The sequence below is a fragment of the Vigna unguiculata genome, chromosome 3 (genome assembly GCF_004118075.2).
Source record: "Vigna unguiculata cultivar IT97K-499-35 chromosome 3, ASM411807v1, whole genome shotgun sequence".
Taxonomy (NCBI): Eukaryota; Viridiplantae; Streptophyta; class Magnoliopsida; order Fabales; family Fabaceae; genus Vigna; species Vigna unguiculata.
The window spans coordinates 15,681,445-15,740,534 of record NC_040281.1 but is presented as its reverse complement, the minus strand read 5'-3'; the positions used below and the strand labels follow the sequence as shown (position 1 = coordinate 15,740,534).

Genomic DNA, 59,090 nt, shown 5'->3' with positions numbered 1-59,090 from the left:
AACATAGCTAGACTAGAGAGGTATTTTATTCCTTTTATCAAATGATGTCATCGTACCTTGAGTTCTTCAATAGAATGTCTACTAAACATGATTTAAAGTCAATCATGACAACTAATGATAGTGAATTTGAGTTATGTTTAGTTTGACATCACACTAGAGGAAGGTGTACTCTTATAATTTGTATGGTTGGTGAGAAAAGTCCTTTCTCAATATACAATCGATTAATTGAAAAATGTTTAATAGCACTTTTGGTCCTATATTAGTAGCAATGATTCAATTATTAGCGTTAACGTCATCTACTAAACTCTTCTTTCACTCTTTCTTTCCTTTACTTCGTTTGTTCTCTTCTCATTTTCCTTGTAGTGCTTCATTGTTCTCATCTTATCTTTCTCTTCTTTCCCAAGTTCTCCTTTTTTCCAATTCTTTTTGTACAACCACTGTATTTTAGGTGTTAGGGACCATAAAACCCTAATCAATTAACAAAATGCATTCAATTAAAGAAACTACAGTGGGTTGATTGAAGATTGAATTTTTGGGAGATTTATAGAGTAAATTTTTGTAGTGGGATGATTGCACTTGCAATTGTGGATTTCTCATTCTTGTAGTTGGTTGGTATTTCATTGAGCTTCCAAGGTGAGTGTCACTTCTTTATTATGTGATTGTGAGCAAATCTTGGAGAAATTGATAAAAGTTGTAGAAATTAATGAAATTTCTTCATTAATTGTGGTCAAGTTTGACTTCTTCATTCTACCCAATAAAATGGAGCCCTAATTTGATGTATTCTTTGTTGTCTTATTCAACGACATTTTTAGTCTTTCCACATCAATTTTTACAACTTATTCATTATGTGATTGTAAGCAAATGTAAAGAACTAAAAAAAGGGAACAAGAGAAAAAGAAGAGGGCAAGCACAACTTTCTAAGAAAAAAAAACATATTTCTACCTCAATAAATTAATGAAGTTTCATCTTATAACATCGTTATCTTTCTAAAACTACTTCTTTTTCTTTCTCTGATTTCTTTCTTAAATTCAAATGAATGTGTTCATTATTTTGAAGATCTAAGCATGCCATATAAATCTTAATGTAGAGTAAAACATTTATATTTGATCAGAATTTCCATCCGAGTAAGTTCATCTTTAGACTTTGTTTGAGTTATTTTAGAAATTTGTTTGCATGGAAGAATGCTTGCATGTGACTCTTTTTGGTTCAAGATGAATCTCAATCTGTTTGTGATCACTAAGATGTATTGAAATTATTGAATGAATTTTCTATATAGTATCATGTGTGATAGACTTTGTGGAGCTTCTTAAGTGAGTTGGAAGATCAAGTTTAGGTAAGAGAAGTTAGTTTAATTTTTGGTAAGTTGTATGTGACAATTGATCTAATTGTAATGTTTTATGATTACTATATTTGATTTAAGTTGTTTGATGAATTTTGGATGTTATGGTTGATGGATTTTGAGTATAGAGAAATTATTTGAGATGGTAATAACTTTATTTTTATTGTGCATATTGATGACTACGATAAATCTTTTTAATGAATTTATGGGTTTGTTTGAAATTATTGTTGAATAAGAACTACCTTTTTCGTGATGATAAAGGAGAAAAAACTAACATTTGAACAATTTGGTGTATCTATGAGGTTTTTGGTTTCTTGTAGACTCATTAGACAAGTCATCCTCTTCCTATGCAAAATTAAAATTTTGAAAATCAAGAATGAGACATCTATCATTTTATTTTCTTATTTTTATTATTTATTATTTGTTGTGAGGTATTCCTAACTTTATTCTAATTTATATATACATCTAGTTATGCACAAGTTGTATTTATTTAATTATATTTATCTTCAGTTACGCACTAATCATATTTATTTATTTATATTTATTTTTAGTTACACACCGATCCTCTTTATTTATTTACACTTACCTTCCATTATGTCTTTATCATATTTATTTAATTATATTTATTTCTAGTTACGCATTGATCCTATTTATTTATTTATTTATTTATTTGTATTTATAATTCAGTTACACATGGGTCCTATTTATTTATTCAATTATATTATTTGGTGTCAAACATTTATTATTTATAGCAAATAAATATAATAATAATTATTACTGTAAAACGATAAAATTTATGATAAATAAATATTTGATTATTGTAGTTGGAGGTTTGACCATCGAGATTTAAATTTTACTGAAGACAAGTGTTCTTGGGTTACTTTGTTAGCCATGCTAGAACTCATTTATCTTGATTAATCACTATAAAGTTAATCCAAGTCTTTATAAAGTATGATAAAAATCAAGTTCATGGATTTGAAAGAGTTTTTCTTTTTATTTTATTTGGATATGATGTAATTATATATGATGTTTGTACTCATTTCCATGTTTTGTTGTTTGTGTATGAAAAATGAAATTTGAAAATCTCACATTATAAATGGAAGCACAAAACATTACAAACCCTTCACAATAGAAATTATTGTCAGTTTTCCTACAACAAGCTGACAGGCTAATGTTGTTAATAACTTTGTAACCTTTCAAGAGACAACTTTCTCGACACTTAGGTTCGTGACCACCCTAGATGCCTTACTCTTTTTGGAGGGACCAATAGTGGTCTCTTTTTTGCATGTTGCCAATTATCCACATCAATCTTCTCATTAATCTTTTTCCTTCAACCACTTGGAGATTAGCAAAAAGTATTATTAAATAATTAAGGGATTGTAAATAAATAACATTCCTTCTCCTTCTAGTATTAGAAAAAGGTAGGATATAAGTTATATGCTGTAAAATATAGGATAGTGAAAGTATTTTAAATTATGTATAGTTGTTGTAAATTATTTGGTGTAACATTGTTATATATACATATATGTAATTATGTTCTTAAGATTACATATATGTTTTATAAACATTAAAGTTTGATATAATAATAATGGTTAAATTAATTATGGATAAAGGACATCACAAGATACGTATGTATAACATAGTGTGAGGATTTAAAATTCATATAAGAATGTGATGATCTTGTTTGAGATTTTGAAAATAAATGTTTAAAGATTTGAAATAAAATGGTTGGATGTGTGTCTGAGTAAAGTTGAGATGTAAACCATAATCTACTTTTTTGTGTAGATGAGTGACCGAGTTGTCAAGTGGGTCACCAATTTATTGAGCTCACACTGATTTAATTAAGAAAAGTAAAATAGATATTTTTTTTGGGCTCCCGACCCATTATGCAATTTAAATATGCAACCAGTGCATCAGGTTTGTTAGGAGAGAAAATAGAGTGAGAAACAGAGAGATAGAAGTTGTTAATGCCTCTAGTGATAAAAGAAAGAAGCAATCAGAGAGAATGAAGAAGAAAGAGCAACCAGTTTATCTTGTGCAAAGAAGCTACCTTGGAGAATATGGAAGATTTGATATAGGTTTTGCTTCCGCTTGGTTATCTGTTATTTTGTAGATACATGTATGATCCTAGTAAGGAAAATGGTGTTAAACCAATAGATAAATCTGAAAGAGATTGGAAGAAGATAAATAGAAGGACTATTGGTGTGATAAGACAATGGATAGATCAATCTATTTATCATCATGTGTCAGGTGATGTAACACATCGGTCGGATATTACTAATTTTAAAAAAATAAAATATAAATAATTCAATTTATTATAACTCCATTTCCCAAAAACGCAAGAAATTTAAAAGCTTATTACAATATCCCAATCTGATAATGTAAAGGTTTACACAATTATTCAAAACCACAAAACAGTAAGACTTCGTAGAAAAATCCCCAAGATAGCCTATTCTCTGGCTCTATGCCTCACCAGATCCACTTGCAACATCATCTGCTCACGTGTAACGTAATACACGATCATCTCCAAACACAAACATATAGGATGAGCTAACAGTATAAAAGCACACACACACACACACACACACACACACATATATATATATATATATATATATATATATATATATATATATATATATATATATATATATATATATATAATTCAAACATATATAATCATACACTCATCAAAGTAACTCCATCCTTTGATTCCATGCCACATGGCCACCACCATGTTATCCATGTTCTACGCCTTTGGATGAATACCTCAAGATGTACTTGATGTCATACCTACAAGCCACACCTTGTAGAATACGTGTGGGAACCTGCTATGGACCATACTCCGTAACGCTAGGTAGAGTTCCCAATACGAACATAGTTCATAATGTCCCAAGACTACCAAACTCGCCAGCTAACTACTAAGGAGGGCAATCTTCTAGACTCATCCGTACAAGCCACAACTCGCACACTCAAATCGATAACACTCGCCAATCTGAGCCACAACTCAAGGATTCCTTGTGTTCATCCGTCATCCCGAGCCACAACTCAAGAGATGTCATTCTCAGCCACAACTCAAGGAATGTCACATGCTTAACCTTAATTCCGAGTCACGACTCAAGGGATACGTTCTGAGCGACAACTCAAGGAACACTCCAATAAGCTTATCTTTAAGGTATCACTAAAGCCTTGTAGACCACACACATCAAAAGCAAACAAATCACAAGTCTTGCCTCTGCATTATCGCCTAACATTGCTCTAAAGCCGCTAGGTGAAATTCTGCTCCAGATCGCCTGGTGGAACACATCCTACCGCCAGGCGCCCATTACCTTAGAAAGCATTGTCACTACAGGTATCGTCTGGTGGATGACCCTCACCACCAGGCGCCACGCGTTCCAGAACTCCTCTGTTTTGTAGCTTCCACTTGGCGGTTCAAACCTCACTGGTTATTTTCCCACTCAGCGGCATTTTCAAACCTCACTAGTTATTCATCTAAGGACGTAGAACACGAGAACATGGTGGTGGCCATGTGGTATGGAATCAAAGGATAGAATTCCTTTGGTGTGATTATGATTATATATTTGATTTATATATGTTTTTGTATACTGTTAGCTCATTCTATCCGCTTGTGTTTGACGATGATCGTGTACGCGGTACACGAGAGCAAATGATGTAGGTGGATCTGGTGAGGCATAGTATCGAAGCGAAGATAACATGGACAAAAGCTTTCTAGATTTTTATTACTATTGTATTTTATGGTTTTGAATAAATTTGTAAACTTTTATTTTGTCAGACTTGGAGTTGTAATAAACTTTTACATCTTTTTGTAGATTTTGATTTATACAAGTTTAATAAATTATTTTCATTTTCCTTCATTTTTGGAAAAGGCGGAATAAATAAATGAGTATTTATTCTCTATCTAATTTTATTTTATTAAAATTTGTATATCCGACCGGGATGTTATATCCTTCCTCGAAAAACCCAAGTGCATGAGGCATAATCCACTATGAGATATTGATTTATTTGTGAATGACATGAATATAGTTTTTTGTAAGGAGAAAATACTACATTGTAATGTTATAGGTGTTTATTGAACTATGAATTTGTGTATGAGATTATCCTGACTCTACTAACATTGGACTCACACAAAGGAAGATGTTAGGTGGTGAGAGTCGATGAAGGTTCTAATGTTCTGGAGGGGTGGTGTGAAGAGGGATTGTGTCTCGCAAATGGTATAGGAATTTACTCTGTCATATGAGTGGAAGACTTGGTTCGTGATATACATGTGACTTTGTGTGAGCAAGAGATAATATGACAAGTGCAGAATATTTAAGCCAATTAAATACATTTGTTGGAAGTCCCACATTTACTAGAGATAAGGCCAATTCATTGTATATAAGTGAGGTGCAAACCTCACCTTACAAGCCGGTTTTGTAGGGTTGAGTTAGACTTAAAACTCACTTCTTACATGGTATCAGAGCCAATTTAGAGCCTATCTTAGCGAGATTTCTTGGACATTATGTTCCACCCGATATCGGGCCGCAAACGGACCACCCACTCATTTCTTGTCCCACGCACGAGATGAATATACCTTGGCATGAGGGGGTCTGTTGGAAGTCCCACATTAACTAGAGATAAGACCAATTCATAGTATATAAGTAAGGTGCAAACCTCACCTTACAAGTCGGTTTTGTGAGATTGAGTTAGGCTTAAAACCCACTTCTAACCACATTAATTTTTGAAAGTAGAGTCCAATGTTTATAATATGAGTTTGAGTCAAATGGAATGATTTTTTATTAAGCCAGATGAACTGTTAGTAGATTGTATTGACAAAGAAAATATTTATTATTTAAAGTAAAGAATGTAATAGATTACATATTAAAAAAATTATAATAAAAATGGAAATTAATCATTAATATAGAAGTTCAAAACTTAAATCTCTCACCAAATATAATTTATCTTGAACATGAGAGTCTTAGAAAGACATGTAATTTGTAAATTGCCACAAGTAGAAATTTTGCCAAACGTAATATAAAAATAATTAATTGTTAAAAATGTTTATATATGAGTTGAAAGTAATTTTTTTAAAACGGACAAGCACTAAGTGTTAGACTTAAAAGTTCAAAAAGATAAAAATGAAAATAATAATAATAATATATTTGTTCATGTTGGCCAAATTTTTTATTCCATACGTAAATTCTTTTTTCCATTACAATTTCTTCTTTTAATCTTGTATTTATATTTCATATTCCACGAAATCTTGCTTATATTTTGTTTTTCTAGTGTTTAACTCTTTATTTATTATTTATTTTTGTCTAAATCATCTTTAAGTTTTAACTTTAAATTACAATACCATATTTTCCCCATTTTTGTGATATTTTAATTTTATCAATTTGGTCATTTAATCCATATGTATAACTAGGGATGTCAAAAAATTCGTAGTTACAGGTATTCGCGGATAAAACTTGCAACGAGTAAAAAATGAATATTGAAAATGAATACGCGCGGGTAACGGATACGGGTATTTTTTAATACCTGCATGTTAACGGGGCATGTACGGACACTACAAAAAAAATAATAATTACATACAGATAATTACATACAAATTTAGATTCGTATGTAAATTAGACTTTACATACAGATATTATCTATGAATTAGTATTTGTATGTAAAATTAGATTATGTTATGTTAGCACTTTCATTAGAACTATATTAGCACTTTTAGACCGAATTGTTGGCACTTATTTTGTTTATAACTTGGATTTGGATTCAGTTATTATCTTTCATTTGGATTTTATGTTGTTCATAATTAACTTGGATTTGGATTAAGTAAATATTGCTTGTTGGTGAAATTTCATTGCAATTAACAGGAAATGTAAAAAAGAAATTGAAAATGAAAAAAAATATAGTTTTTAATTTAAAAAGTATATTATTACATACAAATTTACATACGGAATAAGCTACATAAAATTGCACCATTGTTATATACGAATTATTTCGTATGTAATACATTCCACATTACATACGGATTTTGTTCGTATATAATTTACATACGGATTATTCCGTATGTAATATACACATATGTATCCTAATCAATTACATAAGGATTTTTTCGTATGTAAGTTATATATGGAATTTTTCGTATGTAATTCTCCGGTAATTACATACGGAATAATCCGTATGTAAATTACATACAGATTTTATTATTTATGAAAAATTTCGTATGTAAAATTACATACAGAATATTTTTCGTATGTAAATTTTTTGATGCCTGGTTTACATATGGATTTGTTTTCGTATGTAATCCGTAGATAATATCTAATTACATATGGATTTTATTCATTACATATCCAATTTTTTTGTAGTGGGATATCATAGTATCCGTACCCGTGGATATCCATATCCGCTATATTATTTAAATTAAAAAAATTATTAAAACATCAACATATTGATTTTGAATGAATTATTTTTTATCAATTGGTTTTAAAAAATCTTCATTTATTTGTAAAGTGTCATTCAACATTATTTAAATGAGTTATTTTCACTTTCTTTGAATTCATAAAGGTTATCAATTACATTTTTATTTGAATTTATAGTTAACTTTTTTTTGTTAAATATTAAAATTTTCTTTTAGAAAAACTCGTAGATATTCGTGGATATCCGTGAATATTAAAAAAATATATGGGTACCCCCATAACAGTTGGCAAAAAGCAATACAAGTCTAAATGCTGAAGCAAGATTTTGATGATGATAAAAGAAGCCTGAAAGCCATCTGGAAGTCAATATGAAGAACATGTGTTGTTGTGTTTAAAGTTATCTTGTAAAGTGTAATTAGATTTGTTAGAATCAATATTGTACAAGAAAATGATGGTATTTCTAGAAAAATCAAAGTGATAATTGATTATCACTTAGGATAATCAATTATCCTGAGCTGAACCATTTTTTTCAAGAAAGCACTGGAATAATCAATTATCACCTTTGATAATCGATTATCTGTTCAAAAATTTGTTTTTCATAAACCACACTGGAATAATCGATTATCACTAGTGATAATCGATTATCCTAGTCAATTGGGCGCGACTGTTCAGCTTTTTGACCTAATTTTTGGAACCCCTATTTAAGGAACCTCAGAGTTACTTCTCACTTACCTTTTTGAGAAGCTAGAGTGCTAGTGTTGTGACTGCAAGAGAGTTCTCTGAGTGTTCTCAATAGAAGCTTTGAAAAACCTAGAGTGGGTAGAGCGATAACTTTTCCTGAGAAGTGTTCTAGGAGATTGAGTGTTGTTGTTGTTGCTAGGAAAGCTAAGGTCAAGGTTCTCTGTGTGATTTAGAGAAAGGTGTTCATCTCTTGTGTGTTCAATAGAGGTGTTTTCTTTCCTTACTCTTTTACTATCTAATTGTAAATCTGTTATTTGTTAGTGATTTAGTTAATCTCGTTTTTGAGAGATTAACAACTGGACGTAGGGTCTTTTGATCCGAACCAGTATAAATACTTGTGTTCAATCTTCTTCTCTATCTCTTTATTTCATCTATTATTGTGTTTAAAGAAATTAATACTTGATTTAATTGATAAATTTTGGAAAAATTTTAAAGTATTAATTTTATTACTTAAAACCAATTCACCCCCCCTCTTGGTTTTTGTCCAAACTATTAAACATTCCATTGCGCGATAGTAACAATTGGTATCAGAGCTTGCTTTGATAGTTATTCAAAATTTTCGAAAATGGTTGGACAAAATCAAACCTTTGCTGAGGGTGTGTCTATCAACAGACCTCCTCTATTTACTAGTGAAAATTATCCTTTCTGGAAAGTTAGGATGCAAATTTTTCTGGAATCTGTAGATGGAGGTATTGGGGATGTTGTTTTAAATGGTCCATTTGTTCTTGTTAAAATTGTAAATGATGTGCAGGAACCAAAGCCATTATCGCAATGGACAGCAGACGAAAATAGACGAGCCCAATATGATGTAAAAGCTAGAAATATAATTTCATCTGCCTTAACCCTAGATGAGTTTTACATGATCTCAGTCTGCACCAGTGCACAAGATATGTGGGAAATATTGCGTGTGACCCATGAAGGAACAGACGATGTTAAAAGGGCACGCAAGAACTCCTTGATCCAAGAATAGGAAATGTTTCAGATGCAACAAGGAGAAACTATCTACGATGTGTAGAAACGATTCACACATATCGTCAATCATCTCACAGGTCTAGGGAAAACTTTTGACACTGATGAATTAAATATAAAAATTCTTAAATCCTTGAACACGACTTGGCAGCCAAAGGTGACAGCCATCACGGAGTCACAAAATCTTGCGACAATGACGATGGCGGCTCTATTTGGAAAGCTAAGAGAACATGAGCTTGAACTAGGCAGACTAAATGAAGAGGAAGATATTGGAAGAAAGAAGAACATAACCTTTAAAATTGAAGTGGTTAAAGGCAAAAAGCAAAAGGAAAAAGAAGATTCGGATGACGATGAAAATCTTAGTCTTATGATTAAGAAATTTACAAAATTCATGAAGGCCAAAGGTAAAAATCAATTCAAGAACAACAAGAAGGATAATCAAGGATCATCCTCAAATTTCAAATGCTACGGATGTGGAGAATCTGGACACGTCAAGGCTGATTGTCCAAACTCAAAGAAAAGTGAAGAAAAGAAGGGCAGAAAATTCTTTAAAAAGAAGGCATACATAGCATGGGAAGATAATGCCTCAAGCCCATCAAATTCTAGCGATTCTGAAAATGAAGAAGCAAATCTATGTTTGATGGCTAATCACGATGATTCTGATAGTGAGGTAAATTCTACTTGCTATGAAAATGAGTATGATGATTTGTATGATGCTTTTCAACAATTACTCGTTAAATCTAGTAAATTGGATACTGCTCATAAAAACTTAAAAACTGATTTTAAAGATTTACAAAGTAAATTCGAAAAATCTCTTGAAGAAGAAGAATTTTTGAAAAACAAAATTTCAATATTAGAAAATAAAGAAAAAGAAATTGTTGAATGTGCGTCATGCAAAAGTTACATGTTTGATATATATGTATTTTGGAAAAACATCTTGAAGATGCCTTAGAAAATAAAAGTTGTGAAAAGTTTGATCTCAAGAAATATCCAAATAAGACCAAGCATGCTCATAATCATAATTTTAAAAATAAAACTAAGAGAACTCGTAGAGTTTGGGTAGAAAAAGGAACATCTCATTTTATGAATACATATGCATGTACTGCTACATGTTTTTATTGCATAAAAAGGGTCATACTTCAAACAAATGCAATATTAAACATTTTGGTGTTCCTAATGGGAAGTATCATTCGGTGCCTGTTCATAAGTAGATATTTTTATTCTAACCCCAAGGACCCAAACAAGTTGTTGGGGACCTAAATGAATTGTTTCCTTATTTTGCAGATGACTTCTAAATCCAGAAGATCAATGTGGTATCTTGACAGTAGTTGTTCAAGACACATGACTGGAGATAAAAGAAGTTTAAGAACTTTAAAAAGAAGGAACAAGGATTTGTCACTTATGGGGATAACAACAAGGGTAAAATACTTGGAACAGGTGATGTAGGTGGAGGAAATACTTTGGAGATCAAGGATGTACTGTATGTGGAAGGTGTAAGATCCAGGAAAATTAAATAGTTATTTAATTAATTATTTAATTAGGACGGGTAATGAGAACATTTTAAAGCAATAAATGTGAGAAGCTATGATGTGGAAAAGTGCTGGCTCAAGTGGTTACGAGTACTTTATGGTGTGTGAGGACTTGGGTTCGAGTCTTATGTGTGCCACTTGGATGTTATTTAAGTTATATGTTTTTGTGTGTTGATATATTGAATGCGTAGTGTAATGATAAACTCCTAAAATTGTAGGAGTTATCATGAAATATGAATTGGTTGAGTGGTTATATACTTAAATTATAAATTGATTGGTTGTGGGTTCAATCCTTGCTAAGAACAAAACTAATTTTCTTTTTGGCAATTTTGGGTTGCATGGTATTGAAGGGACGTAGAAACCCTAGCTGCAGATGAAGGCAGTCCAATGGGTAAGAAACCATTCAATAGTGGTTCATGAGTAGTCATTAGCAAGGATACTTAAGGTATTTTCGTTTTAGCATTTAGCACCTTTAATTTGGGTAATAAGTGAGAGAGAACAGGCTAGTGGGAGAGGCAAAGAGTACCACAGTGGGTGTAAAGGTCGAATACTAGGTTTTCAGAAGGGAGAAACTAATTGTAAGAGGGTGGAGTGGCTGGAAAACATTGTGGACGCACAAGAGAGGGTTAAGGAAGCTTTTTGGATTGGAGATACATCAAGAATTCGTGGCTAGCAAGAAATTCCAGGTTAGGGGAGTTGCTTATTATGTTTTTACTTCGTGTTCGGTTGGTTATGTGATGTTTGTATGAATGCATGAGTTTCCCTTTCACTCAGACTCTGTTCCACGAAAATTCTAGGTCCTCGCCCAGAAACCGCCTGGCGGGCATGTATGTGCCGCCAGGCGGCACGTCAGTGTAACCCTATTTCTGGGTTTTGTTATGAGTCGCTTGGTGGTGGGTTGAATTCTGTCAGGCGGTGCATTCTGGTTGTCGCTGTTTTGCCGTGATTTTGTGACTTTTACCTTGTATTGAGGTTCCATTGGGACATTTGTCCTATTTGAATGTATAATTGTACTTAAATGACTTCGTTGTGATGGTATAAATTAGATTGTGATTATAACCCTTAAGAGTTCAATTACGCAAGGGTGTGATTCGACTCCTTGGAATTTGGAGGTTAGGGATGCCTTAATTAAATCAGTATACTATTTTGGGATGGATTAGTATCAAGGAATCATGTTATTATTGAATTTATAGTGTGTGCTGGTCATTGGAAGGAAGTAGAGTGAGTGGGGTTCACGGGAGAAGCAGGAACACGTACACTGTGGTCTGATTCTGGTGTAGCGCCTGGCGGCTCCTTGCTAGCCGCCAGGCAATGACGTGAGCAGTCCCAGTTTAAGTGCAGTGAGTGGTTGGCCGTGTGGGAGTTGTGGTATTTGAATTATACGTAACTGTTGGTGAGTGAAGAGAGAAAGATTGATGGGCTAAGGGTACTTTTGGGAGAAGGATAAAAATTTACGCAAAAGGGAATACGATACGGTATGTTGGTAGGTATGTTTATGGAATGAAGAGGGAAGAGTAATTGTATTTAACAATTTGGGTTCTGGGAGTATATTGTTGCATATGTGGTTGGATAACTGTGATCAGGACTTATTGTTCTAGGTAGCATTCGTGACTTAAGTGGGTGATGGATGATGTTGGATTATGTAACATTGTATAGAAATACCAAATTTATGGTGTAGTGAAGGTGCTGGATGGAGCAATGGTGATGTTAAGCTAAACAAATCTTTAGAGAGGGTGACATTATGGATGCTAAAGGTCAAGTTATGTCTAGAGCCACTTAGGAAGTGAATTAAAGATCATGGATCATGTGTAGTGTGAAAAGATTACACTAAGTTGAGGGTGAGGAATAAGAGATCATGAGTTTCTTGGTGTTATTAGTGGTATAAGTCCATGTACTCAAACCTGTGTGAGAAAATTGACAGTATGCAGACCACTGGTGTAGCGCCTGGCGGCACGAGCGAGTGCGCCAGGCGATTGGACTAGCGTCAGATGTCCCTGCACCGTGTGGCGCCTGGCGGCAACGATGTGCTCCGCCAGGCGGTGTTGGAAAAACAGTGGCGCTGAAAGAGCGCTGGCGCCTAGCGGCGGGCATGTACCGCCCGGCGGTCTAGGCCTGTTTCGCCAGGCGGTGCTGGCTGATGCGCCAGGCGGCCGTGCATCAGGTCACGAGTTGTGTGTGTTGTTTTTAACTGATAATGATGTTTTGCTTGGATCGGGAAGATGTTGTACCATGAGCGGATAGGTTCATGGATGGTGGTTGACATGTGATGATATGAACGGGGAGGTTCATATTCTGTTACTCTCACGTGGGGATACGAGCGAGGTAGGTTCGTATGTTTCGTGCTCACGTTGAGAGATGCCACGTGCGGGGAGGTACGGGGGCTGGTGGATCACATGTGTTGGACTACGGGCGGGCAGGTCCGTAGAGTAGGACTACGAGCGGGGAGGTTCGTAGAGGCAGGACCACGAACGGGCAGGTTCGTGTGAGCATCATGTTCCTGAGTCCAAGGCTAACCAATTGTATGATTTGAAGACTGATGAGTCTTGGGGTTAAGGTCTTGGCCAAGAATTTTTTTATAATGAATAAGATGGGTATATGATTTATCTCGTGTTTTATATGCTTATTATTTTATTTTTCTCAACTCACCCTTTCTGTTTGTGTGTGGCGATGATCGTGTAATTCGTTACACGGGAGCAGATGTTGATACAGGTGGTGCTGAGGATGTACAGATGGCGGAGTGAGGGCTAGCATGGGGTTAGAGCTAGGGTTTTCCCTCGTGTATTTATTATGTTTTATTATGAACCATGAACTTTTGGAAACTTGTAACACTCGGATATTTATGTTATAAGTTTTGATACGCTATTTAATATAAATAAATTTCACCGCGTTGTGATTATTATTTCGACGACTTTTTTTTGTTAAATTATTTAGTTTAATTATTTATTTTAAGTAATAATCCTTAGGGATGTTACAGAAGGACTAAAGCACAATCTTCTCAGTATAACCCAATTATGTGATAAAGGACTCAAAGTAATATTTGAGAGTGACTACTGCACTATTCATCAAAAGGACTCCAAAGAAGTAACCTTAAAAGGTATGAGACACCATAACATTTACTTGATTGATCTTGATACTGCATCATCTAGTGATATAACTTGTTTGGTTGTTAAAGAAGAAAATCCTTGGTTATGGCATAAACGAGATGCTCATATTAACATACAACAATTAAACAAACTGATTTCCAAAGTATTAGTAATTGGTTTGCCAAAAATAAAGTTTCAAAAAGATAAACTATGTGATGCATGTCAAAAAGGAAAACAAGTAAAATCTTCATTTCATTCAAAAAATGTGATTTCTACATCAAACCTTTAGGACTTTTGCATATGGATTTGTTTGGTCCTTCAAGGACAAAAAGTTTTGGAGGAAATTATTATGCTCTTGTTATTGTTGATGATTACTCAAGATATACATGGACCTTCTTTCTCACACTAAAAAGTGAGGCCTTTAAAGCTTTTAAGAAATTTGCAAAAGTAATTTAAAATGAAAAAGATTTGAAAATTAAAGTTTTGAGAAGTGATCATGGTGGAGAATTTCAAAATGAATTGTTTGAAAACTTTTGTGAAGAAAACGGAATTATGCACAATTTTTCTGCACCTAGAACTCCTCAACAAAATGGAGTTGTAGAAAGGAAAAATAGATCTTTAGAAGAATTAGCTCGCACAATGTTGATTGAATATGATGTGCCTAAATATTTTTGGGCTGATGTTGTGAGCACAACTTGTTATGTATTAAATAGAATGCTCATTAGACCAATTTTAAAAATTACCCCCTATGAATTGTTTAAAGGAAGAAAGCCTAATGTAGCACATTTAAAAATATTTGGATGCAAATGCTTTGTTCTAAACAACGGAAAAGAAAATTTGGGTAAATTTGATTCTAAAGTCGATGAAGCTATTTTTCTAGGATATTCGTTAACTAGTAAAGCCTATAGAATTTTCAATAGAAGAACCTTGAATGTGGAAGAATCTGTGCATGTTGTTTTTGATGAAATTATGGACCTTGAGGAGAACCCTCTTGAGTCAAATAAAACAAATGCAGGTGATGAAGAATATTTTAAGGAAGCTCTTGATGAGATATACCTAAATGAGAACCCATTAAATGAACCTGAAGATCTTGCCAAAAGCTGGAAATCACCTAGAGGATTGTCTTTGGAAAATGTCATTGGAGATATATCGAAGGGAGTAGTTACTAGAAATATGTCAAATTTCTGTATGACTGTTGCTTTTGTTTCACAGATAGAACCCAAAAGTGTAGAAGAAGCTCTTCAAGATGATCAATGGTGTATAGCAATGCAAGAAGAGCTGAATCAATTTGAAAGGAATGAAGTTTGGGAACTCATTCCTAGGGATGATTCACACCAAGTCATAGGAACAAAATGGGTGTTCAGAAACAAGCTGGATGAAGATGGAAACATCACTAAAAACAAAGCCAGACTTGTAGCAAAGGGATACAGACAAGAAGAAGGTATAGACTATGATGAGACATATGCTCCAGTTGCCAGGCTTTGCAAGCATAATGCAGGAAGAATTTGAAATGTCAATGATGGGAGAATTGACATTCTTTTTGGGTCTACAAATTAAGCAAATGGAAAATGGAACCTTCATTTCTCAATCTAAGTACTGTAAAGAAGTACTTAAGAAATTTGGAATGGATACTACTAAGGAAGCAAGTACTCCTATGGGAACCTCCTGCTACTTAGACAAAGATGAATCATGAATAGAGGTAAATCAGACTATGTTTAGAGGCATGATAGGTTCTTTGTTATATCTTACTGCAAGTAGGCCTGACATTATGCAATCTGTATATGTGTGTGCTTGTTTTCAAGCCAATCCAAAAGAATCACATCTTACTGCTGTAAAAAGAATTTTAAAATACTTAAAAGGAACTGCATGTTTTGGACTTTGGTATCCTTCAAGAGCATCTCCTAATTTGATAGGCTATTCAGATGCTGATTATAGTGGTTGTAAAATAGATAGAAAAAGTACTAGTGGTACTTGTCACCTCTTAGGTAGTTCATTAGTCTCTTGGTACTCTAAGAAACAAGCTTGTGTGACTTTGTCAACTATAGAGGCTGAATACATAGCAGCTAGAAACTGTTGTGCTCAAATTCTTTGGATGAAACAATAATTAGAAGACTATAATATCTTTCTAAATCATATACCTCTGAAATGTGATAATACCAGTGCTATTAACTTAACCAAAAATCCCATAATGCACTCTAGGACAAAGCACATTGAAATAAGGCATCATTTCCTAAGAGATCACATAAATAAAGGGAATTGTGAAATAGAATATGTAGATACAAAGCATCAATTAGCTAATATCTTCACCAAACCTTTAGCTAAAGATAGATTTTATGAACTAAGAAGAGAGTTAGGCATATTAGAGATCTCTTAAATTGCCAAAAACTCAATTCCCTTAAAAAACCGAAAAATAGCGTCAATAATCGATTATCAGTGTCAATAATCGATTATTAGCCACCCTTAAGAATTCAAAAAACAATCTGGAATACTCGATTATTTGGGGAAATAATCGATTATCCTTAATTCTGAGCCAAAAATCAAAACTCTATGGAATACTCGATTATCACTAAGGATAATCGATTATCAGCTCGTCAGGATTCACATTTTACCCAGTTTTTTAAACAATAATCGATTATCACCTTCTGATAATCGATTATTACACGTCGTTGAACCAAATAAATTTAAAAACTAGTCGTTGCAACAGCTAGATTTGCATTAAAATGCGTGTATATGGCCGTTGGAGACTCTTCTCTATAAATACTAGCCATTTTGGTCGCTATAACACTCTTTTCTCTCATTCAAAACTCAAGAACCTCTCATTTTCTCAAAAACTCTCAAAGCTTCCCTCTCCTTTACCTCAACCATGGCTGAACCCTATCGTAGGAAGATTCCTACCCGCAGAAGGACTACATCTCGTGCCTCTCAACCCTCAACTGCACCTAGGACTGCCTCCATTGAAGGATGGATTTCAGATGAAGATAGAAGATCTGAATTCATCACATTGTGGAAAGACAAGCCCCTCATCACTCTGAAATTCATCCAGTCTCAATGGTTTGTCAATTGCCATTTCACAATTCCTATTTTTCTTGCTGAACAAAGGGTCAAATTCTTCACAGAGATATGAGGCACCTACTACCCCGATTTGGTACGAGCCTTCTACTTCAATTACAAATTCAGAGATAGAGTGGGTTTTACAAAGGTGAAAGGTGTTGACATTATTCTGGATGATGATATTTGGGAAAATGTTGCTCAATTTCCCATTCATGATGGCACATCTCCAATCCTCACTACTGGCATTGAAGGGTTCAACAGAATATTCGCTTATAGATCTTTTATGCAACGCCCGGAACAAGAAATAGGCCACCAATTGCTAGCAGGACCTCTCAAAGTTGATGAGCGTCTATTTCACTATCTCATTGTTTGGATTTTATGTCCACGCGGTACAAATCACGCACAGTGCAGTGAAGTAGATCTTATGATCATATATGCTATGCTCAACCACATTCCTATCCATTGGCCAAGCATCATTCTTGACACCATGCTCAAAGTCAAGAGATTGCCTTAATATCCACTCCCGTATTCCTTGCTCATCTCTCGTATTTGTGAGTACAAAGGGGTAAATGTCTCTAATGAACAATCTCATAAAACCACTGAGGCAAACAAAATTGCAGAAAACTCCCTGAAGCAGATGAAATTTATTCCTATTGGGAATACCTACATTCACAAGGATGATATGCCTTCCTCGGACAATGAAGAAGAAGAGAATCCTCCCACTGCTCTTATTCCTCCTGTTGACACAAATATTGGATCATCCAGTGGTGTTGGTGGCTCATCCTCTTCTTTAGAGGATCACATTTTAAACCTAAACCAGAGGCTTGAAGAATTCTTTCTTCTCTCCACTCACCGACATGAAGAAGTCACTGGCTTAATTAGAGGCCTAGATTCTAGGATTTCTAATTTAGAACATAAGTTTGATAAATATGATGAAGGTGATGACATGAGTCAAGACTTTTAAAGGTCTACATCATAGTTATTTTTTATTGCTATTGTAATATGTTTTTCAGTTTTATTATTTCTTAATAAAAGTCTATTTTTTGTTATTCTTTACCATTGTCAAATTGAGGGGGAGCTTCTCTATTAAAACTTTTTTTTCATATGATCAAAAAAGGGGGAGAAAAAGTTTAAAAGTTTAAACCAAACAGTGCTACTAACAAATCTACTTGAAAGATATTTTGATTGCAGATACTTTAAACATATTGTTTTGATCATCATCAAAAAGGGGGAGATTGTTGGCAAAAAGCAATACAAGTCTAAATGCTGAAGCAAGATTTTGATGATGATAAAAGAAGCCTGAAAGCCATCTGGAAGTCAATATGAAGAACATGTGTTGTTGTGTTTAAAGTTATCTTGTAAAGTGTAATTAGATTTGTTAGAATCAATATTGTACAAGAAAATTATGGTATTTCTAGAAAAATCAAAGTGATAATCGATTATCACTTAGGATAATCGATTATCCTGAGCTGAACCATTTTTTTCAAGAAAGCACTGGAATAATCGATTATCACCTCTGATAATCGATTATCTGTTCAAAAATTTGTTTTTCATAAACCACACTAGAATAATCGATTATCACTAATGATAATCGATTATCCTGGTCAGTTGGGCGCGACTGTTCAGTTTTTTGACCTAATTTTTGGAACCCCTATTTAAGGAACCTCAGAGTTACTTCTCACTTACCTTTTTGAGAAGCTAGAGTGCTAGTGTTGTGACTGCAAGAGAGTTCTCTGAGTGTTCTCAATAGAAGCTTTGAAAAACCTAGTGTGGGTAGAGTGATAACCTTTCCTGATGAGTGTTCTAGGAGATTGAGTGCTGCTGCTGTTGCTAGGAAAGCTAAAGTCAAGGTTCTCTGTGTGATTCAGAGAAAGGTGTTCATCTCTTGTGTGTTCAATAGAGGTGTTTTCTTTCCTTACTCTTTTACTATCTGATTGTAAATCTGTTATTTGTTAGTGATTTAGTTAATCTCGTTTTTGAGAGATTAACAACGGGACGTAGGGTCTTTTGATCCGAACCAGTATAAATACTTGTGTTCAATCTTCTTCTCTATCTCTTTATTTCATCTATTATTGTGTTTAAAGAAATTAATACTTGATTTAATTGATAAATTTTGGAAAAATTTTTAAGTATTAATTTTATTACTTAAAACCAATTCACCCCCCTCTTGGTTTTTGTCCAAACTATTAAACATTTCGCTGCGCGATACCAACAATAACGAATACACGCACAAATATGGATATGGGTACGGGGTAGTACTACTCGTATCCTACCCATTTGACATCCTTATGTATAACACATGAACTTTACATTTTACTTCTATATTAAAATTGAAAATCTTTCAGAAAACTAAGTTTGTAAAAGTTAATTATTTTTGTGCCTAATTTGAAAATAAAATATTATAAAAGAAAAATGAAGAATTAGAATAACATTCATGTATATTTCCATACTAGTAATTTCCATACCGATCCATATAAATCCATTTAGAATTTATAATTAGTTCTATCGGTTTGTATACAATTTTTTATGGTTTAATTACTTAGATGGTACCCACTTTGGTACATGTGTGTCAATCTGGTACCCGGTTTTAAAAAAGTATCAATTGTATCCTAACTTTTGAAAAAGTGCTTCATTTAGGTCCCTTTCAGACGGAGTTGACTAATGCCGTTAACGACGTGCCACGTGTCAATCTGTGGTTTTTTTTTTATTTTTTTATAAATTTTTTTAACTTTTTTATTTTTATTTTTATTTTTTAATTTTTTTGAAAAAGAAATTAAAAAAAATGCCACGTGTCAGGTCCCTTGTGTGACACGTGGCATTGTCAGTGCCACGTGGCATTGTCAGTGCCACATGGCATTGCAATGCCACGTGTCGGTGTCACTATCAGATGTCATTGTGTTGATTTCGATTTAATCCTCATATATGTTTTTTTGTTTCAATTTAGTACCTACTTATGTGTATCTTATTCAATTTTGACCTAACTTTTTTTAATAATTAAAATCTATTTTTTATAAAAATTAAAAGTAATTAAGTATAATTTTTTTACAAAAATTAAGTATTTGATATTTATATTACAATTTAGTGGTAAAAGCCATTTTATTAAGTCATTTTTAATAAAAAAATATTAGCATAACATTCATACAAATAGAAATTTTGGTTTAAAATTAGTAAGAGACAGTATTATTCTATTTTGGAAAAATCATAATAATTAACAAAACATAAGTACTGTTATGGTATCGTAGCATACGGAAGCACAAGATCGTGACAATTGAAAATTAAAAAAAAGTAAGTGAAAGAGCAAGAAAAATAACACGCAAGGATTTATGTGGAAAACCTCTTTTGAATGTAAGAGGAAAAATCACAGGACGATAATGAACAAAGTTCCACTATGAAAAAAAGAGTACAAAGCTCTTGAATGAGAACAAGAATCCTTACCAAAATACACTCAGGTGTATATTACAAAGTGTGTCTCTGTAAATGTTTTTCTATATTTTTCTTCAAGTCATGGAGATGTTATTTATAGGCTTCAAAATTGAACCAGTCAATAAGCCATATGAAGAGTCTTCAGAAACTGCACTAATAAATAGGTCATATGAAGAGTCTTCAAAACTGAACTAGTAAATAGGCCATATGAAGAGTCTTCAAAACTAAACCAGTAAATAGGCCATATGAAGAGCCTTCAAAACTTAAGCAGTAAATAGGTCATATTAAGAGTATTCAAAACTTAAGCAGAGTAATGATTAATAATTAGTGCTTAAGTAACGTGTGGTATTAGGAATTGAATGAGAACCACATATTCTAACAAGTACTTAATAAAAAAGTAATTAATAAAGTAATATGTTAAAAAATCATTTTTAATAAAAAATATTAGTAAAACATTTATACAAATAATAAATTTGGTCTGAAATTGAGAAAAACAATATAAATATTAGTACTTAATTTTGTAAAAATATTTATACTTAATTAGTTTTAATCTTATAAAAATGGATTACAAAAATATTTTAATTATTAAAAAAGTTGGGACAAAATTGAATCAGACACACATAAGTACTAAATTGAAACAAAAAGACATATATGAGGACTAAATCGAAATCAACACCATGACATCTAATAGTGACACTGACATGTGGCATTGCAATGCCACGTGACACTAACAATGCCACGTGTCACACACAAGTACCTGACACGTGGCATTTTTAAATTTTTTTTCACAAATTTTAAAAAATAAAAATAAATTAAATTAAATTAAAAATTTAAAAAATTTAAAAGAAAAATAAAAAAAACATCGACGTGGCACGTCGTTAACCGCGTTAGTCAACTCCGTTTGAAAGGGATCTAATTGAAGCGTTAGTCAACTCCGTCCGAAAAAAATCTAATTGAATCACTTTTTTAAAAATTGGGATACAATTGACATTTTTTAAAAATTAGATACCACATTAATACACTTGTACCAAAATAAGTAACATCGGAGTAATTAAACCGATCTTTATTCTTCTTATTGTAGTTAGGGATGGCAACGGGGCGGGGCGGGTACGGGTATCATGATCACATCCCCATCCCCATAATAAAAATTCATCCCCATCCCCATCCCCAAACCCAACGGGTATACAACTTTTGACACATCCCCATCCCCACCGGGTAACGGGTATTTTCTTATACCCATACCCATACCCATTTTTTTATTGTTCCATATATCAATTAAATATTTTTTATAAAAAAAATTTAAAAATCACACCAACGGAATCATGATACTATCAAAATATTCAATATTAAAATAACATACTCTTTTTGATTTTCATGATGTCAAATATTAAGAAAAATATTATAATAGTATAAATCTCAAATTAAAGTATCAAATAACAACTAAATAAAATTCAAATAATTATATAAAAGCTAAAAAATTACACATTACTAAAATTTTATAATAACCAAAATATTTATTAATTTTACAAATGATCAGTGGTTTCATTTGCATTCGATCCACCTACACATAGAAAAAAATTGAAAAATTAGATATGATATAATAATTGAAATTGAAAATTTTAATTACTAGAATATAATGTACCTTCTTCATCAGATTCATTTTCACTCATGAGAACATCTTTTCCTTTTAATTTTTTAACACCTACAAACACCAAATGTAGAATATTAGATGAGAATTCACAAAAAATACTAACAAAAAATATTAATAAATTTGAGTAACTTACCTAGATGGTTTGAGTTCCATATCCAACTTCTTGTACACATCAAAGCCTCTATAGTAATATGATGAAGTCGACTACGGTGAGAAGTTAATATCTGACCACCAGTACTAAAAGCAGATTCAGAAGCTACAGTTGTTATTGGAATAGCTAAAACATCCCTTGCAATTGCTTGAAGGGTTGGAAACTTTAACCCATTTGTTTTCCACCATGATAGGATATCAAATTCTTGTGTAACCGGCAAATTATCTTCTTCCAAGTAATAATCCAACTCTGTTTTCATAACTGTAGTTCTAGATTTTTTTTTTTTTTGCCATAAACTCTAAAAATTCATTCGCATCATTATCAACATCCTTTCCCAACTCCAATGATGTAGCTCTATAAGAAGAAGTTTCATTCTTTTTTGATTGATATTCCAAAACCAAATCATAGCACATTTGACGAATCCTACTAAGTTTCAGATCAAAATCATTACCATACAATTTATAAAAATAATATTCTAACATGTCCATCTTGTACCTTGGATCTAAAACTGAAGCAATTGCCAATATATCATGAATAACACTCCAGTAACTTTCAAATTTCTTTAACATTTGTATTGCCATATTTTGAATGGTTATCTCAGGAGATTTAACCCAATCATTTATTGCAATCTTGATCTCACAAATCTTTGGGAAAAAGATGTTGGCAGTTGGGTATTTGGAGCCAGAAATGATTTCTGTGATGTCATTAAATAATTTTAGCCTTCGACAAACATCCTTTGCAAATTCCCACTGCATATCAGTTGGCAAAGAAGTGTATTGAGCTTCACGTTGCTTTAACCTAAAAAACACATCCTTATAACATATGGCAATATCAAGCATCTTGTAAGTAGAATTCCATCTAGTTGGGCAATCCAAACTTAACTTTTTAGTGAAAGAAATTCGCAATTGTCTAGCTGTTTCCTCAAATTTTTCCATTCTTTTAGGAGTTGATGTCCAATATGCTACACTTTCTCGAATTTTTTCCACCCCTTCTTTTAGGACGGCTAACCCTTCTTTCACAATCAAATTAAGGATATGTGCTGAACAACGCATATGAAGCAAAGACCCTCTCTTAATGAGTGTGTCCAACTTCAACTTATCCTTAATTTTTTCAATCATGCTATCATTTGTGCTGCAGTTGTCTAAAGTGATAGTAGACAATTTTGTATCAATATTCCAATCGAACAAACAATCAACTAATACATTGCAAAGTCGATCAGCTGTGTGAGGTGCGGGAACATAAATGAACCTATAAATTAAGCAATATTTTGTAAGACATATAATCTTTCTAGAGGTGCATAAAAAAAATTACTGGAAAATTTATAAATTAAAAAAGGTGTACCTCAAAATTATATTTTGCAATGTCCAATTGTCATCAATATAGTGAGCTGTGATAGACATATACCCTTTCTTTTGATTGCTTGCAGTCCACATATCCGATGTAATTGCTATTCTTCCTTTATTTGTATCTATCAACTTCATAACAACTTGTTTTTCATGTTCATAGATGCCGAGTATCTCTTTCTTTATCGTATTTCGTGAAGGAAGTTGAAATAATGGTTGAATTGTTGTCACGAATCTAATAAAACCAATATGGTCCACTATTGACAATGGATATTCATGCAATATAATCATTGTTGCAAGTTCCCTCTTGGCATTTTCTTCATTATAAGCTCCACAAGCCAATTCCTTTTTGCCACTTGAAATCTTAGAAAAAAGTGTTTTTTGTCCCCCTTTTCCTTTTGCTAAAGCCTTCTTTTGAATACATATGTTTGTATGATGGTGCAAGTGCTTTGTTCCATTCTTTGTTTCTCCACCAAGCAGTTTCTTGCAATAGTTACATTTAGCTTTGTATTTTCCATCAACTTTTATCTTTTCAAAGTGTTCCCACACAACACTTTTCAATTTCCCTTTCTCAGGCTCTACTTGTGTTGTTGAATGTATTTCATCATGAACTTCTGAAGGTGTTTGCGTAGATGGATTCAATGGAGATTGACTGTCATTATTGGAACTTTGAAAGGGAGTTGGTTGTTGTGAACACTGTGGTGGACTTGGTACCTGCAAATCTTGATCTCCTGTGCTCATTTTCTCTAAAAACTAACATACGTAACAAAAAAAAATCAAACAAAGTAAAAAGGTTAATTTCTTTTTTAACAAAATATAAAAGGAAAACCAATAATCAAGTTTAAAAATATTTCAAATATTTTTTATACTATTAAAAATTTATATTATACCACTTAAACGAAATAGCACAAATAACAAAATTAAATTAATAATAATTCAAATTTAAACATAGATTCTTCATCTTTTGATCTTGAATTAAATTAAGGATTTATGCTATTGAGCACTTAAAATTGAGAATTAAACATTATCATGAAACAAAAAATAAATAATAAATAAAATTATCATAAAGGAGTAAAGATAATTAAATGTGTGACCCAAATTTGAGAATATCCATTTGAACATAACATAACGGAAAAAAAAATGTATAATTAAGATTATGATAAAAGGAAAAGTACCTTGAAGATCTGCTTAAACCTTAAAAGAACAAGCCAAACAATTAAAAGAGAGTAAAAAAGTGTATAACCAAAGTAAAAAAAAGAAGAGCTACAAAATAAGAGTCAAACATTTTCATGAAAATAAATAAATAAATAAAGATAATCAAATGTGTAACCTAAAAATTATTTCATAGAATGAAATTGAGGAACACCTATTTGAACATAACCATGTACAGAGAGTAAAAATTATGTAATAAGAAGAAGAAAAATTACCTTCAAAATTAAATCTTGAAAAACAAACCAGACAATTGAGAGAGTAAACAAAGTGTATAACAAAAAACAAAAAGAATGAGAAATATGTTATATATATATATATATATATATATATATATATATATATTATATTATATTATATTATATTATATATTATATTACTATGTATATATATTATATGTGTGGATATCTTATGTTTATATATATATATAATTATTTATATATATTATATTATATTATATATTATATTATTATTACTATGTATATATATTATATGTGTGGATATCTTATGTTTATGTTTATGTTTATATATATATATATATATATATATATATATATATATATATATTTATAGATATATATTTATTTTAAGTATATATTATATTATATTATTATGTATATATATTATATGTATATGCGTAGATATTTTATGCTTTTATATATATATATATATATATATATATATATATATATATATATATATATATATATATATATATATATATATTTCTTTTAAATTTTTATAAATTTGTCATGTTATAAATTTGTTTATAAAAGATCTCACTAGTTAAATGATTAATTTGTTTTATACATATATATTATATATATTATATTATATTATTATGTATATATATTATATTATATTATATTATATTATATTATATTATATTACATTACATGTATATGTGTAAATATATATATATATATATATATATATATATATAAAAGTATATTTTATTTATATGTATATATACTGTATTATATTATATTATATTATATTATATTATATTATATTTTATGTGTAAATATATTATTTATTTATATATATTTTTTAGATTATTTAATAAATTATAAATAGTTTAGTAATTTAAGCGGGGATGGGTATTTGGGCGGGTATATATATATATCCCCATCCCCATCCCCATCCCCAGTTGAAAATTTCGGGTATTACCCATACCCATACTCATACTCAGTCAAAGCGGAAATTTCCCGTCAAAACGGGAACGGGTTCGGGTGATACCCACGAGCACGGATTTATTTACGATCTCTAATTGTAATGGTTAATGAGAGAACATTAAACATTCACATTCCTTAGTCCATGTTTCATGCATGGTCAAGTTTGGTTTTTCTCGTACCAGTTTCTTGCGTCTGTGTGCTTTTGCGCCCACCAGTTTTCCTTTTCGAAATTGCAATCTCTGGCTTCTCCAAAAACCCACTTGCAAAATGACCACTTTTCGGATGGCAAAAGAACAATTTGCTACCTTGTGTTCAAGAGGGCACGTAAGAGAAGCTTTTGAAAGCTTTGTATCAGAGATATGGGCAGAACCCCATTTGTTCTCAAACCTCCTCCAAGCGTGCATTGGGTTAAAGTCTGTTGCTTTGGGGAAGCAGCTTCACTCTTTGATATTAACTTCTGGCTGTTCCTCAGACAAGTTCATTTCCAACCATCTCCTCAATCTCTACTCAAAATTTGGGGAGCTTAGAGCCGCTGTTGCTTTGTTTGATCGAATGCCTAGGAGGAACATCATGTCATGTAACATTATGATCAAGGCCTATCTTGAAATGGGCGACATCGAGAGTGCCAGGAACCTGTTTGATGAAATGCCTGAGAGAAATATTGCCACGTGGAACGCCATGGTAACGGGTTTGGCCAAGTTTGAAATAAATGAGGAGTCTTTAGTCTTCTTTTCGAGAATGAATGAATTAGGGTTAATGCCAGATGAGTACTCTTTGGGTAGCGTGCTCAGGGGATGTGCTCATCTAGGAGCTTTGTTTGCTGGCCAACAGGTTCATGCCTATGTTATGAAATGTGGGTTTGAGTTTAATTTGGTTGTTGGATGCTCTTTAGCTCATATGTATATGAAAGCTAGCAGCATGGACGATGGGGAGAGAGTTATCAATTGGATGCCGGATTACAATTTGGTTGCTTGGAATACACTTATGGCTGGAAAAACTCAAAAGGGATCCTTTGAGGGAGTTCTGGATCAATATTGTATGATGAAAAAGGCAGGTTTTAGACCAGACAAGATTACTTTTGTGAGTGTGATCAGCTCGTGTTCGGAGTTAGCTATCCTTGGTCAAGGGAAGCAAATTCATGCTGAAGCAATCAAAGCAGGAGCTAGTTATGAAGTTTCGGTAGTTAGTTCATTGGTTAGTATGTACTCTAGATGTGGATGTTTGCAAGAGTCTTTCAAATCTTTTCTGGAATGCAAAGAGCGAGATGTTGTGTTATGGAGTTCAATGATTGCTGCTTATGGATTTCATGGTCAAGGAGAAGAAGCCATCAAACTTTTCAATCAAATGGAACAAGAAAATCTGCCAGTAAACGAGGTCACTTTCTTGAGCTTGCTTTATGCTTGTAGCCATTGCGGAATGAAGGACAAAGGACTTGATTTCTTTGATATGATGGTGAAAAAGTATGGACTCAAGGCTAGACTAGAACATTATACTTGTGTGGTTGACCTACTAGGCAGGTCTGGCTGTTTGGAGGAGGCAGAGGCCATGATACGATCCATGCCTGTAAAAGCAGACGCAATTATATGGAAGACATTATTATCTGCGTGTAAACTCCACAAGAATGCTGAAATTGGAAGAAGAGTTGCTGCAGAAGTTCTTACGATTGATCCACAAGATTCTGCTTCATATGTTCTACTTGCCAACATTTATTCTTCAGCTAAGAGATGGCAAAATGTTTCTGAGGTAAGGAGAGCCATGAAAGACAAGATGGTGAAGAAAGAACCAGGCGTAAGTTGGGTAGAAGTGAAGAATCAGGTTCACCAGTTTCATATGGGTGGTGAATGCCACCCAAAACATCTGGAAATTAATCAGTACCTGGAACAATTAACTTCAGAAATGAAGAAGCGGGGCTATGTACCTGATACTAACTCTGTTTTGCATGACATGGACAACGAGGAAAAAGAACACAACTTGAGGCACCATAGTGAGAAATTGGCAATTGCTTTCGCTTTAATGAGCACCCCAGCGGGAGTGCCAATAAGAGTGATGAAAAACTTGCGGGTTTGCAGTGATTGTCATGTTGCCATCAAGTACATATCAGAGATAAAAAATTTAGAAATTATTGTGCGAGATTCTAGCAGGTTTCACCATTTCAAAAATGGTACATGCTCTTGTAGAGATTATTGGTAATAGTTACCCTTGATTTCCGTTTGAGATTGTTGTTCATGATGTTGCGTAGCTTACAGGTAAGAGGGACTAAGTTCTTGCTAGTTTCTATCACATCCTTACTGCAATACATACTTAGGGCTTTCATATCATAATTTCCACAATCATAAGTGAGACATAAAGTTTAAAGGGATACTTTATGGTCAAATTTCAATAAAGGATATTGATTAGTGGTGGCTTCTAACCTCTGATGTTAGCTATTGTTGGTTATCAAGTACAATTACCTGAACTGCATTGATAGCTAAATGATTATTTTTGGCCAACTAATCGTACTGTTGTTATTTCATATTAGTCAATAGTCCCTCAAAATGGCATGTGCAGTGGTCAAAGCAGAGGGAATCAAGAGTTACGTTCACATGGCTTTGGAAGTTGCAATTTCATTGGTCTATTTGGGTCATGGATCGTTAATCAGCCAAAATTCACAGTTGGCTTTCTTCTCGCACCCGATGGGGGGCATGAAATGACTAAAACGCCCTTAAGTAAAAGTTAAAAGCCAATCCCTACTCATCTAATATTCACATAGTGGTGCACCTCCATACTTCCATATCCTCTACACCTTCCAGTCCACAAAGAGCCTTCCGCCGCTGCCAAGGAGCTTCCATTCCACCACTGCAACCGCTGTCGTCCTTCATTGGTGGATCATCATCTAAGAGGTAACCTTTTCCCTTGTTCTTATGTTCTACATTATTGATTCAGAATGAGAAATCTGGAAATATATTCCAAAGTGATCAATTTGGAAGATAGATATAGGTAATAGTTTTTGGGTATGCTATTCAAAAGTGGGTAATCCGGAAAGCTATTTGGGATATCACCTATCCATAAGCCAATGTTGGATATTATCTATAATAATATGGATTAGCCAATTTATAGCAGACTTTTGGATTGAAGAATCCGGAACTATTATTAGATTAAAAAATCTAGAGTGCAATTTCAAATTAATTAATCTAGATTGGATTGTTTATTATCCTTTATTAGTTACTTTTGTGGATTACTATGACTAGGACTAGGGATAGTTATTCTCAACTTGCTAAACGTTTGAGACCAACTGTATCAATACAGAGGAGAAAGCGGGGAACCGAGCAACGTCAACGATAACATTAAACAAAATGTGCATTGAAAGGATGTAGGAGTTAATGGACCATTTTCGTGGGCGCTTCAGGATACTTCGGTGCTAAGAATGTATGAAGATGATGTGACTGATCTATGGGATGGTGTGTTGAAACTTAAAATTTGCATATTTATACATATTTTTATTTTCTTTGCAATAGATAGTGAGCATGGGTATTTATAAGATCATGAATAAGTTAGGGCCTTGCATCACTCCGTTGGGGCTACACTTTAGTTGCATGGATTGTCACTTTGCACTTTATTTTATGAGACAACAAATAGATCCGGTACATCCAATAGATCCACCTTACTCAAGAGTCAAGATCAAAGACACATTCCATTTTAACTCTTTGAGATACTTTTAAAGGATAAAATTATGGTGGAACCATTAAACTCCAGAGCGACAATACTTTGAATGCAGTAATTAACTCACGATGTTATCTTGATATACTTGACATCAACACATTAGCATTGTCTATAGAATAAAAAAGGTAAATTTACCTAAACGGTGAAATGACACTAATTTTATAGAAATGGACAATTTAAAAAAATAATACAATTATAAGTTGTGCCAGGTGGGCACGACTTCTTTGTTATTTCTATTTTGACTAAAGTCATTAGTTCCTAGCACAACTTTATTGGGGAGCTGTGACATCGGACTGGCTGCCACGGGAGGGAATTTTGAGGTTGGCAGCACCGATGCACCAATGAGCTAAGCTACAACGAGTGCCAATACTATGACACGAAGAGTTATGGGGACATGTTCTTGGGGAGATTTTATGCACAATACTCCACTAACGAGGCTCACAATAAGTCTAAGGCCCACTATAAGGTCCATCATCATGATTTCATGCTTGTTCTTCTCTTATTACCTCTCATGGGTTTTGAGTTATGAACTCTATGAAAAGTTTAATTTTGTATGTTCACCAATATTAGATGTAAAAGGTATAATTTTCTTTCACAAAGTGTAAGAATCAAAATCTAAAGTAGTGTTTAATCACTCATTTACACATTTTAACTTGTTTACATCTAATTTTTAATGGATTTTAGTTTTAACTATTTTAGAGGACAAAGATCGATGTAAAACTAGGGATGGCAACGGGGCGGGGACGGGTTTCGCTATTCCATATTCATCCCCGCATAAAAAAATCATCCTCATCCCCATACCTAAACCCAACGGATATCAAATTTTTGTCTCATCTTCATCCCCACCGGGTAACGGGTATAATCTCGTACCCATACCCGTACCCATGTTCTAACTATTTCAATATTAATTTTTATAAAAGAAAAAAAAATTACGGTAAAGAAAACATAATATTATCAAATATTCAATATTAGGAGGATGATTGTTTCTTCCATATCAAATACTTTGAAATAAATTATAATTGTCTACATTTTAGATTAGAATATCAAATAAAATTTCATGACAACCAAAACATTTATTAAATTTGCAAACTACAACATTGATGAAACTTAGTTGATAAAATTAAAAAATATTTCAAAAAAATATAAAAGGAAACAAATATTCAAATTAAAATATATTTTAAATATTTGTTTACTTCAATTTTTTAAATTCTAATAAATATCTTTTTTATACACTAATAAAAATTATAATACATCACTTGATCAAAATGACACAAAGAACAAATAATAAACATAATAATAAAATGTTGACATAGATTTTGTATCTTTTGAACTTCAATATATGTTGGATAGTGACAAATAAATATTCATAGCAATTACATTAAATTTTTATATTGTAGTAAATAAAAGTTATTTATACAATTAAAGTAAAAAAATTATAGTATAATTAATAATGAGTTATAAAATAACAAATAATTAGATAGAATATATCGAAATATTATTCTACATGATGAAAATAAACAATAAATAAAAATATTAAAAAACTAACAAATGTGTGTTTTAGAAATAATTTGAGAGATATTGAAAGAAATTGCACAAAGGAAATCAAATGTATAATTAAGGTATGATAAAAAAATACCTTAAAGAACTAATTATTAAATTATGTTTGAAGTGGTTAAAATTAAATAGAAATATCATTAGTGACCAAAACATTTGTCATTAAATTACAAATAAATTAGTAATTAAATTGGTCACTAAATCAAGTACCGATTCAATTGAATCGGTCACTAATTTAATCACTGATTCAGACAATAAATCAATTACTACCACCAATGACAAACAATAGTGACTGATATGGGTTAATGACTAAATCAGTCATTATTTCATGTTTTTCTTGTAGTAAATTATCATATATTATTCCTAAATATCATTATATATATATATATATATATATATATATATATATATATATATATATATGTAACTTTAACCACTTCAAACATAATTTAAAGTGAAAAAATTACAGTATGATTAATAATGAGTTATAAAATAAAAAATAATTAGATAGAATATATCGAAATATTTTTCTACATGATGAAAATAAACAATAAATAAAAATATTAAAAAACTAACAAATGTGTGTTTTAGAAATAATTTGAGAGACTATCGAAAGAAATCGCACAAAGGAAATCAAATGTATAATTAAGGTATGATAAGATGAAAAATATCTTAGAGAACTAAGAAAACTTTTCAAATATCAACATATATACTCAATGGTTGAAAAATAACAAAAATTATTTTAATGAAAGTTCTTCAAATTAAACAAAAATTAATAATAATAAGTAATTTTTGTTATATTACCTTAAATTGAGAGTATAAACATTCTCATGTGAAAGAAAAATATATAATAAATAAAAATATTAAAAAACAATAGAAATATTCAAATGTGAGGCATAATTTTTTTTTAATTAACATACATCATTTTAACATAATTATATAAAGGTTATGATAAGATAAAAAATATATTGGAGATGCGAATGAGTTTCATGACAAACCAAATAATTAAAAGAAATAAAAATAGAATATATATATATATATATATATATATATATATATATATATATATATATATATATATAGGGTTACTTAATTAATTGTGAATATTTTAATAATTTAAACGAGAATGGAGATATGGCGGAGACGGGTATTATGGCGGGGATATGTACATCCCCATACCCATACCCATCCATATACCCATACTCATATCCAGTCAATGCGAGAATTCTCCGTCCAAACGGGGACGTGTTCGGACAATACCCACGGAGACGGGTTTATTTGCCATATCTATGTAAAACAATGTGAAAAAAAGTCATGCTAGAGGCACATGACTTCGGTTGAAATCAAATAACAAAGAAGTCATGTTAGGGATTACAGACATAACTTTGGCATGAAATTGTCGTAGGATTACACACATAACTTTGGCATGAAATTGTCGTACTTGAACACGATTTCAACACAAAGCCACCTCAACTGAAGTGTGTCATTGTGACATGTCTTTAATCTGAATGAAAAGGAAAATCTAAACGGGTTAATATTAAACAAAGTCATTTTAATGTAAGACAACTTTGCTCCCAACACTAAGTCGTGCTTCTTCGACAAGACTTTAGTTTCATTAAATGAAATCCATGTTCTTGTAACATGATTTATTTGTAATGAAATCATTACTTAGCACGATTTATCTATAATCATAAGTTTTATAAAATTTATCTATTACAGTATAGAAAAATTTACCAAGAAGAAGTTCTAAAGTGAATCCTCTTCCACACACATTGATCTTTGCAACAACAACCTTTGAAGTATTAGTAAAGTTACTTGGTGTTGAGCATGGGAAAAAGTATTGGTTAATTTCTATCAATCCTAAACCACTAATTAAATATTATGTGTGTTTTTGAAGTATTTATAAATTAGTGTATGAAGCAAGAACTAAATAAACTAATGTAACTACATAATATATAAATATAGGATTGAAAATATCTCAATATTAATTATTTATGTGTTCAGTTTTCAATGAGCATTCTTATAACGTGATTTTCATATTTCTTTATAACAATTTCTTGTCTACAAAGTCTGAGTTATAAAACATTGACTTCTCAAGTATTGAATAGATATGTTTTGCATTATGTTGTAAGCAATTGATAATCAAGATTTATTCCAACAACTTTGTTACATCAAGAAAATTTAATCAAGTCTAATCTTAATAATCACTTTCCAAATTTCTCTTTAGGATTTGAAATTATAAATTATGGAATCCTCTCATAATTCATGCATTAAGAATACAACAAATCGATATATTAAAATCTATTTTTAGCAAGTTAATATATTGAAATTATTTTAATCAAACCTCATTCTAGATATCACTTTTCATATTATTATTTTTTAGAATTTTAAGATGAATTATATATTCAACACATAAGTATGAACATTAAAAGCAAGTAAAGTTACCAACATCAAAGTAAAATATAATAATAAATTTTACTCATTAATAATCAAGAAAAGATGATAATTCATTTCCAAAATTGTGAGACATGATAACTTATATACAAATAAAAATCACTAAAGTAACAAAAGCTATTTCTCTAGCTGTCTCTTTCTTACTTTAATATCCTTTCGGTATAGAGTTACCATGTACAATGGTTAATAATAATTTTACTAGAGAATATATTTTTTCTAAGACTCAATTACTCTCCCAAAAAAAAAAAAAATGACATCCTAATTATTATGTTTCCGACAATTGCTCCTTGCTTGAGCAGATAGATAGTGGCCACTTGGTAGAGGTTCTTACTTCAATGAATTAGTTCAAGCAAGGACTTGATGTATTAACCTTGGGTTGACTTTGGAGGTTGACTTTAGAGGTGTATGACTTGGTGTCCATTTGAGTGAGTTTCTCCTCACTTAAGTATTGTAGTGGTTGTTCAACGCCTTCTAGAATCCTTCATCTCTAGAGTGAAGTTCAATCTCTCGAGTGAGGGACATTTGTTCTCAATTTTACACCTTTGCTCCTCCAATTTTTTTTTCTTTTCATATCTTATTCATCTAAAAAAATTATCAAAATTTGAATAATTATTTTTAAGAACTATCATAGTAAAAATAATATTTATATTTATCATTTTTAGAGAGATTTGATAATTTAATTCAGATAAGTTCTAAAATCGATATTCAAGTTTATTTAAAATTAGCTATGTTTAGTTAGGTAGGTCTATACATCTACATTTGTTTTGAACATTTATTTTGATGGTATGTATATTGTATGAATTTATGAGAAAATCTCAACTAGTGTTGTGCTTAAGATCTTGATATTGTATTAAAATATGTTTAAGTGAGTAATCAAATGAGTATATGTTAATTGCGTATTAAGATAACTTAAACTTTCAAATAAGATCCATAAAAATAAAAAGTTCATCAAAATATTATAAATATGTGAAGATCCCAATGTATACATTGTTTATTAATTACCTATTTAGTGTCTCACATATGCTTTATCTAACTTGAGTGTTAAAATGTCTTCATAGGAACACTCACACGTTGGTCCAATCAAGGATTGACACATTTAAGCTCCATAGAAAAAGACATCTCAACCAGAAAGAGAAGATATCAAAGCATAAGTAAGACCATTAGATTGGTATATATAATGGTAAACAATGAACGACCACACTCACTAAAGTAATAAGTCTAAGAGAATCACTTGAGTAAAATAACATTGTTGGTTGGGCTATAAAAAGATTTTGACAAATTTAATAAAGGAAGTGTTGGAAAAATGGATGCCCTCAAACGTGATAATGCTTAGATATGAGAAAAATATGACAAATAAGGAATATCTTAGGGAAAAATCCTAAAACAACTCCAAAGGGAATCAAAGGGGGGACATTGTTCATATATCGTTCCTCCTCCACTAACATATGTTTACATTACCAAAAGAAAAAGAAATAAGAACATTACACCATGTTTATCCCCCAAGCATAGGGGATCTTGTTGACATGCCTTTGTCGACAAAAGTGTGGAAACCACCCTCCTAGAAAGTTGGAAGATCCTTATTATGGATCAATGTTATGATGTTCAAATAAAGATATAGGTGCTTACATTACCAAGGTGAATTTGTACATTACAGACAATGTCATCTTTTTTGGAGTATTACCCACTTATAAAGATAGTCAAATACAATTATTCTAAGGTTGAACAACTAAGACTGGATGTAGGATGAATTTGATCTTAATCGGTACAACTCATTGTGTAGTATTTTCTCTTCTTAGTCTTCACACTCTTATCATGTTGCTTGTGAATATATTGTGTAATTATTACAAATTTAGGTTCGAGATTTAGTTGCATTCTATTTTTAATAAGTTTTTCTTTCAAAAAGGGGGAGCAAGACATTATTCTAATTATGATAAAGAGTTATATATCCTAATGAGAGCTTTGCATACTTGGCAACATTATCTGTTACCTAAGGAATTTGTAATTCATGGTGATCATGAATCCCTTAAATACATTAAAAGTTAAGGTAAACTTAACAAAAGCATGCCAAGTGGATGGAATTTATTAAACAATTTCCTTATGCTGTTAAACATAAACATTATCTTGGAGACATACATTATTATCCATGGTTGAAACTAAAATGCTTGAGTTTGAACTGATAAAGGAATTATATGTTGATGACAATGACTTTTGAAATATTTATAAGGAATGTGAAAATGGTGCTTTTAAATATTTTTATGGACACACTAGTTTTCTTTTCAAAGAACATAAATTATGTTTACCAAAAAGTTCCATGAGAGAATTATTTGTTAAGGAATCTCATGAAGGGGGTAATAGGACATTTTGGAGTCTAAAAGACATTATATATGTTGCATGATCATTTCTTTTGGCCTCACATGAAACGTGATGTGCAAACTTTTTTATGATAAATGTCTCACTTGTAAGCATGACAAATTTAAATCTTAACATTATGGAATATTTATGCCATTACATGTTCCTAATATTCCATGGGCTGACATATCAATGGATTTTGTTTTAAGTCCTTCAAGATCCAAAGGAGCAAAATATTTTGTTTTTGTTGTAGTTGACAAGTTTTCAAAGGTGACTCACTTCATTCCTTCTCACAAGAGTGAGGATATTGATAATATAGTCAATTTGTTCTTCAAGAAAGGTAAGATTACATGGCATTCCGAGAAAGATTGTGTCAAATAGACACGTCAAATTTGTTAGCCATTTTTAGAAAGTGTTGTGGGGTAAGTTAGGTACAAAACTCCTTTTCTCTACAACTTGTCATCTTCAAAAGGATGGACAAATTGAAGTGGTAAATAGAACTTTGTCTCAACTTCTTAGATGTTTTGTGAACAAGAAATTGAAAACTTGGGAGGAATGACTACCCCATGTTGACTTTGCTTACAATAGGGTAACTCATTCTACTACTCAAATGACTCTTTTTGAGGTAGTATATGGTTTTAATGTTTTAACTCCTTTAGATTTGTTACCTTTACCTAATACTGATGTTATGACTAACAAGGATGGTTTTGCCAAAACTACTTTTGTCAAGAATTTACATAACGATGTAAAGGATTACATAAAAAGGAAGATGGAAAATTTAGCTACTAAAGTTAACCAAGGAAGAAAGAAGATCACGTTTGCATCTAGCGATTAAGTGTGGATACACTTAAGGAAGGAAATATTTCCTTCCAAAAGAATATCTAAACTTCTGCCTAGAGGAGACAGACCTTTTCAAGTTCTTAAGATCAACGATAATACCTACATTATTGATTTACCTGAAGATCATAGGATGTGTTCTAGTTTCAATATCAACAACTTATCTTCATTTGATGTAGGTACAAAATTAGGGACAACTTCGCTTCAAAGGTATGATAGAGGACTATCCTTGGAACCCATACATGAAGACCTTGAAAAGGAACCATGACAACTCAAAGGGTCCATGACAAGATCAAGGAGTCAACGAATAGAAGAACAAATATCTTCAAGACTCATGATGATACAAGAAGTTGAATATCCTTGAAAGATCAAGATCATAGCTTATAGCTTACCTTTAGCAAAATTTTCAAGTTGTAAGTTTGTTGGCCAAAACACCATTTGCTGGGTAAACCTTTTATTTAGTTTTTGAGAATTGTACTTGTGGCTAGGCGACGTGGCTCGTTGGGTGAATGGTCGGTAGGCGACAAGACGCATTTTAATTCTGTTTTCATTTTTAAGTTAGTTGTCGGGCATTTATAGTTGGGTTTATCTTTAGAGACCATGGTTGACTAATTTACAAACACATGAAAGAACATGAGTATATCTAAGTGTGTAACCACAATGTTGACTATCAAATCTAACCTACCCAACTTGATCATACCTTTTAGCAATATAGCTTGATGTTTATTTTAATAGAAAAACTCTATAATTTTTTGTACAAGATGATGTTTATAAGGTATAACCCATAACATGAAAACTCCTTTGAAATGAGACTTTAATTTCATTATGCTGAAATGTTATCATGTTTTTCTTTGCATCCAAATAATTACACAAGTCCTTTACACTACTTTGAAATAACTTCTTTTCCATTGGGTAGCCTCGACTTTACATACTAAAGTCATAATCAACATCAATTTGTTACTTGTTTTCACTAAGTGCACCACCTTATTATGGTTCATGCCTTAACATTTTTTTATGTGTGAAGTTAGTCATATGTCTTTCACATATTAAAAAAATACAAGTCATAGTGAACACACAACTTCAAAAATGGTTACATTATTTTAAATACATCAAACAAGGGAAATCCATAACATTTCCCCAGGCATCCATCACTTACTCTCAAACCTCTCTCAAGTGCACTAACATTTACATTTTGCTTTAAAATTCTTGTCAACGTAAGAGCAACATAAAAAATGCTATACAATTAGAGAAACACAAATTGCAATTGCATTCATTAACTATTAGTGGCCAAAACTTGCGAAAGCAAATCAACTGCTAAATGTTAAGATTCAAGTGGTCTAATATTTGTTTATATACACTAAGCTATCTCTAGTAGAGAGTTTTGGTTATAATAAATAAGTATTTTAATTAATCTTTGAGTTAATTAGAAGCCATGTAACATGTATTTTGTTTAGTACAACTATAATTATACACATCAAAAACTTTTAAGAGTTCTTGTCTTGTGTTAGATGATAGAATAATACATCTGTACAAATTTAAATTGTGTATTTGAAGTTAATATATTTTTTGTAAGAATGAATTTGCTTTGAAATTGTATTTAACATCACAAAAATGTCCATCACACATTCTATAAATAAGAAAACAAGAGATTCTAAGAATGTTAGGGAATCTTTTTTAATTAATTAATATGAAAATAAATGAAAATCACAAGCAATATGAAATCAAACAAAATATAAGTATATGAACTATATTTGTAATCAATTTTTTTATTAGTGGAACACTCTAATATATTTTTAAAAAGAAAGTTAGACGTGGTCAAAGAGTTGTAGCGACCATTATAAAATATTATGTTGTTATCATTCTAAAGTTCACATGTGTCTTTAACAACTTAAAAAATAAAAAATTATTGTGGCTCTATCCAATCCCCATTTCAAGAGTCCATCTACTACTTCATCAAAACATCCTTCTTTATCTTTCAATAGTCTATCTGAAATTACTTTTGTGTTCGCATCTCAATGACACAAACTCAAGAGAGAAATTCATCCCCATGGATGTAAAGCCAATAATCTCAAGTGAAGGAAATCTAAGTTTTATATGTATTACTCATCAATAATATGATAAATACATTATTTAACAAAGTTTGGGTGTATCTAAACAATATCTGTGAGAACCTAATAAAACCTTTCAGAAAACCCCCTTTCAAAAAACCCTTTTTCTTTTATGTAAACCCTAACTCTTAAGAACATTCCTCCTATCTTCAAAATTTCTGATTTAGCTTTCACCATTTTGAAGATCGGAGACCGTAAAAGTGTTTTTCTTGGTGAGTACTATGAAAACCCCCTTCAATTTCTTTATTTGGGTAGTCAATTTTTCCCTCACTTCAATCTAATCTGTGTGCATTCAACTCCTCTTGATTGCATGTAGCATTTTATGCTCAATCTGAGTTTATATTGTCCTATACGTTGAATGGTGTGATACAATTGTCAAATGGATGTTTCTTGGTGTAAATAGAGGATCCTTTGAGTTGTGGACTGTATGGGACGTACTAAAGCCATTATAGGAGATCATCAGACGGTTAAGGGAAGCTAATCATTTTATCTATGTGTGATTTTTGTTTATAATTAAATGAATAAAAATCTAGGATACATGTATTTTAATTGCAGAAATATTAATATTAGACTTAATTGTGTTTATGATTTATCGATTGGAGATATGTAGAACAGTTTGGAGGATAATTTGCTCAAGAAAAGTCTAAATGTTAAACTTGTCGAACTGTGAAAGAAGACAAAAAATATGTTTTGGATTGTTGAGTCATGTATGATAAAGAATCTTTAAGTGGTACAAATTTGAGGACAAATTCTTTTCAAGAAAGAGGGAATAATAGAGGACTATCCCAAGATTTCATAAAAGAAGAACTTGAAGATGAACTTTTGGGTTTTCTTTTAGAAATTAGTTATGTGTAATGTTTTTGGGTTTTGAGCTTTCTTTTATAATTAGTTTATGCTTTTATGTTTTGGGCTTGGGCCTTCTTGTAGGGTTTGCAGGTTTGCTTAAACTTATGTGCCTATAAATAAAGGTACTAAAACCTGATGTAGACATTTTTAGTCATATATTGAATTTGATTTTCATTAAAGAGAGGGTTCTCTTTGTTCTTGGCTTAGGCCTCTGATTCTTATCAAAGATTAACATCTTTGTGGCGAATCTTCACTTGACTTATCAATCTGCTAGATCGTGGTGTCCTCCATCTCTGTCTTATTTCGCATTCTTCTCTGATTTATTCGTGTCGTGCCTCTTGAGGATTCAAATTCAGAAACGATCATAGTCTTTCCTGGATAGGATCGTATCATCTGGTATCTAGAGCAAGGTTCTGGTTTGAATTTCCTCTTCTATGTTATTTTTCTGTCATATGAAACAAAAAAAAAATTACAATTTTTCAATTTTGTATTTTGGTTTAAATTTTGTTTGTTTCCTTTATAAGAAGTAAAACCCCTAAGGTTGTTTCCAATTTGGTTGAATTTTTTTTTGGCATATTTTTTTTCTTTTTAGTTCTCTATTTAAATTGTGTATTTCTACATTTGATTCGTGGAAATTAGTTGTTTTTGTGTTTGGGATTTGCAATTGCACTTACTTTGATTTACATGAGTATGAGGGTTTGAAGGATCAATTGTTTTAGTTTGTTTTTGTGTTGAACTGCAAAAAAAAAAAACAAAAAAAATAATATTGTGGACCAAGTCCAAAAGAAACAAATATATATTCACAAAAAAAGGGGGGGAGTTCAACACAACTTTTTATTTGTGGTTTATTGATATATACTTGCAATCAGTCTTTCTCTTAGAGTGTCCGTGTTGTCTCATTTAAATCTCTTTAGTAGTCCTATTATTTCTAATTTTAATTTCCTTGTTTTGTGTCTTTAAAATTTCTTGACGTTTTGTCTAAAGTTTTGAATTTTCTTTGTCCTCTCAAGACAAGATTTATATCTCGCAACATTTTTCACATTGTTTGTTTACTCTTTGCTTAAGTTACTAGAGTTCTTTGTCAAGCCCTAAAGGTAATTTGAGTGGTAAAAGGCATGAGAGTACATTCCAGAAAAGCCTATAAGTGTGATCCACGAGTGAAAAATTGAATGAAACACTTGGCAGAGTGGTAAGGTCCAAAAAAAAATATTGTTGCTAACATTTGCTTGTACGACATGACTTCTTCCCAGAATAGTGAGCCTCTATCACCTAAGACTGCGACACTTATGGTTGCACTTGATAAGCTCACATTACAAATGAATCAAATGCAACAACACAATCAACAACAGTTTGAAAGGCTCCAAAAGTTTAATGAAGATGTGAGCATGAGATTAGAGGGAGTGAAGAGAAGAAGAAGGAGACATGATGATTCAGACCATTCTTCTCATAATGATGAAGCGACACATGTTTTTAGGCCACGGCGAGGCCAAAGACGTGAGGCATTTGGGAACCACATGCTTAGGAGGGATAATGATGAGGAGGAGCATGATTTTAGGCCAAGACAAGGCCAAAGACGAGAGGAGTTTGGGAACCACACACCTCGAAGAGATAAGATGTGGAAGAAGATTATAATTCCTAAATTTAATGGAGCTAATGACCCGGAAGCTTACCTAGCATGGGAAATGAAGCTTGACCAAATCTTCAACTCTTACGATTATGAGGATGATGATAAGGTTCTTATGGCTTCCGTGGAGTTTGAAGGCTATGCTATGAATTGGTGGAATCAAATCACCATGGACATAGCTAGAAGAAGGCGGTTGCCAATTTCTACATGGGAGCAATTAAAGGTAGTTATGAAGGAAAGATTTGTGCCTCCTTATTATAAAAAAGAGATCTTCAACAAATTACAAAGACTTACATAGGGAAATAAGAATGTTGAAGAGTATGTTCAAGAGATGGAGGTCACCTTGATGAAAGCTGAAGTGGAAGAAACATATATGGCTACAATGGCTATATTCTTGAATGGATTAAATAGGGAGATTCAAGATGTGGTGGAAATGCACCATTATGAGACCTTGGAGGATCTTATTCACCAAGCCACCAGAGTGGAACAATAGCTCAAGAGAAGAAGTGCCTATAGGAAGTCATCCACCTCATGGAGAGATACGGAGAAATATAAGAAGGAGGAGCTACTTCTACCATTCCTAAATCTAAGGAGAAGGAGTCCTCAAATGGTAAAGTAACTTTTCAAGCTAGTAATAATGATTCTTCACGTTCTAGTGCAATTAAATGTTTTAAATGTTTGGGTAGAGGACATATTGCAGTTGATTGTCCCAACAGAAGAACTATGATGTTGTTGGCGAATGGTGAGTACACTAGTGAGCATTCCGCGGGTGAATCATCTGATTCATCCAGTAGTGATGAGGAGGAAAAGGAGTGTGAAGTCCCCCCTGTGGAGGGAGATATCTTGATGGTTAGGCGGTTGTTGGGTAGTATGAATAAGGAGGAAGATGAGACCCAAAGAAGAAATATTTTCCATTCTAGATGTATGGTTAAGGGAAAGGTGTGTTCACTCATCATTGATGGAGGAAGTTGTACAAATGTAGCTAGTAAACGGCTAGTGGAAAAGCTTGGTTTGGTGACATTTATGCACCCTAGTCCTTATACTTTGCAATGGTTGAGTGAGGATGGAGAATTGGTGGTAGATAAGCAGGTGAACATTGCTTTCTCTATCGGTAAATATGTCGATGAGGTAGTATGTGATGTGGTACCTATGGAGATGAGTCACTTGTTGTTGGGGAGGCCTTGGCAATATGATAGAAAGGTAACCCATGATGGTCTAACCAATAAGTATTCTTTCCTATTTAAGAGGCAAAAGGTGTCCCTAACACCTTTATCTCCTAGAGAAGTTTGTGAGGATCAAATTAAGATAAGAGTGAGAAAAGAGCAAGAGAGAAAAGAAGGAAGAGAGAAAATTCCAAAAAAAGGCAAGAAAAAGGAAGGTAAAAAAATAAGGAGTGATAAAAGCCTTTTATTGAGAGAAAAAGAAATAAACAGAGTGTTGATTAAGAAACAACCTTTATATTTGCTTATGCCTAACAATATTTGTCTCTCTTCTGTGTAAGCTTATTTGTCTTTAGGTATGGAGCAACTTCTCAAAAAGTATGATGATGTCTTTCCTAAAGGCATCCCTCATGGTTTACCTCCTAAAGAGGGTATTGAGTATAATATAGATCTCATTCAGGGTGCATTCCTTCCTAATAGGCTATCCTATAGGAGTAACACAAAAGAAACTAAAGAGATACAGAAGCATGTGGCGCAACTTATGGACAAAGGATCGTTTCAGGAAAGTTTGAGTCCCTATGCTATTCTAGTCATTCTGGTACCTATGAAAGACAGATTGGGGTTGATGTGTAATACCGGCAGGGCCATCAAATATATCATTATAAGGTGCGTATTTGACCCGGGAAGACCTTTCAGAATTCGGGTCGAATTCTCGCCAAACAGGGGGGAATGATAAAGAATCTTTAAGTGGTACGAATTTGAGGACAAATTCTTTTCAAGGAGGGAATGATAGAGGACTATCCCAAGATTCCATAAAGAAGAACTTGAAGATGAACTTTTGGGTTTTCTTTTAGAAATTAGTTATGTTTAATGTTTTTGGGTTTTGAGCTTTCTTTTATAATTAGTTTATGCTTTTATGTTTTGGGCTTGGGCCTTCTTGTAGGGTTTGCAGGTTTGCTTAAACTTATGTGCCTATAAATAAAGGTACTAAAACCTGATGTAGACATTTTTAGTCATATATTGAATTTGATTTTCATTAAAGAGAGGGTTCTCTTTGTTCTTGGCTTAGGTCTCTGATTCTTATCAAAGATTAACATCTTTGTGGCGAATCTTCACTTGACTTATCAATCTGCTAGATTGTGGTGTCCTCCATCTCTGTCTTATTCTGCATTCTTCTCTGATTTATTCGTGTCGTGCCTCTTGAGGATTCAAATTCAGAAACGATCATATTCTTTCCTGGATAGGATCGTATCAATGTAGCAATATACAATAGAAATGGTATTGAGAGGGTGGATTATGGCTGGACTTTGGCCTCTAAATAGATTACAACTGAATATATATGATGGAATGGAAACTCTATGTTAGACCTGCAATATAATAAGAATCATTTAATGTGTTTTGATCTTTTGAGCAGTTTGAGAATGAATTTTATGCCATTAATGATATATGTAATTGATATACAATATTTTAGTGTGTGAGAATGCATTTAAATTGATGATTGTTCGAAAATATAGGATTTTGTGAACTTTGTTTGGATTGATATTGTAAGGTTTGAGTCCATGTAGTATTTTCAAGGGAAAATTACTATTATTCTATGTATGTCAAATTGTATTTAAAGGTGATTCCGTGAGTGAGACTATCCTGACTCTACTAGTATTTGTAAGACCTGAGAAATTTAAATAATTAAATAAATAAATATTTAATAAATGCAGGTAGTGGAAACTTTTATGGCATTTAATGTTGGGTTTATGATGTGGAAAAGTGCTAGCTCAAGTGGTTGAGAGTACTTGGTTATGTTGAGAGGACTTGGGTTCACAAAACCTTTATAGGAGTTGTCACAAAACATGAATTGGTTGAATTGTTTGTGCATTTGATTTGCAATTGTGTGCCTGTGTGTTTGAATCTTAGTTTATAGTGGATTGCTTCATAATTGAATAGAGGCATGACCACAATTGTGTGGTTGTATGTTCGAATCTTGATTCATTTTGGAATGTTTATTTGGTAAAATAATGAGTGTATATGAAACCATGAATGTGTTGAATTGTGAAAACTCAATTTTGTTTTCCCAACTTTGGAAATGTAAACACTTAAAGTTTAAATTATATTGTTTATGAATGACGAGTAAGAATGATTTTAATTTCTCGCATTTTGGGAAAGACATTTAATTAAACGTGTTCCGGTACACCCAATAAGTCCCACATCGCTTAGGAGTCGAGGTCAAGCGAAGTTTAAATACTCCTACCTCCCTCCACCCTCTGAGGCGCCTTTTAAGGACAAAACCGTGACGAAGCTAAAAATGCTCCAAAGCGGACAATATCTAGGGAATGTGGTGGTTGTTCCTAACGATGGCTGCTGGACGAACTTGAGTCAGAATCGGAACATTGGCGCCCACTGTGGGGCCTGACAACTCCCCTTCAACTTCCCTTGCCCTTGACTAGGGGGCTTGTTCCGGTACAACCAATAAGTCCCACATTGCTTAGAAGTCGAGGTCAAGCGAAGTTTAAATACTCCTACCTCCTTCCACCCTCCGAGGCGCCTTTTAAGGATAAAACCGTGACGAAGCTAAAATGCTCCAAAGCGGACAATACCTCGGGAACGTGGTGGTTGTTTCTAACGATGGCTGCCGGACGAACTTGGATTGGAATCGGAACATTGACGCCCACCGTGGGGACCGACAACTCCCCTTCAACTTTCCTTGCCTTCGACTGGTGGCCTTGTTCCGGTACACCCAATAAGTCCCACATCGCTTAGGAGTCGAGGTCAAACAAAATTTAAATACTCCTATCTCCCTCTACCCTTTGAGGCGCCTTTTAAGGACAAAACCGTGACGGAGCTAAAATGCTCCAAAGCGGACAATACCTCGGGAACGTGGTGGTTGTTCCTAACGATGGCTACCGGACGAACTTGGGTAGGAATCGGAACATTGGCGCCCACCGTGGGGACCGACAACTCCCTTTCAACTTCCTTTGCCCTCGATTGGGGGGCTTGTTCTGGTACACCCAATAAGTCCCACATCGCTTAGAAGTCGAGGTCAAGCGAAATTTAAATACTCCTACCTCCTTCCACCCTCCGAGGCGCCTTTTAAGGACAAAACCGTGACGGAGCTAAAATGCTCCAAAGCGGACAATACCTCGGGAACGTGGTGGTTGTTCCTAACGATGGCTGCCGAACGAACTTGGGTCGGAATCGGAACATTGGCGCCCACCGTGGGGATCGACAACTCCCCTTCAACTTTCCTTGCCCTCGACTGGGGGCCTTGTTCCGGTACACCCAATAAGTCCCACATCGCTTAGGAGTCGAGATCAAGCGAAGTTGAAATACTCCTACCTCCCTCCACCCTCTTAGGTGCCTTTTAAGGACAAAACCGTGACGGAGCTAAAATGCTCCAAAGCGGACAATACCTCGGGAACGTGGTGGTTGTTCCTAACGATGGCTGCCGGACGAACTTGGGTCAGAATCGGAACATTGGCGCCCACCGTGGGGACCGACAACTCCCCTTCAACTTCCCTTGCCCTCGACTGGGGGGCTTGTTCCGGTACACCCAATAAGTCCCACATCACTTAGAAGTCGAGGTCAAGCGAAGTTTAAATACTCCTACCTCCTTCCACCCTCTGAGGCGCCTTTTAAGGACAAAATTGTGACGGAGCTAAAATGCTCCAAAGCGGACAATACCTCGGGAACGTGGTGGTTGTTCCTAACGATGGCTGCCGGACGAACTTGGGTCGGAATCGGAACATTGGAATCGGAACAAAACGTGACTTTATTATTCATTTTATTTTATATTATTTAAAAATTAGGAATATCCGATCGAGATGTTACAGTATCTAACTCATATAGAGAAAGATATCTAGGTGGTGAGCCTCGAAGGAGGCTTCGTAAAGTAGACAGTATGATATGAAATATGATCATGCTTAGGGAGCAAATTATGTTGTAGGTGGTGTTGGTGAGGCATAGAGCCGGAGCAGGGATGCTTAAGGATTTGATTTTATTATTTACTTTAATTACTTTGTAACTCAATTTTGTTTTCCCAGCTTTGGAAATGTAAACACTTGAAGTTTAAATTATTTTGTTTGTGAAGGACAGGTTTAATTTCCCACGTTTTGGGAAAGACATTTAATTAAATATGACTCTATTATTCCTTTTATTTTATATTATTTAAAAATTAATAATATTCGACCAAGATGTTACAATATCTAACTCACATAGAGAAAGATATCTAGGTGGTGAGAGTCGAATGAGGCTTCGTAAAGCAAACAATATCATATGAAAGATGATCATGCTTAGGGAGCAAGTGAAGTTAATCCTGTCATGACTTGGTGAAGAACTTGAGATCTTGGATGTGATTATAATATGGGTAATTTGGAAGTAAGTGTGACAGGTGCAAAGTCTCACGAGTCTATTCAATACACCACTCTTTCAGAAGTAAAGTCTCGACTTATGTGTTGTTAGTGTTATTACATGATACGACGATTATGGATTGATTTGGAGCCAGTTGGGTTGAGTCATATGTGTTGATTTATTATTTGAGTTGTTGGGTTGATAAATGTGGTGATGAATTAGTTAGAGCCATAATGTGTGTTGAATTGGGTCGTTTGAGTTAGTTTTGATTCAGAACTGAGACAAAACATTTGATAAAATATTTGTTTGAGCCATGAGGGTTGATTTGAGTTTAAGATAATAAGTTTGAATTACTTTAGCTATGTTTAGAATTTGATTTTTTTTTTCTTAAACACCTTTTATAAATACATTAACTTACCCTTTCTTGTTTTGTAATTGTTTGATTTTATTTTTTTGCAATGATCATATGATAATACGTGAGCAGATGAAAATACATATAATTGTAGTAGTACTAGAGCTGGGGAAGGTCAGTGAAAGCCCGGAGAAATAGTTAAACTAAGTGACGATGTATTATTAATCTTGAGGAAGTGTATGGATGGTCCAATTGTATAAAAGAAATGTAAAAGTTAAACTAAGTGATAATGTGCTATTAATTTTAAGAAAGAGTATAGATGGTAAAGAGTGTAAAATTTACTGGGATGTTACAGTATCTCTAACAACTCCTAAACTCTCCTGGGACCTATTCCAATGAATGTACATATCACATTAAAATAATTTGATTGTTGCATTTCAGTTTTGGTATCTCTTTTGTTATTTAATACACATACCTTACATTGCACATTTGATTTATGGTTGTGAACGGAATACTTGTGGACTTTACCATACACTTCACCGTATCAACGGGCATGAACTTGTGTATGACCATAACAAAATTCAAACATAAAACAAATCCTCGTACACATTCATGTAGGCATCTAATGTAACAAATACCTATATAAATACATTTCAACACAATTATATAAATTTTTCACATTTTGAAAATAATTCAAAAAAAAAAATCTGATTTATATCATCATTGTGAATGCATCATTATAATTCCCTTTAATTATTTCACACATAATTGAAAATATGGTTATCTCCTCACCATCGAAAACAAATAGTGAACTACAATAAAAAAATATAACACAATGGAAACGTTTATCATATTAAAAATAGCATTTTCTATATTGAAAATAGCATGTCTTTATGCAACTGAAAATATTCAATATATAATGCTTTTTAATTATATTTTTAAGAGTGAATATTTTATTCCAGCCTTAAAGCTCTCCAATGCAATTAATAAACCGTATTTAGATTGGACCTTTTCCTGTGGTTAAATATTAATAATTATTGGCGTTATTTATGTTATAAATTTCATATTAAATAGAATAAAAAAATTAATATGAAAGTTAAGTTTTGAAACTTTCTCACTTAATTCTGGGGTTTTGTATTACATTCTCCACTCATATTTAGCTGTTACCAGTTCTCTGTTCTTAAATAATAATAAGAAGAAGAAGATAACATGGTTATTTAATATCTCTGTTGACAAGAAAAATAAAAATATAGTGTAGAGAATCTATTTGCTCTTTGAATTTATTGGAAGTTGGTTGAATCTAAGATGCAAGTTTAAATGCAGCAGCATATGCATGGGAATTGTTTGAATAAAGCCCACGGAGCATATTATATTATTCTTGCCTACTCAATTATTTCACTTTTTTTTTTCTTTTTCTTTTTCTCCACTATCTGTTTCTTACAACATAAATTTCATAAAATTTAAATTAATTGTGCACATATCTTTATAACGAGGCACTGATATAAAAGGATCAGGGGAAACATACAGAACCATTTTCTATTTTTTAAAATTTGAAATTTTAATATTTTAAATTCAGAAAAGATAAATACAGTTGCAAACACGTAATAATAATAATATATAATTTTTAAGTCATCTATTAAATTTTTTATTAATAATCAATTTTAATAATTAAAAATTATTAGTGTTATATTGATTAATTTATATACTAATTTATAAAATAAAAAATTATTGATTATTAAAGTAATTATTATTGTATTTGATAGTTAAATTGATTATCAATTAATTAAAAATTAATTTAGAAATTAGTTACTTTAATAATTAATGTTCAATCATTAATTTTTTGATAGACAAAATCTTTATAGTTAAATTTTAAAAATTAATTTATAAATTAATTATAATTTCATTCATAATAATAATTATTTTAATAATTAATAACTTTTTATTTTATAAATTAGTACGTAACTAATAAGTTTTAGTTATTAAAAGTAATTATTAATAAAATATTTTTTTGATTGTATAAAATGTAAGAGTTGTGAAGATGGTTTGAATAATTCCTTTATCCATAAAAACTATGTATGAGGCACACTTACTAAGAGATGGAATTTCCTTTTCCAATATTTGAACGTTTTGTATTTTTAATATGTTTAAATAGAAATTTTTTAAAGGGTAATTTATTTTTATAGAAAAGTTCAAACATTAAGTGATAAAAGTGTATTGATTGGATTAATAATTTTATTAAAACTTGAAATTTTAGAAATTTATAAAATAATTTGTTTACTTCAAATTATATCATTTAAATTATATTTATAAAGGTAAGAACTTAAAACTCTTCGTACTTTAATCTTTTTCAAATTCATGCTTATTTCATTTATATTCTGTTATAAGTTTGACTTTGATTAGAAACTTGATTTCACGCTTTAGTTGAGTTTGAGTTGTCATCAACTTGATATTTAGTTTTTTACTTGAGATAAACAAAAATTTCTTTCATATTATAATTGATTTTGGTTATTATTTTTTCTTCTCTAAAATAAGTTTTTTTATTGGTAAAAGTTATTACTTTTAGTTAAGTTTGGTTAGGAATTTTTAAACATCAACAATATTTTTCAATTTATATTAAATATAATTTTTAGATTATCATCAAATGTTATTTTTAATTTATATTATTTGAGATTGTTTTTTACTAATGTCAATAAAAACCTAAGTTATACCTCCGAATTAGGTTAAGAATATAATTCAATTCCGCAAAATTAATTTATAAGGTGATATTTACATTCTATATTGTATATTTGTTTTATTTTTAGTCAATATGAAACTTTCAACACATTTTTATATCTAAGATATATACATTTTAAGTGTGAAACCAAACATTAATAAATAATTTATACTAGTAAAACAATATATTCATCAAACAACCAAATTTACTATGATAAACTTTAATTTATAACTTTCATTTCATAATAAGTTATACGAAAAAAAACTCATATCCATATATATCACAACACTCTATTACGCACATTAAGACAAAATTACACCCATTAAATATCTAAAAATATATGTCCTAATTATAATAAAATAATTAACCAAAATAATCATAATAATATTTCAAAAATCTCAATATTTTGTTAATATATTATATATATATATATATATATATATAATTTTCTAATTGAAATCGTTAAAATTATTTTTGATGTAAGCTATGAATATTTTTTTATTAATATTTATTTGAGTTTTATCAATTAATGTTGGTAAAATTATTTTTTAGTATGCAATATTATTTTTGGATGTGCTTGCAATAGCTTTTATATTTGAAAGTAATAAAAATATTCTATTCAAATAACAAAAAAAAATTGATAAATTGAAATTAGTTTTTTTAAAAAAATAAATAAAACATAGTTAAATATAAGAAGCAATTCAAATGCATCATGCTTTTAAAATTTTTCAAAAGCCCTAAAACTAGGTTTAGGTAAGAATTTTTGTTACCATTCATTTTCATTAGGGGATGTAACTAGCTCTTGGTAACCCAAATCAGTGTATTAGGTCTATACATTAGATTCATTCCTATTTGATGCATCTTCAAATTGTAGAGTAATAAAATTCAAACAAATAATTATGTATCAATAAAATTGTTGGTTGAATGAAGCCCCAACTGAAGAACCCTTTTTGAAGGCTCCTAATAAAAAATTGCACAGATAAGATTGAGCACAAATAAAAGACACTTTACCTCTGTCCTATGATCTGCATATGGTCCTTTCCTGCTTTTAGTTGCAGTCTGACATTGCACATGATTCCATACCTTATTTCAATTTTTCACTAACTTCTATTCATGACATCTTTTAAGGTTGAAAATCTTCATAAACATGTTAATGCACTCTACATCATCAACATTTTCAAATCAACACCATTAATTAAACTCACATTCTTATTTTATCATGTACTATCCATTCATCACCACAAATTAAAATCATTTTTCATTCACCATTAAATTCATTAGCTTTTATTCCACGAAATTGATTCTAAGTGTGAGAATTAATCACATATTAATCTATATTTATTTTTCTAAAGTTGTTAGGGATATAAAAGTCTTTCTCTTTTTTATCATATATCATATATATATATATAACATTGTAGCATTATTGTTTGTCTTTAACATATATAAACTTTCTTTAATTTCTTATTTGATTGTATCAATTATTAATAATAGACATCAGATGGAAATTCATTAAAACAAAGCATTCACATGAATTAGATGCTTTAAAATAAGTTCTACAAAAACACCACATAGTTAATGTTATTAATAAATTCTGTAGCAAGACAGCACATAAATTATTTTCATCCAGCTTGTTCTTTTATTAAACCATTAGTGTTTTTTATTTAACAAAAAAAAAATTAGTAAACTAGAGATACAAAACAATTTGAATACTAACATTTTTTTTTATTTCACAATAAATGATAAGTAGTTGACGCCGTCAACCGCCGATATATTTGTTCCGTGAATAATTCACCAGCTTCAAGACTTATATCTTTAAAAAAAATTACTAGTATAAATACCATTGTTAATTAGAGTTATATATATATATATATATATATATATATATATATATATTTTATTCCTCTTAAAATTTTAAATGTTCATAATTCAAATAAATATGTTTTCTTAAACTATAGCTGTGATTATGAAGAAAGTTAGAAGAAAAATATGACCAAAGTTGTATCGGAAAACAGAATTATGTGGACCAAAACCATCATTCAAAAGCTTACCTACCATAAGTAAAACAAACAATCTTAATTTGATAGTTGAAAAAACCACATAAGACTTATAAAGTATGTTAATGACGAAATGATGACAAAGATGCCCAATTCAAAATGAATACTTTCAATTATTTTGTAATTATATATGGATTAAAAAACATTTTTAAGAGTAAAAGAAAAAAAAAACATTTTAGTAATTTGTCTTATATTCTCAAACACAGTAACTAAAAACAGCACGGTAATGTTGACAACTCTATTCTTTTAAGTATATAATTAACATTCGATGATAGAAGTCATGTGTATAAAAAAAATCAATCGAAGAATTTAATCTCTTAAATAATTTACTCAAACAAACTCTTGACCAATTACACATTAGCCACCCAAAAGAATGCAATAAACTGCTCGTAAAACTTTTGATCCAACTTGGCCAATTCTGGAACCTTTTTTTATTTTATTACTATTTTCAATGTGCACCTGAATTCTGATTAGTAATATTTAATAACAGCACAGAGGACCCCAAAAAACAGAACGATGGTAAAAAGTATAAAATAAATAAAAATAATAATACAAAAACAAAAAATTAAAAAAGAAAATTACTCTTTGGTCCCACATTCAAGTCTCTCTCTCTCATCTCCCTGTTCTACATACTCACACACTCATTCTCTCTCTATATTATAGTTTAGTTCTTCTGGGTTTGTCCCTCTCTCTCTATCACTCTGAGATTTTTTGTCTGCTAGCTTTCAAGAGAAATAGTGCTCACTTACCGTAAAAAGCTAATACAAGCTCAGCAGAAGGACTCTCTGTTTCTGTTCTGTTGCAATCTTCATTTCCAGTGAAGAGCCTTGCATGTCGTTGCTCATCCCTTAAATTTTCAGGACTCAGATTGAGATGGGATTTTAGTTTTCAAGACCTGGAAGGAACTAAAGAAAACTTTTTTCAGACAATTCACTGTGGAAATTTCAGCAGCAATTATCAGATTATGCAACAACAGGTGAGGCTTGGATCAGATAACACCTGCATACAATTTTTCCTGTTTTTCATCAAAAGGGTATGGTTGCATGGACCAAATTTGCGTTTCTCTGTTACAAATTTTACTTTTTCATTAGGGTATTTTTTCTGATCAAGATAGTTTTCAATCTTAATTTGTATTCTACCATGCATATGTATATGTATGTAGGCTTGGAAAAAATTGATACTTTTTATCCTAGTTTCTGATTAAGTTTTTGGTAGTCCGAGACTGGATCAATTTATAAGGTATAGATTTTTGTGTTGATTTTCGTTTTTGGGTTGCCATTTTTACTGTCATCTCTTTTTCATAGATGCTATGAACCTCTCATTCACTTTTTCTTTCTTTTCCAGATGTTTTAGGGTGGTTTGGATCCGTGGTTCCCGTTGCCATGGACTTCAAATGACTTCAAATTTAAGGCCTGAAGGTTTTTGTGTCAACTTTTTCTGTTTAATTTTCTTAAGGGTGGAGCGACTCTTGAAAAAGGAGAATATAAGGCTGAATAGGGTTACTGGTTAGAAACCTACAAGTATCTGAGCTGAAAATGGGTTCAAGAGTAGACACTGATGAAGATAGTGATATCAAAGGTAGCATGTGGGATTTGGATCAGAAGCTTGACCAGCCTATGGATGAAGAGGCAGGAAGGCTTAAAAATATGTACAGAGAAAAAGTATGTTGCCTCATTGAGTCATTGCAACTTGGTTTTACATTCTTTCTCTTACTGAATTTATCTTGTCATTAATGCCTCATTACTTATAACTATGGTTCTTTCTTAACTTTACAAAAATTAATAATTGCGATGTTGAATTGTCAATCCGACATTAACTAATATAGCTATCCTCACTGAGGCAGCCCTGACACAACCGTGTTGTTATGCCTTAGTGACTGGTTGCTCATGGTTTGAATTAGGAAGCATTCTCTTTGAAGCATACAGTAACCCTAATTTTGTTTCTCTGCTCTTGTTATTAGTTTCAGTCCACTAAATTGTATTCTTAATTGCTATTGTCAAGGACTTCATTAGAACACAAATTAAACGAAAACTAGTGTTTTCCTTCGAATCAAGAAAGATTCTCTGTTTTTAAATGCACTACAGAGCATATATTTGAAACCGGTCAGCAACTGTAATTTGTTTGCAAAGTCAAGGTTTTGAACTCTCTACAGCTGCAATTGGGTCTGCATCAGCCACATTTGTCCACAACGTCCTACAACATCAAGATTTGTGATGAATTTGAAACCAGATTTGTCTCGTTCAGTAGACAAATACTTAGAGCAATTGCAGTTGGGCTGCATATCAACTGCGTTAGAATGCAATTTTTCCAACTATGGCCACAACTGTTACAACAATTTGAAACCTTATTTAAATGGAAAATACTTAAGCTACTTGAGTGCTTAATGTCAATTTGATAAGGAAATCCAGCTATTCTGGTGTTACGCAGATATAGATGCATTAACAAGCTTTTAAGAGATTTGGTATGGAATTCTTTGTTAATACAGTTTTATTTGTTCAGAAATTTTCTGCACTGTTGCTCCTGCGGCTTTCATTTCAGAGTCTTGGGGTAGTTTATGGAGACTTGGGCACTTCACCCTTGTATGTTTTCTACAATACATTTCCTAATGGAGTGAAAGATCAGGAGGATGTAATCGGAGCTCTTTCTTTGATTATCTACTCTCTTACCTTGGTACCACTCCTCAAATATGTTTTTGTTGTATTAAGAGCGAATGACAATGGGCAAGGTATGGATTATTTTGTTCATTTTTGGTGTATATGTTTAAGATAATACTTAGTACAAAATTATAACTTTTCTAAGTGAACAACTCAGCTTCGTGAATCTGGTTTTAATGATATTCTCTGTAAAGAAGATTACCACAACATACACTCTGTACTAAATATTTATATCCCATATGATAGCGAGAAAAAAATCTGAAATGGGAGGGATATCCTAATATCAGAAAATTTTCCCCTTGCTTTATGCCTTCCCTTGGATATTGCAGCTTTTATTATTCATAGTTAAAATTCCTTATAAGTATATCAGATTTACAGTTTAGTGAAGAATGGTGATGTTTCATTTTTCACTGACAAGTGTCTTGTCAATTGATAAACAATTCAGTTTCCTTTCATAATTTTAATTAAAATTCACAAGTGTTCTTTTTTTTCTCATATAGGTTGCATTATATAGATATGCTTACTTCAAACTGCTGAGCTTTAATGAAGTTTAATCAAACTGACATTTGTGGAACAGGTGGAACATTTGCACTTTATTCCTTGCTTTGCCGACATGCAAAGATAAAAACCCTTCCCAACCAGCATCGAACTGATGAAGAGCTAACAACATATAGTCGGTCTACCTTCCATGAAAGGTCCTTTGCTGCAAAATCGAAAAGATGGTTAGAAGAACAAGAATCTGCAAGGAGTGTCATTCTTATTCTTGTTCTTGTTGGCACCTGCATGGTTATTGGAGATGGGATTCTTACCCCAGCTATATCTGGTATGCCTTCTTTCTGTAGCTGATCTTATTCCCATTTTATATTTCAATAGTTTGAGCTTGCTTGTTGTTTACCAAAGATATCTATCAATGCATGTGCTTCTAAATACTATCTGTGCATAGTGTGCTGACTTACCAAACTGTGGAAGGTAATTAATTACAAATTCATTTTTTGGGATGACAAAAAAGGACAATGATGTGGATATAAATTATTGGTAAAATGACCTTGTATGCTACTTGTAATAATAGAGTAGGCAACAAAGATGTATTTCAAATTGAAGCTTGAGAGGGACAAGGAATTCCTCATCTTAGTACACTACGTAGAAAACCTGTGTTCTTTCCACTTGGTTCATTACTTCTTAGGAGTATGACTTTCTTTTAATTATATGTGTTAGAATAGATTAAATAAGCTTTATTCAAATGCTGTTTTGGGTAGTATCTATCTGTATCTAGGATTACTTGTCGTTTACTTTTTCCTTTTTCATCATTGTATCACAGATCTGTTGTATACAAATATGAGCACCTAAGAGAGACCTTTTCAAGCTCTCAAAATATATGGTTCTCTCTTTCTTTATTTTCTCAAGTAGATGTATTACTGATTGTCATGTGCCTAGTTTCAGTTTTCATGTAAATTACAATTTTTCTAATGTTTCCCGCCATATATAGGTATATGCAAAATACTCTATTATCTGTTATCGGATTCTCACACCAATGTATACTTTAGAAAGATTCTGATAAAACACTATGCTGTAAGGATAAAATTCATTTGAAACCTGTAAGGATGTAGTATTTTTATTTATTTTTTCTCTTAATATGCTGTACAGCAGGTTAGTTGGCCCCTGTTGATATTCCTATTCTGGTAAATTTAAGGCTGGGTTTGGTAGAGAGAATTTTTGAGCTTAAATATCATTGTAAATTTTAATTTTTAATCTGGCATATCTTCTTTGCTTGATATGTTCAGATGAGCTTGAGTTACTTTTAGTCCGAGGTTGATCAAATGAGTCAGAAATTAAATGGAAGGGAGAAATTAAAGCAAGGTGTTAACGTAACATATGTTTGAAAATATTGTTTTCACCATTTCATATACACATCTTTGAAAATATAATAAACATAATGAAGATAAAGTCACATGTTTGTATTACTGATACAGAAAATAAACACTTTTTCTGAAATCAAAACAAGCCTCTAGTTTCTTGAAGAAAAAATTCCATTTGTTTGATTATGTTGTGTTGCAAATTTGCAAAGGGATCCTTACCAAATGTTATTATTGCTAATAGGGTTTTGTTTCATGAGTAACATCTTTAACAAACTCCAGTTATTTCAAGAAGAGATTCATAACCATATCTTCTATTGTAGTTTTATCAGCAGTTGGTGGCATCAAGGTAAACCAGCCTAGGATGAGTAGTGGTATGTTCCCTTCCTACAACTATAATAAGACATATATCTGTGTGAAAGTATTTATTGCTTGAATTCATTTTAAGCTCATAAGTCTTGAAAAGCTTCTTTCTGTCTGAAATACAGGTGTTGTAGTGCTGGTTGCTGTGGTAATTTTAGTTGGGTTCTTCAGCATGCAACATTATGGGACGGATAAAGTTAGTTGGCTCTTTGCTCCAATTGTCCTTCTTTGGTTTCTCCTAATTGGAAGTATAGGTATATTTAACATCTGGAAGTACGGAAGCAGTGTTCTGAAAGCTTTTTCTCCAGTATATATATATCGCTATTTTAGAAAAGGAGGAAAAGAAGGCTGGACTTCCCTTGGTGGGATCATGCTCAGCATAACAGGTATGATTCAATTTTATTGTTATTGATTTCCCTTGCATATTTCAGAATTATTAATAAATGAAGTGACAATTTATAATTTTTCACTGTACAAATTGTCTTGTGATGTCTTATATCAGGGACAGAAGCTCTTTTTGCTGATCTAGCCCATTTTCCGGTCTCAGCTGTACAGCTTGCATTTACTCTAGTTGTATTTCCTTGTCTTCTTTTAGCCTATTCTGGTCAAGCGGCTTATCTTATGAATAATTTGAGTCATTCTCAAGATGCTTTTTACCGTTCAATTCCAGGTTAGTCATTTTTCACTCTATTGAATTTTTTGTCTGTGAATTGTGATTTACCTGTAAGATTTTGAAAATTTTTGGAAAATCCCAGAATCATGGTGTTAAATTGATTCCAGAATCATGTGGCTATTATTTGCGGATATGTTACTATTAAAATATTTTTTTTTAATTTGTATTTTAACTACTCTCTGTTTCCTGGCCTAAGTTTAGGAGTTTATTTTCTTTTTACTTTCTATTTTCTATCTTGACATCTAGCTCTTCTGTGTGCGTGTATATATTTTGATTATGGGTGACGAAGTAAAGGTGTGATAGAAAATTATCCCAAAAAACCTGTTTCAGGAATATATTCTGATAATCAACAAGTGTATTGCCACATTAAGAATTGAAAACTTAATGGATGCTTCTCTCCTTTTTTCCCTACTATTTTCAAATTTATGTTAATTAATTTATTATACTTTTCTTTCTGTAGGTTACAATGAAATCATTCTTGTATTTTTTTAGGTTGTGTTATAAATTTAACTTGTCCTTGTCAACTCAAATGAATGTAAGCTGATAATACACATCCCAAAAGGACAAGGTCATGCCTTAATTATTAGACTGAGTATAATTGAGAGTCATAAATGATGTATTGTGCCTTTTGGTTAAGTTAGACTTTGGATATAGGGGGCTAGTTCTGTTATATGTTTTTCCTCACAGCACCTTCTCATTTTTTCTATTGCAGAATTTAGCTAATGTTTTTTGTTGAATAATGTGTTCTTAGGAGTGTCTAATGGAGATTGAATGTTTCTTTGAAGGTCTATTAAGAGTATTTAGTGGTATTTATGTGACTCTTTATAATTGTAACTGTTAGAGCACTGTTATAGTATCTAAGTTAATTTTAGTCTGTAAAATACCTTTGAATGTACTACAGAATGGAATCTATAGAAAAGAAGAAAGGCTTAATAAGTTTTTTGGTCCCAATATTTGAGACGTTTATTCAATGTGACCCCTCAACTTTTTGTCCTCAATTTAGTTTCCATTTAATTTAAAAGGAGTCAATGCTAGGACCAAAACACATATTAAGCCAAGAAAAAATACAGGAAGAAATACAATCAAAATAGAGGTTAATTCAATTCTTAAATTATCTTCCCCTTGTTCTCAATTTTATATTGCAAATTTTGCACCTCTGGAATACCACCAATCTTATGTAATAGCTACAGTAAATTGTTGGATTTTTGACTACCAAACTTTCTTGTGTCTTTTCTCATTGCTTGCCTATATATTTTGCACTGCCATGGTATCTTTTTACACCTTATAACCTATTACAAGAATTGTCTATTTTTTTTGTTTGATGATGCAGATATGTTCTTCATTTATTATTTGGTTTTATATGAGATGTTGATTATGCA

The 59,090-nt window shown here is 32.0% G+C and overlaps 2 protein-coding genes across 4 annotated transcripts in view; both read left to right on the top strand.

Annotated features, from left to right (window-relative positions):
- Positions 1 to 26,205: 26,205 nt before the first annotated feature.
- LOC114176997 (pentatricopeptide repeat-containing protein At2g41080) lies at positions 26,206 to 30,239 on the top strand. Of its 3 annotated transcripts, XM_028062207.1 has the most exons (3): positions 26,206 to 28,326; positions 28,599 to 28,959; positions 29,366 to 30,239. In XM_028062207.1, the coding sequence occupies exon 1, from the start codon at positions 26,234 to 26,236 to the stop codon at positions 28,268 to 28,270; it is 2,037 nt and encodes a 678-aa protein (XP_027918008.1). In that variant the 5' UTR covers positions 26,206 to 26,233; the 3' UTR covers positions 28,271 to 28,326; positions 28,599 to 28,959; positions 29,366 to 30,239. The 3 variants fall into 3 exon arrangements, with proteins under 3 accessions (XP_027918008.1, XP_027918007.1, XP_027918009.1); XM_028062206.1 differs by having other exon boundaries at positions 26,206 to 28,959; XM_028062208.1 differs by having other exon boundaries at positions 26,206 to 28,959; positions 29,308 to 30,239.
- A 22,581-nt stretch (positions 30,240 to 52,820) lies between these two features.
- LOC114177968 (potassium transporter 10-like) overlaps positions 52,821 to 59,090 on the top strand; it is a 13,990-nt gene continuing 7,720 nt past the window's right edge. Inside the window, exons 1-7 of the mRNA XM_028063595.1 lie at positions 52,821 to 53,144; positions 53,513 to 53,829; positions 54,668 to 54,893; positions 55,400 to 55,645; positions 56,999 to 57,049; positions 57,164 to 57,424; positions 57,541 to 57,708. Coding sequence (XP_027919396.1) covers positions 53,704 to 53,829; positions 54,668 to 54,893; positions 55,400 to 55,645; positions 56,999 to 57,049; positions 57,164 to 57,424; positions 57,541 to 57,708 — 1,078 coding nt within the window. The 5' untranslated portion in view covers positions 52,821 to 53,144; positions 53,513 to 53,703. The remainder of the gene's footprint in view (positions 53,145 to 53,512; positions 53,830 to 54,667; positions 54,894 to 55,399; positions 55,646 to 56,998; positions 57,050 to 57,163; positions 57,425 to 57,540; positions 57,709 to 59,090) is intronic.

Coding starts and splice junctions, on each gene's coding strand:
- LOC114176997 (XM_028062207.1), top strand. CDS start 26,234: ATGGTCAAGTTTGGTTTTTCTCGTACCAGTTTCTTGCGTCTGTGTGCT.